The sequence below is a fragment of the Solanum dulcamara genome, chromosome 8 (assembly GCF_947179165.1).
Source record: "Solanum dulcamara chromosome 8, daSolDulc1.2, whole genome shotgun sequence".
Taxonomy (NCBI): Eukaryota; Viridiplantae; Streptophyta; class Magnoliopsida; order Solanales; family Solanaceae; genus Solanum; species Solanum dulcamara.
This window is the reverse complement of record NC_077244.1, coordinates 35,724,643-35,796,731: the sequence shown is the minus strand read 5'-3', so window position 1 is coordinate 35,796,731 and position 72,089 is coordinate 35,724,643. Positions and strand designations below refer to the sequence as shown.

Sequence of the window (72,089 nt, the reverse complement as noted above, 5' to 3'; positions counted from 1 at the left end):
TTTGACATATCATTTTTGATTCATCAATTATTTTTATCATATTAACTCCGTATAATTTAGATTTTCCCAATAAAGGTAAAGTTTGCTAAATTGAGGATTTCAAGGTCGCTTTTTAACTCTATTTTTGATGAAATTTCATATTTGAACTTTCCTAAACATGAGAAAGATATCTTTCAAGAAATATTTTAGATTTGAGTCGGGGTTTCAGTTTCGAATATTGGGTTTTTTCTTAAGAACATTGATTTTAGTAAAATTGGTTTTGAGGACTGATTTCAACTCCAAATTCAAATTGGTTTTCAGTATTAGTTTCTAAATATCTCAAGGATCATTTTTATGTAATTTTTTTGATTTTTATTTCATTTTTGAAATTGAGTTTTTTAGATATTTCGGGTCAGTTTTGGCTCGGTTTTCAAAAATGTTATTTTGAGCATCGTTATACTCGTGTTCTTATTGAGATTGAATATTTGAGTAGATTATCTTGATTCGGAGCGCCAACATAAGGTAAAGGCTCAAGTTTTGGACTAGTAGAATCAGATTCAAGGCAAGTGAATTTCTAAACCTATTCTAAAGCTTGTAGGATCATATATTCATGTCTTATGTGTTGAGGCTTGATAGAAAGTGGTGTTAAGAGATATTTATATTCAAATAAACTTGATGATAAATAGAGGGGTAATGAATGGAAAAATTGAGATGAGATGACATGTGGTGTTCGATGTGCTAGAACCTTGGGCTTGTTGTGAATCTTTGGATATATTTATATGTTCTTGATATGATATGGATTAATTGGGTGATTGTGGACTATATGACATTATATGTGAATATCCATTCTGTTTTCACTCATTATTTGTGCATACACTTATCTGTGATGGCTGAGGAAGTGATATGAGTAAGATACTGGATATTGGGACCAACATTTTTACTGGCCGAGATGATTGGCTGAGGTCTTTTCCGACAGCCGAGGTCTTTTTCAGTGGATATTATGGACGAGCCCTTTTTCGGCGGCCGAGGTCTTTTCCAGAATATATTATAGCCGAGGTCTTTTTTGGTAGATACATGGTCTATGTGAGGCCCCAATAGGTTCCAGTTTGAGCTGATCAACGGATGTGTATCGATAGGACAAACATGCATCACGATATATGATATTATATTATATTTCGTTGCATCATACATCTTTTGCTATTGTTGATAGTTTTACCCCAGATATTTCCCTGATATATATTGGATTGATTTCATCCATGTGCCCTACATTTTCATTGATTCGAGTTGAGTTGAGTTCTTGAGTTATCTATAATTTCTATTGAGTTTCGTATATAAATTCATATGTACTAATGATGTTCTTGAGTTGGGTTTGTTGAGAGTATGAATTCATGTATTCATTCACATGAAACCAAGATGAGATTTTATTTTATCATAATTTGTCTTGAGTTTGAGATTGATGATTTTTATGTATAATAAAAACAATATTGCTTTCAAAGTGAAATGATGTACTTTTTTTAAACTTTGATGAAATTGAATACAGAGTTAAATGAAGATTTCGGAGCAAGATGTTTGATGATGATGTGAATGATGTTTATCTTTAACAAAGGTCAAATGATTGATGAAGAGGTTATGTTGATGATGATGTTTTGAGATAAGATGGATTAGAGTCTAATGTGACTACATGATATGATTTACATAATTCGATTTGATTGGAATCTTATGAACATTTTGAGTATAAATAATTGTTTGAGAAGGAGTTTTAAATAAATGATTTGTGAACATTTTTGCACAAATTATTTATGCACTATTTTGAGTTTAAAGAAGAATTATTTTCATCTTTGATTTAGAAAGAGTTTAAGCATGATTTGAGTTTGAGAAGTCTCTTAATTATCATTTTGAACATGAGTATTTTGAGTATAAATGAGTTGAGTATTTTTATATTAAAACGTATATTTTGAGATTTAGTTGAGGAGTGAAAATTATATTTTAAATACATCTAATATTTACTGCATTCATTGAGTTGAGATTGTATCAAATTTAAAGAGAAGAATTTGATGATTGAGATAAGTTGATTTGAAAGAAGGTCCAATGAGACCAGATTGATTGAGTTTTGAAAAGAGTCCAATGAGACTAAATGAGTTGATTTGAAACTAAGTTCCAAGAGACTAAATGAGTATTTTGATTATCTTACTCACCTGGTAGATATGAGTATATTGAGTCTTGGGAGGAGTATTGAGAAACGAATTGGATAATATTATCATTCATACTCGAATCCCATGAACTACGTAGCCAACGTAGGAAGGGATTGGACCATTAAAGTTGGATGCTTCCCATTTCATTGTCCTAGAATGATAGGACTTGATTGATTGATGGATCAATGATCTGTTAATTCATTCATACCTTGGCAAAGTATGGACGAATGTGACAATAACGTCGGCTTGTTGTACATCACTGGCTCATAGATGATATTTGTCGGTTAGAGAAACTCCCAAATTGAGTGGATTGTGCATGATATGATTGGTTTGATTATGATTGTCGATGATTGAGTCAAATTGTAAAACATTGCTAAATTCTAATTTGCATATCTATTGAGTTGAGTCCTTGACTTTATTGTTGAGTTGATTGTATATGATTGGATTGGATTAAATTATATATGATTGGATTGGATCAGATTATATATGATTAGATCTGATCGAATTATAAATGATTAAATTGTACATTATTGGATTGGATTGAATATGATTGGATTGGATTGGATGGTATGTGATTGGATTGTTTACAATTGGATTGGATTGTATCGGGTTGTATCTTATTGGATTGGATCGAATTGTAAATGATTGGATTGAATTGGATTGTACATGATTGGATTGGATTGGATTGTATATGATTGGTCTCTGTCTAAACTGTATTCTTACTTTAGACTTATGACATCTTGATTGAGTCTCTCTTATCTTTCTGACTTGAGATATTTGAATCGATAATATTCTATCTTGACGTATGTTTCATTCTTCTAGTTTACATACTCATACATTCCACGTACTGACGCCATTTGGCCTGCATCATTTCATGATACAGAGACAGGTTTAAACGATTATCAATACGCACACCATTGAGGATCTGTTCATACTCAGCTTATTGGTGAGTCCTCCCCTACATTTGGAGGATACCACTTATGTTATTTTTACATCGAGTTTTGTCTTTTCATTCTGATTTGAGGTAGCCATGAACCTGTCATTGATACCAATTAGATAGTAATGATAGAGGCTTTATAGATTAGATAGTGATAGGTCAATTGAGTATTTTATTTTCTTGAATTTTTCTTCTCAGACTATTTAATAACATAGATTGGAGTTCGATTTATTGGCCCATGACCTTTCTTCCTTGAACTAGATTGTTGATTTGAGTTGCCCACCTAATTACCTCTTTATTTTAAGTCTTTCGCTGATTGAATGAATGAACGGATATGTGATCAGGTCAGTGATTCGCTTGGGAGCCAGTAATAGTTTTTGAGTGCTGGCCACGTCTAGGGTACCTTCTCGGGGCGTGACATGATGAACCTTTGAGAAACTTTGCGAGAGAAGTCTAGAATTTGTTTAAGAAAATATTGAGAGAATAAAAAGGGTTTAGAAGTATTTAGGACATATTACTCAATGAATCTAGTCCTTAAAAATATCCACATTTATTATTAGAATATAGAGAAAATACCAAACTACCCCTCGTTAATTCAGAGTCGGGCAACCCTGCGATTGAGTTCTATGAATCATAGAGGAAATGAAGAGTCGTAGGAATGACTTTTCTTATAGACCCTAAGAATATACCTGAGAAACAAGTCTTGAAACTTTTTATATGAACTATGTCTATGACTCATTCTCAAGTCTACCAGTCGTAGACTTTATTCGCCCTGGGGGGTATTAAATCTTACAAAACACTAGCCTCAGAAGTTTGTGCATGAGTCATTTTGACGAGTCGTTGAATCCTCTATGGCTCATCCTGTTGAGTCGTAGAGTGTGTTATGAGGGTTGCTTAGTTACAAGGTATAAGGCCTGTACTACGACTCCTTTCTACAAGTTGTAGACTTTTTCATGCGTCGTCAAAAGACCTGTAGACTGTCATATTTTCCTTATCCAAATTCCAACTTTTACTTTACTTTCACGAGTCGAGTTTATAACTCCTAATATCCTCCAGGAGTTGTAGACTAACTCGTAGACCTGGGTTAGTCCATATTCTTTGAAATTTTCCTTTTATTCGACTTTTCATCTTATGGGGTCTTACAAAGTATAACGTCCATATATCTTCTTCCATAAATTACCAATTCATGATTTATATTTGGGCTTCAATCATAACCGAAACAAGATGAACACAATGTTTTGGAACACCAACGAATCTCAAAAGTCGCAAACTTAAGAATTTATGGATAAGGTTGTTCGTGAGAGCACAATTACTGCCTCGTTAAGGCCCAACTACCAGACTTTAGTCTACTATATTATTCTACATGGATCTAATCTCATTGGAGCAACGTTGGGGTATCTAAATCAAGTATTCACTAACCTACACTAAGGCCAACATATATCGCAGTACCAATAATATGAGACAAACCAGTATCAGAACCACCAAATAGCAACAAGGGTCACATGCTTTTAATAACTGAAATACTCGAAATAGGACCTAAGATATGATTTCTATTCTAAGGCATGTAAATAATCTACCCACCCCAACATTCCACCAATTTCAACATGTTTTCAGACAATCTTGTTCAATCTAAAGAAAAGAAAGGCGTAGCCTACCTGTAGGTCGATCATGCATGCACCAAATCACTTTGTTGGAGTTTTTTTTTGGATGGCCTCTGAACATTTTCATGCCATCAAAAATAGAATCACAACATCATTACAGTTATTTAGACAATAAAATCACAATTTTCAGAGACAGACCAATTTTAGGGTCTAAAATGAGAAATATGGGACATGCATTTGGAATTCCAGATTTAGCCCTAAAAATTGGTCCAAAACATCACCCCAATCTTATATCCAAAAATGGGACACAATTCGGGGCCCAGAAGCACTTCAAAAATAATGCATAAGAAAAACCCAAATTTATCTAAAAAAGCTACCTATGGCATAAGCGATTTACGAGAAAAAAACATAACCGAAATCTCCACAGCTAAAACCATTACACCCCAATGTTCCTCATAAAAAAATCCATAATTTAGCCTCAAGAATCACTGAAAACGGACCCAAACTGCTCAAGATATCAAATCTCAAAATTCACCAAAAATCTAATCCGAAAATGGCATAAGACAGTGTCTTAAGACAAAAATATTACCAAAATAAAGCCTCAATAACTGAAACCAATCACATGATAATTATCCCATAAAAAATTCCACAATTTAGACTTTTGAATCACAGAAAATGGACCTAAAATGATCAAGAAAAAACTTTCCAAAGTTCACTACAATTTCATTCCGAAAATGAAAAGAGACAACAATTAAAGTCACGAATTTATCTCATATGAAGCTTCTAATCAAGACTTCTGCTCACCAATGGATTCTCCAGGAAATATACTTGAACTTAGGCCTTTGAAGCACCAATTTTCAGTCTACAAATAGGGAGAAATCTCCCTTTGAAATATATGCAATGGCTGATGAGCACCAGATATCAGCTTTTTAGCTTATATTATCCAAGTTTAAAAACTCCGGTGTGGTGTTCGTGATTCGTTCAGAACCTGTATGCGCAAATAGACTATGCTACCCTACCAAATTTAATGTCTAGATTTAATGGCGCAGTCAAATTTCCATACAAGGTCGTTACGATTGAATATAGATCTCACTTCCAAAGCCATTTTTACCTAAATTCCACCGAGGGGCTTCAAATAAGTCTGAAAGCCCCAGGAGTTGAATGAAAGGTCATGCTAAATGACAATCGACATTCCAAAGCTATCTGTGCTGTCAGAATTTTCATCCGAGTGTTCTTTCCAAGAATATTGACCAAAGTCAACTGTTGGCCAATTTTCAACATTAAAATGCTAAAAATGGTTTATACTCGTACCGAAAACCTCAAGACTTGAGTCAACCATGTTCTAGCCTAATTTGGCCATTTCAAAGTTGATAAAACTGTCAAAAAATTGTTTTGAGGTTGTTTTCCTACACTTTAACTTGAAAATCACTTTTCAAGTTATAAAGACCTAACATGGAAACTTGTACAAAATCCAAAAAAATGACCAATCAACTGAGCAACCGAAGCTAGCAAGTCATAAATGACCTACGGTCACTATAGGAATGCTCTAAATGATGAAGCAGAAGTATTATAAGGAAAATGACCTAGAGGGTCATTACAACATCTACTACTAAAAGAACTTTTATCTGTGAATGTAAGGACAAGGGTATACCTGGAGGCTTAAATAAGCTGGGGAACTGCTCTCGCATCTCCTGCTCATTCTCCCAAGTAACCTCCTCGATCGGACGGTGTGGATATTGGACCTTAACCACATGAATGGTCCTGGAATGAAGCTAGCGAACATCTCTAGATAATATAGAAATCGGCACATCAACAAAGGTCAAACGATCGTCTATATTGGCATCTTTGAACCTACGCGGGTAATATAGTTTTTGACTAAAGGTTTCTACTAGGATTCCCTTGGGTAACTTCAATAGCATACCAGATCGAATCCTATCTAAAAGTCCCCTCGGTGCTTAGTCGTTATCCCAATGGAACTTTCATGAAGACATAATCAATAACATCATAAGCAAAGATAATAATAGTATCAATCAATCTTTATAAAGATAACATAAGAGTAGCTCATCTAGCATCATCATAGAAAAATCATAAGATTAGCTCATCTATCTTATAATTCATGTAATATGGGTGTAGTCCTTCCATCATTACATATCTTTATTGATAAAGCATCACTAAGGTTCTTAACTCACCCTATCATTAACTTGCTTGAAACATCATAGAGTCATCATTCATAAACTTCTTTGCATAAAGCATCTTTAAACTCATTCATAAAGCTTTCATTGGAATAACTTAAAAATCATGATCATATCTCATACATCATACTTGAAATTAACATATATCATGAATTATTGAAATTCATTTTAAAATCATGTAATATGATGTGAATTATACATAATAAAGCTAATAGCATTGAAAGATATCATAATTAAGAAGATCCATTGCAAATCATGAAATTAGGGCTTTTTGATTAATTAAATCATGAGAAAATTTGAGAGAAAACTTTGGGATTCCATGGGTGAAAGGTACCCATGGATGAAATCCCATATATCTTGACTTTTTTGAAGCCCTATACTAAAGTGATTGAAGCTTAACATTGAAGAAATCCATTGAAATTGCTTGGAGAAGAAGAAGACTCTTGACAGGAAACTTGGGAGAGAAGATTTTGTGAATTTAGGAGTATGGGAGAATGAGAGGGTTAGGGGCTTTTGGGTAGTTAATAGGTGAAAAAGTCTCAAAAACCATCCACACTCATTAATAAAATATAAGAAATGACCAAAATAAACCTTATTAAAACTGATTTCGAGCTCCTCACCGGGACCTCACCATGACCCGTAAAGGCTAATACGGGTTGTACTCAAGGTTGTGGTGATGGAATTCAATTTAAAAAAGAAGGATTTAAAAAGAGTGCGTACCACAGGATACACCACGGTTCATAGTGATCGTCCGTGGTTCTGGACTTGGGCTTAAGTTTGAGGGTCCAGAGGAGGTGTCCACCACAAAGGGCACCACAGCTTGTGGTACCCACCATGGCTTGTGATGTCCACCATGGCCCATGGTTCCCACCACTACTCGTGGTCCCTTTTCTATAGAGTATGAGTTTCTGAATCTCCACCACGGCAGCACACCATGAACCATGGTGAGGAACATGACCAGTGATGGCCTTCGTGGTCACCACCTGATGCCAAAAATTGAATTTATTCTGGGAAACATCTTTTGAACCTTGTTTTCTTACTTCCCAACTTCCAGGGCCTTAAAGATATGCTCAAATGATTGTGTTTCACTCATGAAAAAGGAGAATTTTTGATAACTGGTACAAATACATATCCATTACCTTAAGTGAATATGGTAGTATTTAATAAAATTTATCAATATAGATGTGCACTTTATTATGATCGATGGGATCACGACTCACCTCTTGAAGAGGTAGAGTAGTTGAGAAAAAAAATAAATTTAATGAAATTTATTCATGTAATAGTAAATTAAAAATTTACTAAAACAAAAGTCACATATTATGGTAAACTTGAAGTTTACTAGTACAAATAAGTTTACAAGTTGGCATGAACAATTTTTTAATCCTGAAGTTGTGCATATTAAGTATTCAACAAATATTGAAGAACTAGAAGATTCTTCAAGAATTCTTTATGTTCCTTGTTCTCATGATAAGTTGATTTGATCAACTAATGTTAAGGTCACGATCGATATCGTCACTAGCATCAAGATTGTCACTATCATCAATATCATCACTATCATTAATATCGATCTCATCAAGAAGAAAACCTTTAGACTTGTTATCCAAGAACATGTTCAAAAATACCATAATAAAAGGAACATAGGAGCTTGTCGCTAGGTATTTGACCAAATAGGATCATCTAGTTCCTATCAAACCTATCACTAAAATACCCCTAGAAGGGGATAAGACTAAGCGGAGCGAAAAGGGTTTCCATGAGATGGGAATCTTCTTGTCTGTTATTCAAAAGGTCCAATAATAAATATATATTGGACATTTTAAGGTTAAAGGGAGAGAACACCTGGACTGTCTACTAAGGATGATTATTATTAGAAATGCCAGGGACTGAATCCCACAAATTTTGAAAAGTATAAAAGGAAAATATGGGCTCATTCACCTATCTTGTGATATGTTAAAGAGATGCATCTATAAGATGATCAGATGTGCATTTATTATCAACCTAAAGTTTGACATTAGCAAAATTGCTTGTGCAAAATAATTCAGTTAAGAATAAAATTTTCAGATTATGTAATCAAGACGATTCTCTTGATAATGTTATTTAATATACAAGCTGATTTGGTGTTAAATACCTCAGATAAATTATTGAACTATTACTTATGAGAACAAAGCTTGATGTGTTGGTCTGAAATGTGATATATTGCATACAACTAGAGTAATATGTATAAATGTAGAGAAGTAGAATAAAAATTGTATATTATTAATGAGTCTCCAATACATTTTATATACAAAGCAAAGTGAACAGATTGTGCTAGGCCAACTTCCTAGGAAATAGGAGAAGATAAACTATGTGAACATTCCTATATTACCTGAGTTATTCTAAAGTAACTGAAGTTCTAATCTATAAAAACTATTGACTAGTAGGTGCATTGTTGTGCCCCCTTAAGTTAGTTGTGAAGGGACAATAAGTAACTTGGGAAGCGTGCATTGAAAGTGTAAGACTCCAGAAGTTGGAAAGTTTAAAAATAGAGTTTAAACCCCAAATGCCCTCCATGTCCATATTCACGAGGTTTGAACCTCACCATAGGCCGTGAAGGGCACCGTGGTGGAGCCATAGGAAAATTGGGGAAAAAGGGGGCCATGAGAGGGACTACGGTTCGTGGTGAGCACTATAGACGTAAACCCTTTCATGGAGTTGACCCTTGATACCCTTACAGGGACCACATCAGGGACCACGGTCTACGAAGCACAGTATGGACCATGGTTCCTTCATTGGTGGCACCTTTTTCCAAATCAAGCTCACCTTCAGGACCATGAGCCGTGATGAGCTTTACGGGCCGTGGTGGCCTCCTATGAAGGTGACCGATTCAGTTAAGTTCAAAGGGTATTTTGGTCGTTTCCCTATCAAATCATTAATAAATATGGATGTTTTTTGAAGGTTTATTCTATCCTATTAACTATCCTAAGCCCTCCTAACTCTCTCATTCTCACCCTAACACCCAAATCCCAAAATATTTTCTCTAAAGCTTTCTCTCAAGGTTCATATGCTTCTTCAAGCAAATTCCAAGGGAAAATCAAGGTCAAGTATTCAATTTATTGCAATTTAGGGCTTCTAAAGTCTAAGGTATGTGGTAATTCATCATGCACCCTTCCATCCATGGAGTTCCAAGGTTTTCTCAAATTCTTTTTTTTTATGAATTCTTCTTCTAAGCCCTAGTTTTTCTTGAAATTACATTGGTCATCTCAATTATAATTTATCATATTATTATTGATCAGTTTAACCATAATTCACATCATATTTCATGATTTCAAGTTGATTTTTATTGACCCATGCTATATACTATTTTCAAGTATGTTTTCAAGGATTTATGATCATGAATTATGAAGGATTCCTATGAATGATTTATGAATAATTATCAAGGCTTATGAATGACTCATGGATGTAATGAATGATGTTTTCAATGAACTTTACTTTCTTATAGTTGGTGTAACCTCATGATTCGAGGACAAGAATTTTATCTTTTCATCATTCTTATGTATTTTATATCTTGTCATGGGTGAACTAGGAGCTTGTCTTATGCTCCCATCTAGTTTTGTAGATGCATGTTTGATGTCAATGGAGTCTATGTTGTCATTTTATTTCGAGTTTGAGACTTGCTCTCTTCTATTGAGACTTTTCATGTTGTGACTTTATTTCCATATCTATGTCTTAGATTTATTTCTTTACTTACCTTATATATGCTCATGAATGATATGATAAGAGGCTTGGTTGGGGTCCCTTCGGATTTTAATCGTTGTGTCACACCTAGGGCCTAGTCTTGTTCATGAAAAACTTGGTATTAGAGCACAAGGTTTAAAGTGTCCTAGGAAGTCTAACATGTTGCATTGAGTAGAGTCTTGTTCATTGGTGTGAAGCATACCATATCTATAAAAAGGAGGCTATGAGGTGTTTTAGGAAAAACTTTACTTCTTTCATGATCTTATCTTGCGATAGAGTTGAACTCTAAGGTTTTTCCTTCTAATGCTTTATTTTTGCCATTACAAAGATATGCCTCTAAGAAGAATATCAGTTCGAAGGAATGTTGAGGAGGAGCAACAAGCACCAAATAACCCTTTGAATGAGCAAGTGACTCATGCTAAATTTTGATTCAGGTTTTAATTACTTTCCTAACCCATAGAAGCACAAGTTAATAGGGAAGTAGTTGCTCTCATGAACCGAAATGTGGGTACAGGGGAAATAAGAATTAGTGACTTTACTATGATGAATCCACTGGAGTTTTATTGGTCCAAGTTATATGAGTATCCACAAGATTTCATGGAAGGGATTCAAAAGATTGTAGATATTATGGGGTTACATTGGCGAAGAAGGAAGATTTGTCTGCTTACCAATTGAAGGGTGTCACTCAAATTTGGTTTAGTCAATGGAAGGGTGAAATAGCTAAGGATGTGAGTCCCGTGGATTGGGAGAAGTTTAAGGATACTTTTCTACACTGTTTCTTCCCTTTGGATTTGAGAGAAGCTAAGATCCAAGAATTTACAACTTGAAACAAGGGAACATGAGTGTAAGGGAATATGCCTTGAAGGTCATGCAATTGTTAAAATATTGTTACACCCCACATCTTTGAACTCGGAATGTCCCTTAAGTTACTTAGAAGCTAGCATGTGAGCCACTTAAGTTACAACACTATCAAACGGCTCTAAGGAAGGGAGAATGTGATACCCCATACTAGAGAAGGTTGGAGATGAAATCATAAGAGTCCGGAAGGAATTGGAGGCCAAGTAATGAGTCGTAGGACTCGATTTACCTATGTAAGATACTAAGTTAAAAGTCATATGCACTTGAGCTACTTAAGCATATATCAAACTTACGTAGCACGGATTACATAGGTACATAAAATAAGACGAGATTACGAGCCCACGAGGAAGGAAAAGAAAAGACGACACGTGGTAGCCAATGAAGAAGAGACATGTGGCAGCACCTCAAGCAAGTAGGTGACCCACCTACTTGGGGGGGGGGGGGGTGGACCCCACTGCCACGTGGCAGCCCCTAATTGGCAGCATAATATGGTGGCCAATCATGGCTCGACACGTGTCACCCTAAGGGCTGACACGTGTCACCTCCAAGGTATCCCATATATACATGTTAAAATGACTCTTAGTCATTCACTTATCCAAAATTTCAGCCAAAAACGTGAACAAAAGGAGAAAAAAAACAACCTAAGGCTAAGAGAGAGTGTTATGGCGGCAACAAGGAAAACAAAGGTAAGCTTTCACTTTTGCTCCATAAATTAAGTATATAAAGTGTTCCTTAAATATGTGGAGGTGTATATATGTGTCTTATGATGCCTACGGAACCATGGTTTCAATTTTACACTTGGAACAAACAAGAAAAAGTTGAAGGAAAACTTAGAAAGCCAAAAAGAGAGGGTTACGGGTTTGGTATCCAAAAGGTGAGACTCTGAGTTTCGTTCCGTGAATTAATTATTTGAGGTGTTACAAGGTTATATAATTGTGTTTGACAACCAAAAATTCCAATTTGGGGCAGCAAGGAAGTCATACAAACAGTCCTCCTAATTTCAGCACGTCTAGAGAAGTTCCGAGGCGCGTCTTGGCAAATTGTATCCAATTTCGGGTAAGGTAAGGTTTCTTCTATAAATTTGAGATTTATGGTGTTGTTATGGAGCATGTTAAACTCCCTATAGGTGGCTGGAAGTGTGTAAATATCATTGGAACACTTGGCGTTCGGAATAAACTAAATTATAGTCGAATTGTCGTCAAGGTAAGGCGTTGTTCTTGTGAGTTGCTACTGCAGGGGTGTGGTGTCTTGTTGCAGGGCCTAAATATGTTATAATGTGGGTTAGGTTTCTTCTAGTTTAATCCACACTACCCCTCGTTGCGTATAATGAAAGGCGTTACAAAATAAAGGCTAGACGCCCTGTTGTGCTACCGTATCTTTGAATAAGTCGTTTGGAGTTTATGTTGTATATTGTTGGTACAAATTGATGCAGGTTGTTGTTGTTTGTTGGCTTTAGGTCTTAGGAACATAATTGGAAATTTGGATAGGGCACATTATAGGGGAGGTGCTGCCCAATTTTCGTCGACGCCTTAGCGAATAACAGAACTAGTCGGGGAAACGACTAAGGAAATAGATACCATTAATACTAAGATGTAACCTAGGGTGTTGGAAAGTAAAAGGGGTTGATATTTATACTACTTTCATGTTGAATAGGTTCAAAGGACGGCGAGGCAAGCAGGATAAGGAATAATTCAGACAAGGTATGTAAAGCTTTCTCTTGGCATGTTTTGGTATAAGCTCGTACATCTATCTTTCTTTCCTTTTGGCAAGTTTTAGCCTTAAGTGAATTGTGTGTGGAATGTGGGGATAATTCCATTCCCAAAACTCCAAGTATGCCTCATAACCCCTATCCACTGCTTAGTTTTGGAATTTCTGTAAGGATTGAGTATTGCCTAGTAAGGCTTCTACGTGTTAAACAGTAGTGTGTGAATAGCTATCTCTCATTTTCCTTGACACGTATTTGATACAAAAATGAGATTATGATGCCATAATGATTCACTGAGCCCCATGATGGGCCGGGTACGAAATATGTGTATGTAGATCCCCTGAAGGAAAGTACAGACTATATAAAGCTTATTCTCTTTCTTCTTTTGGGCATGACTTTGTCTTAGTTGTAAGTTGAATATGATCTGAGCTCTAGGGTAAATCTATTCTCAATCATCTCTTATTTACTTCTGCATATTGAACTCCTACAGTAGTTAAACTATTTCCCTGGAAACTGGTATAAGTTAAAAAGGTACCAAAGGTACAGGCTCCAAGTCTTAAAGACTATACGAGATTAAGTGTTTTGATTCCATAAATGATTTGGACCTACATTAATACATGTCTAGGGTCCCCGAGATTACTTTTGAGACAGCCCATAATGGCATTTAGAAGACACTCGAGATGACTACACCATTACTCGGGTCCTCAAACAAAAGCTTAACTTTCTTATTCTATCGAGTCTCTGATAATGATTTAAATTGCATATAGTTACTTACTACTCTACTCATGTATATTGTAACACTTCTTTCCCTGAGTTCCGAGCCAGGATATGTTCTCGTGCACAGTTCACTGCATTATTCCCTGAGTCCCTCAATAAAGGGCCAGGATACGTGTATAGATATATGATGATGTATTGTAATAAGGTGGTGATTGCACTGGGGCCATGATGGTTTTACAGAGATGATTCACCGGACCCCCGAAAGGGCCGGCTATATTATATGACTCGAACATGCATGTTTTTGTAATTCACAAAGTACAGGTACAAGTTTCTGAATTGATATCTTATCCCCTGTTTTTGTATCTCAGGTATACTTCCAGTTGTATTATATTATGTTTTACATACTCAGTACATATATCGTACTGACCCCTTTTCTCGGGGGGCTGCATTTATGCCCGCAGGTACATATACAGATTTTGGGAGTCCGTCAGCTTAGGATTCCATGCAGCTCAGTTGGAAGAGGCTCTATTGTATCGGGGCCTAGTTTTTGGTACTGTCCAAAGATGTATAAAAATTATTTCATCCATTCAGGGGTACGGCGGGGGCCCTGTCCCGCCATATGTTGTCATTTATATGTTTAGAGGTCTGTAGACATGTATATGTGGGTTGTGTATGTCAGTTTGATTCAGCTGGGTCTACATGATATATGATATATGTTATTATGTTATATCAGCCTTGTCGGCTTGCGTGCCCTATCGTGTTGTGGTACAAATGGAAAGGGCTACAGGTTTATGAAAATGTTATTGCCCAATGGGACTTTGTTACATGATAGTGTTCATTTACAGTTCAATGTGACCACAACTGATAGATATGTATACAGGGGGTCCAGATCGGACCCTAGTCGCGGCTTATGGGGTTGGGTCGTGACAAATATGTAGCATTCATGGTTCTTGGCCCTAGAGATGGTATGAGCAAATTCATTTGAGAGTCTTGGATTTGGTTTCCAAAGAGTTTAAAACTACCATTTTGATCAATAAGATGGACATATCTAGGCTCATGACATATGCCGAGAAAATAAATGAAGAGAAGTTAAAAGAGAGGTCTAAGAGAGAGTCTAAGAGGGATTGAACAGATGATGGTCCATCTTTTTCTAGTTGTCCAATATCTAATTTAAACAAGGACAGGGTGCCAGACCCTAAGCTTCAAAGTGACGGTTCTAGTAGTTATATTTTCCTCGCATGTCAGAAGGGTGGGAGGAACCACCTGGGAGATTATCTAGTTGGTTTGGGTGTATATTTTGGTTGTGGTAAGATGGGTCATCAGATAAGGGATTGCCCTTTCATTGCGAAAACTGATTAGGATAGTCGATAGCGATCCCATCCCTACCCTTCTTCAAGTCGTTCGACTTGTCAAGGTACTTCATCAAGTATATTATGAGCTTTTGGTTCAGTGTTATTAGTGGTATGAATTAAATTCATTCTCGTTATGTCATGATCAACCTTAGAACCCGAGTGGTTGAGTTTCTGTGTAAATGGAAGTTTTAAGTTCCTTATGTCTACTCTTACAAATTTCTATGATTTAGTCATTCTTACGTTTTCATATGCATTCATGATCATGAAATTAGTTTTAAGGTCATATTTTAGCTTGGGATTGAGTATTCCATGTTTATATGCATGTTCAATATGTTTTGCATTTATATTGGTCTGCTATTTCACTTTCTAATTTTATTCATGCTAGTTTTAGTCTATTTGAGGAAAAAGTTCCTAAGAGGGGAATATTGCAAGACCCTAGAATTGGAAGGTTGGAAATTAGAGTTTAAAGTAAAAATATCAGAAAAATTGCCTAGATAACCTTCACTGGCCTTGTTCACGAGACATGAACCTCACCTCAGATCATGACGGGCACCATGGTGGAGCCTTGAAAATTTAGGGAAAAGGGGTGAGGGGAGACCACGAGAGGGACTACAGCTCGTGATGAGAACAACGGAATGTAGACCCTTTTGTGGAGTCGACCCCTAAGACCCCTGAAGGGAAACAAGGACTATGACAGGGACCACCGTCTTTGGAGCTCAGTACGAACAATGGTGCCCTCCGTGGTGGCACCCTCTTCCAAACCAAGCTCTGTCATGACTCGACCTAAGGATCCGAAAGGTTCCAACTAAGCCTCTTGACATATCATAAGCATACATAAGGTAAAGTAAATGCAGAAATAACATAGAAAGATTCTTAACATGAATCATAAAAGAAGAATGTAATTTAATGATATAGACTTTATAACATTTGTCCAACAATGCCTCTACTACTTTAAGATAGCCGGGCGCTAAGACATGTCCCTAGATCACCCTCAACAATAATGTAAGCAAAGCCTTAACTAGGAAGCAACTAATAAATATCCCTCGATGGATGAGGACTCCCACAAAACTTCACCGGATAAAAGCTCTACTAGCCACGTATGGGAATGTGATCCTCAACCCCTACATTATGATATAATGTAGGCAACAATATGCATTAGTACGTTTGAATATACTAAGTATGAGGGCATGTCATGCAATATAAATTATAAGATGCAATGATCAATCAATGTACATGATAAGGGAGAATAAGTAAAGTCATAAGGAAATATTAATGAACTACCATTTGAAAGACATGGTTAAAAACATAAAGATAGTAAAGAGCATATACATATGTGGGATAGAACCATAACTGACAATAAGACCATGCGAGTTATACATAGAATCCTGATGTCTCCCCATACAATGAAAGAAAGGGGATTCTACTTGCCAAGGTAGACTCTACCCCACTAGGTTGGTCATGTACATATGCTATATGTGTATCCACTAGCTAATCCACTAGCTAAGCCATGAAGGCAATCTAAGGTGGCACATAGTTTAAGGAACTTGAGGCTGCTTTAAGGCTTTTAGTAGGGACCTTACCTTAAAGTCTTCTCAGGGCTAAGTCAAATCCCATGGAATAAATACATAGTAATCATACTTAACCTATATCATGAAACTTGTACATAGGACTAACATTCATAGAGTAGCTCATTTTTATTACATACTTGTTATATGAGTGTTATCTCTTCAACATTACAATATCATACTAGCATAATTCATATCATGAGGTTCCTAGGTCACCACATAGGGACCTAAGTCATCTTTCTTTATAAATTGCATAAAATTCATAACTTGAACATAATTGTAATTCATGATCATAATTCATACTTGAATTTGGAGTAAAACTCATATACATAGTCAATTTGGATAAAAATCATGATAATACTTGAAATCATTGAAATTCATAATCATACTCCATAATATCATCATTGAAAATAGCTTCATGCGTGGAATTCGTAATTCAATATAAAATCATTCAATTCATGTAGAAACATACTTATAATAATCATATATAATGATTAAAAATATAATTGAAACAACCCAATGCAATTCATTAAATTAGGGTTACAAACTCAATTGAAATTCATGAGATTTTGAGTGAAAACCTTGGGACTCCATGGGTGAAAGGAACTCATGGATCAATCCCTACTTACCGTGAATGAATTTGAACTTGGAATTGAAAAAGGAGACTTGTTCTTGAAGAAACCCTATCCAAGCTTGATGAAGAAGATGAACTCTTGAAGAAACCTTGATAGAGAAGTCTTAAAGTTGTTTGGAAATTAATGAGGGAAAAGAATAGGTTTAGGAGTATTTAGGACAATTTGGTAATAAATCTAGTCCCAAAAATGTCCACATACATTAATGAAAGAATAGGGAAATGATAGAATTACCCTTTATTTAATTATAACTGGACTCACAACAGAGGACCCATCACAGCCCATGGTGGTGTCCATGATGTTAGACTTGGACTTGAAATCTTGGGGTTTTGGGGGAAGAGTTTCAAAAATTCTGCCATAAAACCCTTCACGGTTTATGAGGGCATCACAGCCTGTGGACCATGGTCGTGGAGCAGGACCTGTAGGGTAGTCTGTAGGAGCGACCACCACAGAACCCACCACAGTCCGTGAAGAACTACAAGGCTAGTGGTGGTCAATTGTGGCCCCTACCTTGGGAATTTTCCTGAGGGCCTTAGGGTAGGGGTTACCATGGAGGGAATCACGTCCTATGGTACTTACTATGGTCTTTGGTCCCTTCTTATAGGTATAAGTTTCAGAACCACCACCACAGTGGCTCACCATGAGACGTGGTGAGAAACACGTCCCGTGATGGCCTTACATGGTCATCACCTAGTGCCAAAAACTGTAGGTTTCAAAAATTTCATGTTTTGATCCTCGTTTTCCAACTTTCCAAATTCTGGGGTCTTATAATATCCCCCCTTAGAAATCTTCTTCCTTGAATGGGACTCAAGCTAGCATAAATGGAATAGGAAAGGAACATAAAAGCCTAAAATGAGATGCAAAACATCTCGATAATGCATAAAGCATGAAATCATTAATCTCAAGCAAAAACATAACATTAAAACACATTTCATGAACATGAATGCATATGAAACCATGAAAACAGCTGAAACACATGATTTGGGATGGTTGAATCATGAAGGAACTAAATATCTCAACTAGGCATGAAAGAAAAGAGATGAGGATATTGAAACATCATATCGGCTTCGAACTCCCATGTAGAACCCTCAACCTCTTGATTCCTCGTAACACTTTAACTAAAGCTATTTCTTTGTTTCTTAACTTTCTAAATTGTCGGTCCAAGATATCAACTGGAACCTCTTCATAAGAAAGACTCTACTTAAACTCAATGTTGTCTAGTGGCACAATACAACTAGCATCACCAACAAACTTCCTTAATAATGACACACGGAACACTGGTTGCACCGATGCCAAATCCGAAGGCAAATTCAACTCCTAAGCCACCTTGCCAATTCTCCTCAAAATCTGATATGGTCCAACATAGTGGGGACTTAGCTTCCCTTTCTATCCAAACTACATCACACCCTTCATGAGTTAAATTTTTAAGTAAACCCAATCATTAACCTCAAATTCAAGTTCCCTTCTTCTCACATCCGAATAGGACTTTTATCGGCTTGGGCCAATTTCAATCTTTCTCTAATGAGTGTAACTTTTTCCATAGCCTCAAATACTAACTCGGATCCTATCAAAGAAACTTCACTTACCTCAAACCAATCGATAAGGGATCTACATTGCCTACTGTAAAAAGCTTCAAATAGAGCCATCTCAATGATAGAGTGATAACTGTTATTATAAGTAAACTCTATTAACGACAAATGGTCATCCCAATTCCCTTTACAATCAATCACACATGCTCTCAATATATCCTCTAATGTCTGAATGGTACGTTCGGCCTAGCCATCCGTTTATGGGTGAAAGGCTGTATTTATCTTTACTTGGGTACCAAGACCCTCTTTGGAAAGATCTCCAAAACTGAGATGTAAACTAAGCACCCCGATAAGAAATGTTAGACAATAGTACACCATGAAACATCTCCAACTTTTGAATATACAATCTATCATATATCTCGGATGAATATGAAGTCTTAACTAGGAGAAAATGAGTTGACTTAGTCATTCGATCAATAATCACCCAAATAGAGTCATGTAGCCTACGAGTACGAGGCAAAGTAGTGACGAAGTCCATATTCAAGGCTTCCCACTTCCAAGTAGGAATATTAATGTATTGAGCCAATTCACCCATTTTTTATGCTCAACATTTACTTATTGACAATTAGGACACTTAGATCCAAATTCTACAATATTCCTCTTTATGCCATTCCACTAATATACTTCTCTCAAATCATGATACATCTTTGTGAAACCAAAATGAATAGAATACTGCGAACTATGGACTTCAGGCAATATCATATCTCTCAAGCCATCAACATTCAGAACACACAATCAAGTTTGATATCTTAAAACACCATCTCCTCCATGAGAGAAACCCTCAATGGCCTTTTCGGCAACCAATTTCTTCAATTCAACCGAAACAGGATCACTATTTTATTTTGCCTTTACATCCGCCATAAGAGATGATTTGGAACCATTTTCACAATAACACCACTAGCTTCCGAATCAACCGATAATACACCCAAATGGGCTAATCTATGCACATCCCAAACTAGCTCTTTCTTGTCATCATCAACATGGAAAACACTGTTCATGAAAAATCTACTTAGAGCATCAACAACCATATTTGCCTCACCCGGATGGTATTGCACATGTCATAATCCTTCAATAGCTCAAGTCATCTCCTTTATTGAAGATTAAAGTCCTTTTGAGTGAACACATATTACAAACTCTTGTGATTGGTGAAAACATCCACATGAACACCATACAAGTAGTGTCTCCATAACTTCAAAGCATATACTACCGCCGCCAACTCTAAGTCATGAGTCGGGTAATTCATCTCATGCATCTTGAGTTGCCTAGAAGCATAAGCTATCACTTTACCATTTTTCATTATCACACAACCAAGGCCAACTCATAAAGCATCACAATACACAACAAAACCATTAGAACATTCCGATAAAGTCAACACTAGAGTGGAGGTAAGCCTATCCTTCAACTCTTGGAAGCTTTGCTCATATGCCTCAGACTATTGGAGCTTCACCTTCATTTTAGTCAAAGTCGTCAAGGGTGATGCAATGGAAGAGAAATCTTCCACAAACCATATATAATAACCAGCTAAACCCAAAAAACTCCAAATATCAGAAGGACTCAACGATTTAGGCCAATTCTTAACTGCCTCTATCTTTTTAGATCAACCATAATTCCTTCACAAGAAACAATGTGATCAAGGAAAGCAACCGACCTTAGCCAAAAATCACATTTTCTAAACTTTGCATACAACTAACAATCCTTGAGAATTTGCAATAGAATCCTCAAATAATTGGCATGCTCTTCCTCACTCCGCGAGTAAATCAAAATATCATCAATAAGGATGATCACAAACATATCTAAATATTACTTAAACACCCAGTTCATCAAATCCATAAAAGTTGCAGGGGCATTAGTTAGTCCAAAAGACATAACCAAAAATTTAAAGTGAACATACAGAGTTCTAAAAGCCATCTTTGGAATGTCACATTACCTCACTAAGAGCAGATGATAACCCGATTGGAGGTCAATCTTTGGAAAGTAGCTTTCTCCTTGAAGTTGATCAAACAAGTCATCAATCTTTGGGATAGGATACTTATTCTTATTTGGGACCTTGTTCAACTACCGATAATCTATACACATTTGAAGAGAACCATCCTTCATTTTGAAAAAAAAGATGACTAGAGCATCTCATGGAGAGATGTTCGGTCTAATAAGACCCTTATCAAGCAAATCCTTCAACTGATCCTTTAACTTATTCAGTTCTGCCAGAGTTATTTGGTACGGAGGAATAGAAATAGGCTGCATATCGGGTAGGAGATCAATACTGAAGTCTATTTTCCTTTCAAGAGGAATACCTAGAAGATCTTCGGGGAAAACTTCCGAAAAATCATACAACTAAAACTTTCTCAAGAGTAGGATTCTCAAAGTTAGTATCTTTAACCCGAACTAGATGGTAGATGCAACCCTTGGAAATCATTTTCTGGGTCTTAAGACATCAAATGAATTAATCCTTAACCATTAAATCATTACCCTTCCACTCAAGAGTAGGCTCATTAGGAAATTGAAACTTAACCACTCGGGTTCTACAACATATAGAGGCATAATATGCATATAGCCAATCTATACCGAGAATAATATCAAAATTAGTCATATCAAGCTCTAGTAGATCAACAGAAGTGACTTTATGGAAAACTGAAACTAGACAATTTCTATAGTCTTTTAGCCATAATCGACTCACCTACGAGAGTATAAATGGAAAAAGGCTCTATCAATAATTTGGGGATAACATCAAACCTCATAGCCACATAAGGAGTAACAAAAGACAAATTTGCACTCGGATCAACTAAGGCATAAACATCATAGTAAAAACCCATAAAATACAAGTAACAATATTAAGAGTCTCCTCCACCTCTTGTATATCATGAACAACATAAAATTGATTATTGCGTTGGCCATCCTTAGGTTGATCTTGGGAACCTTGTTGCACTTGGCCTTCTTGGGATACTTGATCTTGAGGATTGTCACGACCCAACACCATGGGCCGCAACTGGGGGTCCAACTTGGACCCCCATATATGTATCTATCATATATAAGAACTATACACATGAACCTAGTGGGTGATAAAATATTCATACATGTGTAGCCTCTTTTATTTGCATCCTGTCATGAAAAGGAAAGCCAGCCGACAGACTGCCATAGCATAGTAATATTTACAACACATTGTACAACTATAATCACACAAAACTCACATATTACCTATATACACATGTCTACAGACTTCTAAAAATAGTAATAGTAACATATGGCGGGACAGGCCCCCCGCAAACCCCTAAATATACAAAAATATACATATTACATGACCAGTATCAAAAGTTAGGCTCAGGAATAGTGGAGCGCTCCCAACATCACTGAGTAGAAACCCTAAGCTGGCGGATCCCCAATATAAACATTTGTACCTACAGGCAAGAAACGCAGCCCCTCGAGGAAAGGAAGGTCAGTACGATATATGTACTGAGTATATAAAGCATAAAACATCATAACTGAGACAATAACTAAAATAGGGGTGCAGAGGGCAAGTATAATATTTAGCCATCTACCATACCTGCATTTTATAAAATAAAGGCATACATGCTATCATCGCATACTGTATCTAGCCCGATCCAGATATCGCATAATAATGCCGAGGAACGATGGCCCAATTTGTAAATCATGTAACAATGCTGAGGTATGATAGCCCGATCCATATATTGTATAACATGCCGTGGAACATACGACCTTATCCTTACATAGCAAGATATGCCGAGGTATGTTCGGCCCGATCCATATATATCATAATGCATATATGTGCATGTAAAACTCTGTAACGTATCAAACATCCCTTAGATATCACCATAAAGCATATTGAAGAGCCCCTAGGAATAGGAGCTTACACATCCCAACACTATTCAACCTATAGGAGGCTCAAGGGTCGTAGTTCAACTACTTCAAGGCCCTTATCATTCCAAAGTGAGTAAAAGTCCAGAGTTATACCCAAAACCTATAATAGAATCACCTCTAGCTCATATCATATCTTGCTTTACTTACCTTAACTATTTTAACAGAAGGAGGGAATAGGCTTCACGTGTACTACTTTTAGTCATGTAGAAGACTTACAAGTCCATAACTCAACTATAGCAGGAGTTCTAATATCGAAAAGTGAATAAGAGCCTTAACTCACACTCAGAGTTTTATAGAACTCATTTCCTCGCTCGTCTTCTCAACTAGTCCTTTAGCTAGTTAAGACGTTAACAAAAATTGGGCAGCGTCTCCCCTATAATGTGCCCTATCTGAATTTCCAATTATACTCCCAATAGCTACAGCCAACCAACAAAAATAACCTGCAGCATATATATATATATACAATTTACATCAATCTTATACTACATAAACTCCAAATGACTCGTTCGAAACCACGATACCAAAATAAGGTTTGTAGTTTCCATTTTGCAAAACCTTTAACAGTATGAAGTGGGGGTCGTTTGGCTGCAGCCAGAAGCTCCCCCACCTCTTTTAGAACATATTTAGGCCCTGAAACACACACCACACAACCAGCAGCCACCTCCAAACACACAACGCCTTACTTCGACTACAATTTAACTACAACGACTTCAATTTAGATTGTTTCTTTTGCTGAGCATCTCCATGACTTTTTTTATACTTCCAGAAGTATAAAAGGTACATAATACCCTCCATAACAACCCCATAAAGTTAAAATTTAAAGTATAAACCTTACCTTATCCAAAATTGGCCAAAACTAGCCAAAATTGCACCTCAGAAACCTCTTTAGCTTGCTGGAAGTTGCGTGGACTATTTACTGTCCGTTTTGGTTGCACCAAGCCATGATTTTATACTTATAATACCTCCATATCATCGTGGTATATGCTGGATAATTAATTTAATAAATGAAATCGGGACTTACCTATTTTTTCTCCAAGCCGTCCTTTTTTTCTCTCTAGACTTAGGGTTCTTTTTTTTTGGTTGCTACTGAAGTTTTCTAGATAGAAATAAGCTTAAGAGTCATGTAATACATATATTTACATTGTCTTAGGAGTTGAAATGTGGAATCCCCCTAGGGGTTACACGTGGAAGAACCTTAGAGTGCCACCTCATCCGAACTTCCAACCCAAAGCTGTCACGTGGCAGTGTGGGGGTCTACCCCAAGTAGGTGAGTCGTCTCCTTATTTCTCTTCCATAGTTTTATAATCTCATCTCCTTTAAGAGCCTATGTGTTCCTTTCTACTTAAGTTCGACGTGTACTCAAGTAGCTTAGTATGCAAAATGTCCTAGGTAATAGCTTTCACAAGTACATCGAGTCCTACGACTCACTACTTAGCCTCCAACTTCTTTCGGATTCTTGTAACCCTATTTCTAATCTTCTCTCTTATGGAGTATCTCCTTCTACTTTCCTTAGGATTATTTGATAGCCTTATAGATTATCCAACTCATATGACGACTTCTAAGAAACTTAAGAGCCTTCCCAGAAACTTAAGAAGCTTACAAAGCATTCCAAGGTACCAAAGTATGGGGTGTAGCATCCTTTCCCCCTTTAGAACATTCATCCTCGAATATAAACCAAAACCTTCCTCCGAACCTTATACCGATTATATAGATAGGTCCTCTATCCCGTTGCCATAACATATACTTTCATCGAGCAATCAATATCATTTTATTTAGATTTATTAGTCTTCTCTAAACTATCTTTTTTGGATTATAAATCTTTTCCAACTTTGTTTTACCATACCAGTATCGACCTCTTAGTTTCTATTTCCATCAATTCAGCAATTAACTCATTTATCGAGGTCAGCCACACTCGTAGTTTAATCAAATCTCATCATTGTTGTGGGCACAACCTTTCAAGACATACTACAACCCTATATCTCATTCTCTTCTTATTTTTAGGAAAATTTGGGTAGAGTTTCCTTTGTATTTCTCCCTATCTCAACACCTGCACGTAGGAAATGCCAACAGTGCCTCACAGGACAGACATATATATATTCGTATCGTATCGTATCATATCGCAGCCACACAAGGCGCCCAATATCAATAGTATGAAGATGGACTTACCTCATATGCCCATCAAACTACACCTGTTAACTTTCCTGGCTACTTTTCCTTTCAAATTCAACTTTACATTCTAATTGTACCTCAATACCTTACCCGACATATATCTTTCGTGCCTTTGCTTACCTGCATACTTTGTAACTTCCAATATTGTCATTCACCTTCTTCTATTGATGTTTTCCTTCTGCTGAAATCACAAGTTAGTATGAGGAATTTCATTCCCTATGACTCGGCTCTATTGCACAATCTTAGATATGAAAGAAAGGTAATATCCTAAATGTCTTATAGCCTCTTGTCTATAGATATAGTGCACAACACACTGATAAAAAAGACTACTAGACATGGTTTGTAGACATTCCAAGGATGAAATGCTCTGATACCACTTCTATCATGACCCAACCCTGGACCCCTGTATATGTATCTATTAGATATAAGAACTATACACATGAACCCAGTGGGTGATAAAATATTTATACACGTGTAGCCTCTTTCATTTGTATCCTGTCATGAAAGGGAAAGCCAGCCGACAGACTGCCATAGCATAGTAACATTTACAACACATTGTACAACTGTAATCGCACAAAACTCACACATTACCCACATACACATGTCTACAGACCTCTAAGAATAGTAACAGTAACATATGGCAGGACAGGGCCCCCACGAACCCCTAAATATACAAATATATACATATTACATGACCAGTATCAAAAGTTAGGCTCTGGAACAGTGGAATGCTCGCAACATCGCTGAGTAGAAACCCTAAGCTGGCAGATCCCCAATATGAACATTTGTACCTGCGGGCATGAAACGCAGCCCCTCGAGGAAAGGGGGGTCAGTACGATATATGTACTGAGTATATAAAGTATAAAACATCATAACTGAGACAACAACTAAAATAGGGGTGCAGAAGGCAAGTATAACATTTAGCCATCTACTGTACCTGCATTTTACAAAATAAAGGCATACATGCTATCATCACGTACTGTATCTGACCCATTCGGGGACTTGTGTAATAAATACATCATTTTCTCATCATAAGAACATATATATCATTAGCATTGTGGAACGTACATCCCAATCCATGTAAATAGAAAGTACACGCTGAGGAACGACAACTCGATCCACATATCTTATAATATTATCAAAGAATGATGGCCCGATCCGGATATCGCATAATAATGCCAAGGAATGATGGCCCAATCCGTATATCATATAACAATGCCGAGGTACGATGGCCCGATCCATATATCGTATAGCATGCTGTGGAACGTACGGCCCGATCCTTACATAGCAAGATATGTTGAGGTATATTCAGCCTGATCCATATAGATCATAATGCATATACGTGCATGTAAAACTCTGTAACGTATCAAATATCCCTTAGATATCACCATAAAGCATGTTGAAGAGCCCCTAGGAATAGGAGCTTACACATCCCAACACTATTCAACCTATAGGAGGCTCAAGGGTCATAGTTCAACTACTTCAAGGCCCTTATCATTCCAAAGTGAGTACAAGTCCTAAGTTATACCCGAAACCTATAATGGAATCACCTCTAGCTCATATCATATCTCTCTTTACTTACCTTAACTATTTCAAGAAAAGGAGGGAATAGGCTTCACGTGTACTACTTTTAGTCATGTAGAAGACTTACAAGTCCATAACTCAACTATAGCAGGAGTTCTAATATCAAAAAGTGAATAAGAGACTTAACTCACACTCAGAGTTTTAAGAGTGGAATAACTTCAACTTCATATACATAATACTTACATCTAAGTCATGCTAAAAGAGAGGAGGAATAACTTTACATACACTACTTTTCAGCATATAAAAGACTTGAGGAATGGGAGCTTAACTACTTTAAGAGTCTTTAACATAGAAGTGAACATGAATTATGCATCATGAATCATGTTCAGATCTCATGAATAGAGTTACCCTAAGCTTCATACACATATCATTTTTCACTTAAATCTAAGACATGCCCAAAAGAAATAAAAGAAAGGTTTTACATACTTATGCCAAAATATGCCAAAAAAAGGAAACGTTAGCTTTACATACTTATGACAAAGACATTCCAAGAGAAAGAATAAGCTTTACATACCTCTTCTGGACTTCCCTTAATTATGTCCACATCGTCATCCTCCAAACCTATTTAATATGAAAGAAATATAAGTATTAACAACCTTAGGCTTTTCATCACCTTAGGTTACACATGAGTATTTATAGAACTCATTTGCTCGCTCGTCTTCTCAACTAGTCCTTTAGCTAGTTAAGGCGTTAACAAAAATTAGGCAGCATCTCTCCTATAATGTGCTTACATCTAAGTCATGCTAAAAGAGAGGAGGAATAACTTTACATACACTACTTTTCAGCATATAAAAGACTTGAGGAATGGGATCTTAACTACTTTAAGAGTCTTTAACATAGAAGTGAACACGAATTATGCATCATGAATCATGTTCAGAGCTCATGAATAGAGTTAACCTAAGCTTCATACACATATCATTTGTCACTTAAATCTAAGACATGCCCAAAAGATATATATATATATATATATAATTTACATCAATCTTATACTACATAAACTCCAAATGACTCGCTCGAAACCACGATACCAAAATAAGGTTTCTAGTTTCTGTTTTGCAAAACCTTTAATCGTATGAAGCGGGTGTCATGTGCCTGCAACCAGAAGCTACCCCACCTCTTTTATAACACATTTAGGATCTGAAACACACACCACACAACCAGTAGCCGCCTCCAAACACACAAGGCCTTACTTCGACTACAATTTAACTACGACGACTTCAATTTAGATTATTTCTTTCGCTGAGCATCTTCACGACTTTTTTTATACTTCCATCAGTATACAAGGTACATAATACCCTCCATACAAACCCCATAAAGTCTAAATTTAAAGGAGAAACCTTACCTTACCCGAAATTGGCCAAAACTAGCAAATATTGCGCCTCGGAAACCTCTTTAGCGTGCTGGAAGTTGCGTGGACTGTTTGCTGTCCATTTTGTCTGCACCAAGCCATGATTTTATACTTATAATACCTCCATATCATCATGGTATACGCTGGATAATTAATTTACAAAACGAAATCGGGACTTACCTATTTTTTCTCCAAGCCGTCCTCTTTTTCTCTCTAGACTTTGGGTTCTTTTTTTTTGGTTGCTACTGAAGTTTTCTAGATAGAAATAAGCTTAAGAGTCATGTAATACATATATGTACATTGTCTTAGGAGTTGAAATGTGGCATCCCCCTAGGGGTTACACATGGAAGAACCTTAGAGTGCCACCTCATCCGAACTTCCAACCCAAAGCTGCCACGTGGCAGTGTGGGGGTCCACCCCAAGTAGGTGAGTCACCTACTTGCTTCAAGTAGGTGCATCACCTGCTTTCTTCAAGTAGGTGCGTCGTCTCCTTATTTCTCTTCCGTAGTTTCATAATCTCATCTCCTTTAAGAGCCTATGTGTTCCTTGCTACTTAAGCTCGATGTGTACTCAAGTAGCTTAGTATACAAAATATCCCAAGTAATAGCTTTCACAAGTACGTTGAGTCCTACGACTCACTACTTAGCCTCCAACTTCTTTTGGATTCTTGTAACTCTATTTCCAATCTTCTCTCTTATGGAGTATCTCCTTCTCATTTTCTTAAGATTATTTCATAGCGTTATAGATTATCCGTGTCACACCCCGATCTCAACAGGGTGTGATGGGCACCCAACCCCGTGCTCGGAGCCGAGCGAACCCGCTAATTCATATTATATTCTCAATCTCTTTAGAATTTGCATCAAAAGAAATGAAAAAAACATAGCTACGCTTTCCGAACTTGCTATCAAAAATCTATCATCTCATGCGACATAATAACATATCGGCTGGTGACGCCGCTTACAAAGATGACACTCTATACCCACAACTCTATCTGCAAAGTCTCTAACTTTGAACGAAACATCATATCGCATATACTCTGACTCGGCCGCACTCCAGGAACAAGTGGAGTTGCTAACCCTGCTGGAACATCTTCTATAGTAAATTCTACTTGTCTGTGTGTACCTGCGTGGCATGAAACGCAGCCCCCAATGAAAAGGGGGTCAGTACGAGTAATGTACCGAGTATGTAAGGCATGAAAATCAGCATAATAAAGAACATAAGGTATGAACAACCATATCGTAGAATCATAGACATATAGTGAGTTAAGAGAGTAACCTGTACATATGAGTGCCCTTTTAGGCCAGATGCCATGCATGCTTGTCTTATCATAAAAAAACATTTCTTGTTCATATTCATAGAAAATAGAAGTCATATCACCGAACAACGTCGGCGTGCCCACATATGTCCCGCGTCCGGGCATCCCGCGTCCATGATGAAAATTACTCCAACTGATCAGGTGGGAATGCGTCTATAGCGCCACATATACACCTCCCCATATCCCACATATACATATACATATACATATAGACAGCATGCAGGAGAGCCCAATGAAAGTCGTGTATTTATCGGAGTGACGGAAGGTCGGTAACCTCCGATTGTATTATAGACTAACCATGGTCGCTTTGTCTCACCTTGAAGGAACAATTATTATAGGATGAGACTATCAACGAAAGATAATATTAAGAGAACGTAGAATAAGGTCACAATCTTATAAGACGCCAAATCGTATACATATCCACATAGGACCAATTTTCAAGACTCGTAGAAAAATCGGAATGAGCTATGATTCAAAATCAAGATAAGAGTCATGTCAAGTACCTTTCGAAAATTTCCATGGATTATGTCAAAATAAAACTTTTGAAATCATATACGCGTATCTAAGCACGAGAAAAATATCCTTTGGAAACTCAAGAAAATTGACCATCCTAGTGGCTCTACGAATAGGACTTCCTTGAAATTGTACAAAATGACATATACTTGTTTCATAAAAATTATGCCAAAAGAAAGTGTAGCTCTATATACTTATGTCAAAACATGCCAAGAGAAAGAAGAGTAAACACTACATACATGAAGCCGTTCTTATCTTAGCCATCATAGACATATTCTCATCCTCGACATCATCAATGTCGTTGTAAAACATATCCATCGTCATTGCCATAAACACTTGTAATATTGTAAACCTTTGTTTTGGGAAACTATAGACATTTTGGAAAACATTAACGGGTTATAGGAAAAAGTAGTCATTTCCTTGGGACCATTGACACCTAGCTTTTGAAAACAAAGAATATATGGAAGCACTTATGAAACCATAACATCGGAATCATGCCTTGAAAAAGAAGGGTAAGCCTTACATACTTATACCAAAGACATGCCAAAAGAAGGAACGATTAGCTTTACATACCTATGACAAAGACATGCCAAAAGAAAGAAAGGTTCGCTTTACATACCTTGTCCGCTTCCTTAGTCACCCCACCTAACTCTTGGCCTTTCCAAAATCTATAACAAGATTAATAAATGCCAACATTAGCTATAGGTATCCAAGAACCTCATTCTAAACTAACATTTTGTCTACCGAAATTTCGACAGCACTTCCCCTGTAAATACACCATCCCCGAGAATCTAACTCGGCCAATTTACCAACAATCATACCAAATCAATATACTACTTTCTCCAAGACCTTCCAATTCCAATAAGAACAATAACAATCTAATCCCTTCTTTCAAATTCAATTACCACATACTACATAAAATTAATCTATTCTTTCCACACAATATCATATACACGGCCAACACCCACATACCTATTTTCATATACTTCATCCATTTCTTCACTCTACAACATATACCAACCATCTATAACATATAGAGAAAATTGAAACCTTACCTTTTCCACTTAGTTCTTCAACTTGTTAGAATTGTGCCTTGCAAGAATGAATAGTCTTCTTGTTCCAAAAATCTCTCTATGTTGATTAGGGCCTTCAACTTGCTTGGAATATTAGAAGAATTAATTTTGGAATAAGATTTCAAGGGATAAAATCCCTAGCTATGCCAATTTTCCTCTCTTATTTTTTTCCCCCTCTTTTCTCCAAGTTTCTTGAAAGTTCTAGGAATGGAAAATAAGATGACTACTAAGTCATCTTTGGACTTATCTACTTCTTTTTCTCCCTTTTTTTTTCTTGAAGCTTCTAGAAAAATAAAAACCAAGATGACTAATAAGTTATCTTTTGGGCCTTTTTTCTCTTCTTGAAGTTTCTAGCAAATTAGAAATATATAAATAGATAGTAAATGGGTAATGGGCCTTCCTAATTAATGAACTCAATTTCCAAAATTTGGGCCATTTCTTGATTTGGGCCTCAACTCTTTTATCATTATTCCTTTGTAGCCCAAACTTATGTATCTCACTTTTGTAATTCCCAAACTAATTTCCAAAAATTCCACATAAATTTTTCCCTCGGCCTTCCTCCGTATTTCCACCTCAATGTTCTCTTTAACATTACACCGGTATTAAATAAAATAACTCATAACCTCTTTCCTTGCAAGTAAATTTTTGTTTTCCATATTTCCACCTCCAAAATTGCATAACCAACTTATGTATCAAACAAGACCAAAACGTAGCATTATCCTTCACTTGTTACAATTATCCCAAATGTCCAAATGTACAAAAATACGGGTTGTAACATTCTCCCCCCTTTAGAACATTCGTCCTCGAATGTTAAATAAAACCTTCTTCAAAATCTTACAGAGACTATAGGGAAAATTCCTTTCTTCCCCACTAGTGATTAGTTAGCGCTCATACTCATTTCAACTTCTCCATCCGAAAGTACTTATACTCCAGTGACCCGTGTTTCTAGCTCTGTTATAACACTATCTTCATTCTAGTGGATACCACTTGTTCCACTAAATAGGCTCGCAACGCGTCAATGATTTTTGCAGAGCTACGTCCCTCATGCTTGAGGGGTCTTTATAGTTTTCACGGCTGAATCACATATCCACAATACTCCTTTATATCTCATAAGCTTTTATCCTTGTCGGGTACCTGAGGTTAACTTCCAATTCTTCTCAATATCATGACAATTCTATTTTAATAATGGTCTTATCTTCTCGCCTTTTCATACTACTCCTTCCATTCGGAGCTATCTATTCCCTTTTTCTTTCTAGAAAATTCCGACAGAGTTTCCTCTCTATTCCTTACTATCTCAAACCTGCACTCAGGAAATACCAACAATGCCATGCAAGTCCAACATATATATATATCCATATCATATCATATCACATTCGCAATGCCTCACAGGGCTAATATATACATACATTTATAACATATCATATCCCAGCCGCACAAGGCTTCCTACATTAGGCCGAAACAAAAATGAAAACTTGCCCCATATAGCCAGCAAAAACTATACTTATCACTCCCCTATACCTATGATCGATCAGTCCCTATCTCGACCCGGTGACCTAGGAGGTGAAGTATGTTCCCCATCACTATCTGGATGCCATTTGCTTGTCTGTCCCTCGTCGTCGTCTTCGCTTGAATCCAAAATATATTGATAGCCAGGAAATTCTTGGTTCATTGACGACCAAGATAGAGGGCTCGAATATATCGTAACACTTACCGTAGGAGCTGGCCTGACATAGTGTTTGGTCATAAGAGCAGCTGGCGTGGCTTCTAGAACCACTTTCCTGGTCATCAGATGCTCTTGGGGACCTACTGTTGAGCCTTCTGAAGGATAGGTCTCTATAACATAATCAAGGTCTTCAGAGGGATCCGTCTCAATCGAATAACTAGGGCTCTGCCTGCTTGGTCCTGGAGCCTGAGGTCCCATGTGTACCCTAGGGACCTTCTCCGCACCCCCTATACTGTCTAGAGCTGGTCTCTTCATCTCCCACCACAGCCTATACCCACCTGCAAGAAAAAAGGTCAGAAACAAGCTTCCCGTAGAGGTCTGACCGTATATCCCGTAGTCCGTTAGGAAGAGATTATCCTGATAGACAGCTCTATCGCACGATCTAAGATAATAAAAGAAGATAATATCCTAAATGTCCTATAGCCTCCTGTTTATAAATGTGGCCGGCTTCACATCCATAAATAAGACTCTACTAGACACGACTTTGCAGACAACCCTTTGACCGACCTGCTCTGATACCACTCTGTCACACCCCGATCTCAACAGGGTGTGATGGGCACCCAACCCCGTGCTCGGAGCCGAGCGAACCCGCTAATTCATATTACATTCTCAATCTCTTTAGAATTTGCATCAAAAGAAATGAAAAAAACATAGCTACGCTTTCCGAACTTGCTATCAAAAATCTATCATCTCATGCGACATAATAACATATCGGCTGGTGACGCCGCTTACAAAGATGACACTCTATACCCACAACTCTGTCTGCAAAGTCTCTAACTTTGAACGAAACATCATATCGCATATACTCTGACTCGGCCGCACTCCAGGAACAAGTGGAGTTGCTAACCCTGCTGGAACATCTTCTATAGTAACTTCTACTTGTCTGTGTGTACCTGCGTGGCATGAAACGCAGCCCCCAATGAAAAGGGGGTCAGTACGAGTAATGTACCGAGTATGTAAGGCATGAAAATCAGCATAATAAAGAACATAAGGTATGAACAACTATATCGTAGAATCATAGACATATAGTGAGTTAAGAGAGTAACCTGTACATATGAGTGCCCTTTTAGGCCAGATGCCATGCATGCTTGTCTTATCATAAAAAAACATTTCTTGTTCATATTCATAGAAAATAGAAGTCATATCACCGAACAACGTCGGCGTGCCCACATATGTCCCGCGTCCGGGCATCCCGCGTCCAGGATGAAAATTACTCCAACTGATCAGGTGGGAATGCGTCTATAGCGCCACATATACACCTCCCCATATCCCACATATACATATACATATACATATAGACAGCATGCAGGAGAGCCCAATGAAAGTCGTGTATTTATCGGAGTGACGGAAGGTCGGTAACCTCCGATTGTATTATAGACTAACCATGGTCGCTTTGTCTCACCTTGAAGGAACAATTATTATAGGATGAGACTATCAACGAAAGATAATATTAAGAGAACGTAGAATAAGGTCACAATCTTATAAGACGCCAAATCGTATACATATCCACATAGGACCAATTTTCAAGACTCGTAGAAAAATCGGAATGAGCTATGATTCAAAATCAAGATAAGAGTCATGTCAAGTACCTTTCGAAAATTTCCATGGATTATGTCAAAATAAAACTTTTGAAATCATATACGCGTATCTAAGCACGAGAAAAATATCCTTTGGAAACTCAAGAAAATTGACCATCCTAGTGGCTCTACGAATAGGACTTCCTTGAAATTGTACAAAATGACATATACTTGTTTCATAAAAATTATGCCAAAAGAAAGTGTAGCTCTATATACTTATGTCAAAACATGCCAAGAGAAAGAATAGTAAACACTACATACATGAAGCCGTTCTTATCTTAGCCATCATAGACATATTCTCATCCTCGACATCATCAATGTCGTTGTAAAACATATCCATTGTCATTGCCATAAAAACTTGTAATATTGTAAACCTTTGTTTTGGGAAACTATAGACATTTTGGAAAACATTAACGGGTTATAGGAAAAAGTAGTCATTTCCTTGGGACCATTGACACCTAGCTTTTGAAAACAAAGAATATATGGAAGCACTTATGAAACCATAACATCAGAATCATGCCTTGAAAAAGAAGGGTAAGCCTTACATACTTATACCAAAGACATGCCAAAAGAAGGAACGATCAGCTTTACATACCTATGACAAAGACATGCCAAAAGAAAGAAAGGTTCGCTTTACATACCTTGTCCGCTTCCTTAGTCACCCCACCTAACTCTTGGCCTTTCCAAAATCTATAACAAGATTAATAAATGCCAACATTAGCTATAGGTATCCAAGAACCTCATTCTAAACTAACATTTTGTCTACCGAAATTTCGACAGCACTTCCCCTGTAAATACACCATCCCCGAGAATCTAACTCGGCCAATTTACCAACAATCATACCAAATCAATATACTACTTTCTCCAAGACCTTCCAATTCCAATAAGAACAATAACAATCTAATCCCTTCTTTCAAATTCAATTACCACATACTACATAAAATTAATCTATTCTTTCCACACAATATCATATACACGGCCAACACCCACATACCTATTTTCATATACTTCATCCATTTCTTCACTCTACAACATATACCAACCATCTATAACATATAGAGAAAATTGAAACCTTACCTTTTCCACTTAGTTCTTCAACTTGTTAGAATTGTGCCTTGCAAGAATGAATAGTCTTCTTGTTCCAAAAATCTCTCTATGTTGATTAGGGCCTTCAACTTGCTTGGAATATTAGAAGAATTAATTTTGGAATAAGATTTCAAGGGATAAAATCCCTAGCTATGCCAATTTTCCTCTCTTATTTTTTTCCCCCTCTTTTCTCCAAGTTTCTTGAAAGTTCTAGGAATGGAAAATAAGATGACTACTAAGTCATCTTTGGACTTATCTACTTCTTTTTCTCCCTTTTTTTTTCTTGAAGCTTCTAGAAAAATAAAAACCAAGATGACTAATAAGTTATCTTTTGGGCCTTTTTTCTCTTCTTGAAGTTTCTAGCAAATTAGAAATATATAAATAGATAGTAAATGGGTAATGGGCCTTCCTAATTAATGAACTCAATTTCCAAAATTTGGGCCATTTCTTGATTTGGGCCTCAACTCTTTTATCATTATTCCTTTGTAGCCCAAACTTATGTATCTCACTTTTGTAATTCCCAAACTAATTTCCAAAAATTCCACATAAATTTTTCCCTCGGCCTTCCTCCGTATTTCCACCTCAATGTTCTCTTTAACATTACACCGGTATTAAATAAAATAACTCATAACCTCTTTCCTTGCAAGTAAATTTTTGTTTTCCATATTTCCACCTCCAAAATTGCATAACCAACTTATGTATCAAACAAGACCAAAACGTAGCATTATCCTTCACTTGTTACAATTATCCCAAATGTCCAAATGTACAAAAATACGGGTTGTAACATTCTCCCCCCCTTTAGAACATTTGTCCTCGAATGTTAAATAAAACCTTCTTCAAAATCTTACAGAGACTATAGGGAAAATTCCTTTCTTCCCCACTAGTGATTAGTTAGCGCTCATACTCATTTCAACTTCTCCATCCGAAAGTACTTATACTCCAGTGACCCGTGTTTCTAGCTCTGTTATAACACTATCTTCATTCTAGTGGATACCACTTGTTCCACTAAATAGGCTCGCAACGCGTCAATGATTTTTGCAGAGCTACGTCCCTCATGCTTGAGGGGTCTTTATAGTTTTCACGGCTGAATCACATATCCACAATACTCCTTTATATCTCATAAGCTTTTATCCTTGTCGGGTACCTGAGGTTAACTTCCAATTCTTCTCAATATCATGACAATTCTATTTTAATAATGGTCTTATCTTCTCTCCTTTTCATACTACTCCTTCCGTTCGGAGCTATCTATTCCCTTTTTCTTTCTAGAAAATTCCGACAGAGTTTCCTCTCTATTCCTTACTATCTCAAACCTGCACTCAGGAAATACCAACAATGCCATGCAAGTCCAACATATATATATATCCATATCATATCATATCACATTCGCAATGCTTCACAGGGCTAATATATACATACATTTATAACATATCATATCCCAGCCGCACAAGGCTTCCTACATTAGGCCGAAACAAAAATGAAAACTTGCCCCATATAGCCAGCAAAAACTATACTTATCACTCCCCTATACCTATGATCGATCAGTCCCTATCTCGACCCGGTGACCTAGGAGGTGAAGTATGTTCCCCATCACTATCTGGATGCCATTTGCTTGTCTGTCCCTCGTCGTCGTCTTCGCTTGAATCCAAAATATATTGATAGCCAGGAAATTCTTGGTTCATTGACGACCAAGATAGAGGGCTCGAATATATCGTAACACTTACCGTAGGAGCTGGCCTGACATAGTGTTTGGTCATAAGAGCAGCTGGCGTGGCTTCTAGAACCACTTTCCTGGTCATCAGATGCTCTTGGGGACCTACTGTTGAGCCTTCCGAAGGATAGGTCTCTATAACATAATCAGGGTCTTCAGAGGGATCCGTCTCAATCGAATAACTAGGGCTCTGCCTGCTTGGTCCTGGAGCCTGAGGTCCCATGTGTACCCTAGGGACCTTCTCCGCACCCCCTATACTGTCTAGAGCTGGTCTCTTCATCTCCCACCACAGCCTATACCCACCTGCAAGAAAAAAGGTCAGAAACAAGCTTCCCGTAGAGGTCTGACCGTATATCCCGTAGTCCGTTAGGAAGAGATTATCCTGATAGACAGCTCTATCGCACGATCTAAGATAATAAAAGAAGATAATATCCTAAATGTCCTATAGCCTCCTGTTTATAAATGTGGCCGACTTCACATCCATAAATAAGACTCTACTAGACACGACTTTGCAGACAACCCTTTGACCGACCTGCTCTGATACCACTCTGTCACACCCCGATCTCAACAGGGTGTGATGGGCACCCAACCCCGTGCTCGGAGCTGAGCGAACCCGCTAATTCATATTACATTCTCAATCTCTTTAGAATTTGCATCAAAAGAAATGAAAAAAACATAGCTACGCTTTCCGAACTTGCTATCAAAAATCTATCATCTCATGCGACATAATAACATATCGGCTGGTGACGCCGCTTACAAAGATGACACTCTATACCCACAACTCTGTCTGCAAAGTCTCTAACTTTGAACGAAACATCATATCGCATATACTCTGACTCGGCCGCACTCCAGGAACAAGTGGAGTTGCTAACCCTGCTGGAACATCTTCTATAGTAACTTCTACTTGTCTGTGTGTACCTGCGTGGCATGAAACGCAGCCCCCAATGAAAAGGGGGTCAGTACGAGTAATGTACCGAGTATGTAAGGCATGAAAATCAGCATAATAAAGAACATAAGGTATGAACAACTATATCGTAGAATCATAGACATATAGTGAGTTAAGAGAGTAACCTGTACATATGAGTGCCCTTTTAGGCCAGATGCCATGCATGCTTGTCTTATCATAAAAAAACATTTCTTGTTCATATTCATAGAAAATAGAAGTCATATCACCGAACAACGTCGGCGTGCCCACATATGTCCCGCGTCCGGGCATCCCGCGTCCAGGATGAAAATTACTCCAACTGATCAGGTGGGAATGCGTCTATAGCGCCACATATACACCTCCCCATATCCCACATATACATATACATATACATATAGACAGCATGCAGGAGAGCCCAATGAAAGTCGTGTATTTATCGGAGTGACGGAAGGTCGGTAACCTCCGATTGTATTATAGACTAACCATGGTCGCTTTGTCTCACCTTGAAGGAACAATTATTATAGGATGAGACTATCAACGAAAGATAATATTAAGAGAACGTAGAATAAGGTCACAATCTTATAAGACGCCAAATCGTATACATATCCACATAGGACCAATTTTCAAGACTCGTAGAAAAATCGGAATGAGCTATGATTCAAAATCAAGATAAGAGTCATGTCAAGTACCTTTCGAAAATTTCCATGGATTATGTCAAAATAAAACTTTTGAAATCATATACGCGTATCTAAGCACGAGAAAAATATCCTTTGGAAATTCAAGAAAATTGACCATCCTAGTGGCTCTACGAATAGGACTTCCTTGAAATTGTACAAAATGACATATACTTGTTTCATAAAAATTATGCCAAAAGAAAGTGTAGCTCTATATACTTATGTCAAAACATGCCAAGAGAAAGAAGAGTAAACACTACATACATGAAGCCGTTCTTATCTTAGCCATCATAGACATATTCTCATCCTCGACATCATCAATGTCGTTGTAAAACATATCCATCGTCATTGCCATAAAAACTTGTAATATTGTAAACCTTTGTTTTGGGAAACTATAGACATTTTGGAAAACATTAACGGGTTATAGGAAAAAGTAGTCATTTCCTTGGGACCATTGACACCTAGCTTTTGAAAACAAAGAATATATGGAAGCACTTATGAAACCATAACATCGGAATCATGCCTTGAAAAAGAAGGGTAAGCCTTACATACTTATACCAAAGACATGCCAAAAGAAGGAACGATTAGCTTTACATACCTATGACAAAGACATGCCAAAAGAAAGAAAGGTTCGCTTTACATACCTTGTCCGCTTCCTTAGTCACCCCACCTAACTCTTGGCCTTTCCAAAATCTATAACAAGATTAATAAATGCCAACATTAGCTATAGGTATCCAAGAACCTCATTCTAAACTAACATTTTGTCTACCGAAATTTCGACAGCACTTCCTCTGTAAATACACCATCCCCGAGAATCTAACTCGGCCAATTTACCAACAATCATACCAAATCAATATACTACTTTCTCCAAGACCTTCCAATTCCAATAAGAACAATAACAATCTAATCCCTTCTTTCAAATTCAATTACCACATACTACATAAAATTAATCTATTCTTTCCACACAACATCATATATACGGCCAACACCCACATACCTATTTTCATATACTTCATCCATTTCTTCACTCTACAACATATACCAACCATCCATAACATATAGAGAAAATTGAAACCTTACCTTTTCCACTTAGTTCTTCAACTTGTTAGAATTGTGCCTTGCAAGAATGAATAGTCTTCTTGTTCCAAAAATCTCTCTATGTTGATTAGGGCCTTCAACTTGCTTGGAATATTAGAAGAATTAATTTTGGAATAAGATTTCAAGGGATAAAATCCCTAGCTATGCCAATTTTCCTCTCTTATTTTTTTTCCTCTCTTTTCTCCAAGTTTCTTGAAAGTTCTAGGAATGGAAAATAAGATGACTACTAAGTCATCTTTGGACTTATATACTTCTTTTTCTCCCTTTTTTTTCTTGAAGCTTCTAGAAAAATAAAAACCAAGATGACTAATAAGTCATCTTTTGGGCCTTTTTTCTCTTCTTGAAGTTTCTAGCAAATTAGAAATATATAAATAGATAGTAAATGGGTAATGGGCCTTCCTAATTAATGAACTCAATTTCCAAAATTTGGGCCATTTCTTGATTTGGGCCTCAACTCTTTTATCATTATTCCTTTGTAGCCCAAACTTATGTATCTCACTTTTGTAATTCCCAAACTAATTTCCAAAAATTCCACATAAATGTTTCCCTCGGCCTTCCTCCGTATTTCCACCTCAATGTTCTCTTTAACATTACACCGGTATTAAATAAAATAACTCATAACCTCTTTCCTTGCAAGTAAATTTTTGTTTTCCATATTTCCACCTCCAAAATTGCATAACCAACTTATGTATCAAACAAGACCAAAACGTAGCATTATCCTTCACTTGTTACAATTATTACAAATGTCCAAATGTACAAAAATACGGGTTGTAACAATCCGACTCACATGACGACTTCTAAGAAACTTAAAAAGCTTACGAAGAGTTCCAAGGTACCAAATTATGGGGTATAACAAGGACGACCTTCTCTACCTTTTTTGGGAACATAAAGGCACTTGTATTGCCTATGGCCCATTTTCCCTCATCTATAGCAAGTACCCATTCGCATCAAACATCTCCCTTCAGGATTCTTCCCATATTTAACACACTTGGGAAATGAAGGGCTACTAGAATTCACACCTCCTCCTTGAACCTTAGGGTATGACACTCTATCATTAACAAAATTCTTTCCCAAACCTTGGCCTTGTTGAGAACGTCCACTACTACAATCGAATCTAGCATTTGAGAACTCACCTTCATACCGGTGTCTCTTATAATCTCTCACTCTTATCTCTTTGAGTTTCTCTCCCTTAATTTTCTCAGTAAAAGTCATAAGCGGAGATATGTTTATTTCCTTAACAAGCATAGCTATACGACATTCATTAGTAACCAAGTTAGATACATACTCATTTGGGCACGTGAATCGGCAACCAATGAAGGACCATACTTGGAGAGATGGTGAACTTGGTGGCATAGTCCCTCATACCCATGTTTCCTTGTCAAAGAATAATAAACTCCAACACCTTGTCTTCCCTTATTCAAGAGGGAAAAATAAATAAAGGAAAATAAGTTTGAAGACTTCCCAATCAATAGGTCCTTCATACACCCTCTCTATCTTCCATTGAGTATACAAAACTTGAGCAAGACTCTTGAGTTGGTAAGCCGCCAACTTTGCTTTCTCTTCCAATGTCACTCCCATAATACTCCCTATATTATGAAGCTCATTAATGAACTTTTGAGGATCCTCATCTACTTTTGAACCATGGAACTTTGGAGGGTTCATCCTTGTAAAGTCCATCAACCTAGAAGCTAGAGTAGGAACATTAGGAGGAGGCGGAACCCCTTGGTTGGCCACAACTTGGGCTAGCATAGTTATAGCAGTTCGGAACTCCGCATTAGTCACTTAGTTAGGTAGGGGACCATTGTCTTGAGGGACCTCTCTTCTTTGAGGCATTTTTTGGAAATCTCAACTGACAATCATTAGGGAAAAGAAGGCTTAGAACATACTCTATCACATAGCATAGACTATTAAGAGAAGTGAGAATTTTCTAAAATGCCTTATATCCTCCTACTCATAAATGTGACATACTTTACAACCATGAAAAAGACTCTACTTTACAGAGCATGTTGGACTCCCTAGGATATTTTAAAACTTGTGCTTTGAAATCAAGTTTGTCACGACCCAATCTAGGGCCTAGTCATAACACGACGATCAAAATCCTGAAGTTTTCCAACCAATCCAATTGACATATCATAACCATACATAAGGTAAATTAAATGCGGAAATAACATAGAAAGAATATAAACATGCACATAAAAGAAGAAAGTAACTTTCCGACATAAACTCTATAACATTTATCCAAAAATGCCTCTACTACTTTAAGATGGGTAGGGTCTAAGAAATGTCCCTAGCATACCCTCAACAAGTATTTAAACAAATCCTTAACAAGGAAACAACTCATAAATCGCCCTCGATAGATAAAAGTTCTACTAGCCACATGTGGGAATGTGATCATCAACCCCTACAATATGATATAATGTAGGAAACAATATGAGTTAGTACATTTGAATATACTAAGTATAAGGGAATGACATGCAATATAAATCATAAGATACAATGATCAATCAATGTCCATGATAAGGGAGAATATACAAAGTCATGAGGAAATCTTAATGATCAAAGCATTTGAAAGACATGTTTAAAAACATAAAGATCATAAAAACATATACATATGTGGGATAAAACTATAACTGATAATAAGACCATGCAAGCAATACATGGAATTGAGATGTCTCCCCATACAACGGAAGAAAGGGGAATCTACTTGCTGAGATAGAATCTATCCTGCTAGGCGGATCATGTACATAAGATATATGTGGATACACTACCTAATCCTTGAAGTCATCATATGGTTTCACGTAGTTTGAGGAACTTGAGACTCCAACTAAGACTTTTGGTAGGGCCTCCATCTCAAAGTCCACTCGATGCTAAGTCAAATCTCATAGAATACATACCTAGTAATCATACTTAACATATATCATGAAACTTGTACATAAGTCTAACATTTATAGAGTAGCTCATTTTCATAACATACTTATAATGTGAATATTAGCCTTTCAATATTAGAATATTGTACTTGCATAATTCATATCATGAGGTTCCTAGGTCACCACATTGGGCCATAAGTCACCTTTCTTCATAACTTGCATAAAATTCATAACTTAAACATAATTATAATTCATGATGATAATTCATACTTGCATTTGGACCAAAACTCATATATATAGTCAATTTGGATAAAAATTATGATAATACTTGTAATCATTAAACTTCATAATCATACTTCATAATATCATCATTGAAAATAGCTTCATACATGGGCATTCATAATTCAACTTAAATTCATGCAATTTATATAAAAACATACTTATGATGATCATTTACAATGATTAAAAATATAATTGAAACAATCCAATGCAATTAATTAAACTAGGGTTATAAACCCCATTGAAGTTCATGAGATTTTGAATGAAAATCTTGGGATTCCATGGGTGAAAGGAACCAATGGATCAATCCTTACATACATTGAATAAATTTGAACTTTGAATTGAAAAAGGAGTCTTGTTCTTGAAGAAATGCTATCCAAGCTTGATGAAGAAGATGAACAGAAGAAACCTTGAGAGAGAAGTCTTAAAGTTATTCGAGAATTAATGAGGGAAAAGAATAGGTTTAGGATTACTTAAGACAATTTGTAATGAGTCAAGCCCAAAAAACGTCCACATAAATTAATGAAGGAATAAGGAAATGACAAAATTACTCTTTATTTAATTGGAACTGGGACTCACAACGGAGGACCCATAACGGTTTGTGATGCTCATCATGGACTGTGGTGGTGTCCATGATATTAGACTTGGACTTGAAATCCTAGGGTTGCAGTGGAAGAGTTTCAAAACTTCTTCCATGGAACCTTTCATGATCTGTAAGGGTATCACGGTCTGTGGACCATAGTCGTGGTGCAGGACCTGCAGGGTGGTCTGCAGGAGTGACCACCATGAAACCCATCATGGTCTATGAAGAGCTACACAGCCTATGGTGTTCAATCGTGGTCCCTACCTTGGGAAGTTTCTTTAGGGACTTAGAGGAGGGGTCACTACAGAGGGCATCACGGCCCGTGTTGTTACCATAATTTGTGGTCCCTTTCTTTAGGTCTAAGTTTCATAACCACCACCACGGTGGCTCACCACGAGACATGGTGCAGACCACATCCCATGATGGCCTTACGTGGTCATCACCTAGTGCCAAAAACTACAGGTTTCAAAATTTTAATATTTTGATCCTTCTTTTCTGACTTTCCAAAATTTGTGGTCTTACACCTCACCTAATGGACCATGACCTGTGATGAGCTATACGGTATGTGGTGGAATCTTGTGAAGGTGCCCGATTCCATTAAGTTCAAAGGTTTTTTTTGGTATTTTCCCTATCAAGTCATTAATAAATATGGATGGTTTTTGAGAGTTTATTCTATCCTATTAACTACCCTAATCCCTCCGAACTCTCTCAATCTTACCCTAAAATCCGAATTCCAAAATCTTCTCTCTGAAGCTTTCTCTCGAGGTTCATCTCCTTCCTCAATCAAATTCCAAGAGAAAACCAAGGTCATGTCTCTAATTCATTGCAATTTAGGGCTTCTAAAGTCTAAGGTGTATGGGAATTCATCCATAGATCCTTTCATTCGTGGAATCCCTAGGTTTGCTCAAATTCTTTTTTTTATGAACTCTTCTTCTAAGCCCTAGTTTTCAAGAAATTATGTTAGGTCATCTCAATTATGATTTATCATCTTATTATTGATCAATTTATGTACAATTCACATCATATTTCATGATTTCAAGTTGATTTTCATTGACCCATGCTATATACTATTTTCAAGTATGTTTTCAAAAATTTATGATCATGAACTATGAAGGATTCCTATGAATGATTCATTAATGATTATCAAGGTTTATGAATGACGTATGAAAGTAATGAATGATGTTTTTATGATGTTTTATTCAAGTATGAATGATTTATGAAAGACTTTCTCACAATTTCCAAGGAATCATTAATTAGATGCTTTCAATTAAGTGTCTCTTATGGATTCACTATGTTATAAAATCGTGATGTTTTCAAAGAGCTATTCTTATGAGTATCTTACGATGTGGATTAGTATTGATTATTTCTCTTCCTAATGTATTTAATGACTATGGTTTAGGTATTCCATTTGGAGTTCTACTTAGCACCGAATGGACTAGTGACGATTACCTATGTCCCATAAGTATGTGCTATTGAAGGTTTAAAAGAGATTATAGGTGAGTACCCAATCTCAAGGACTAGAGGCCACTACCCACTTCTCATGATAATAATGCCTTTATATCCTGGCAAGATATATTGATCCCTTTTCAATAAGGAAATATATCAGACTTCATGTTATAGCTCATATGGTTATATATCGATTGACGTTCTCTCCTATAAAAGCCCATGATATGACTACCTCATGTCCTTACTTATGATTTACTTATGAATTTTGCATTGACCATGTCTTATGTGTTATGATTCTTTTGAAAGGATTTTTCTATGTTTTAAGCTTGGTCATTGCACTATTATGTATTATGTTATGCATTGCACACTTATCACATACTTAGTACATTTTATGTACTATTGCATACTTTTGCCTATATTTTATCATAATGTAGGGTCAGACGATTATCGTGCACCTTCCACTTGTGGTTAGAGTTGAGCTTTACTTTCTTAAAGTTGGTGAGTCCTCATGATTGGAGGACAAGACCTTTATCTTTTCATCATTCTTATGGCTTTTATATGTTGTCATGGGTGAGATAGGAGCTTGTATTATGCCCCCTTCTAGTTAGTAAATGCATGTTAGATGTCATTAAGTCTATGTTGTCTTTTCATTTCAAGTTTGAGACTTAGTTCTTTTCTATTGAGACTTTCCATGTTGAGACTTTATTTCTGAATCTATATATTAGCTTTATAGGTTTACTTACCTTATGTATACTCATGAATGATATGCTAAGAGGCTTGGTTGGGGTCACTCAAAATTTTAATCGCCATATCACTCCTAGGGCCTATGATCATGACAAAGTTGGTATCATAGCACAAGGTTTAAAGTGTCCTAAGGAGTCTATCATGCCACGTCGAGTAGAGTATTGTTCATCGGTGTAAAGCATGCTGCATCTATGAATAGGAGAATATGAGGCATTTTATGAAAAATTTCACTTCTTTCATGATCATATTGTGCGATAGAGTTGAACTCTAAGGCTTTTACTTCAAATGCTTTCTCTTTGCAATTACAGAGATATGCCTCCAAGAAGAATCCCAGTTCGAAAAAATGTTGAGGAGGAGAGAAAAGCTCCAAATAACCCTTTGAATGAGCAACTGACTCATACTAAATTTCAGGTTGCTTTTCAAGTGCTGGCCAAGGCAATAGTAGAACAATTTAATAGGGAAGTAGTTGCTCCCATGAATCCAAATATGGTATGAAGGTGACAAGAGTTTGTGACATTACTAGGATGAATACTTTGGAGTTTCATGGGTTCAAGTTGGATGAGGATCCCCAAGAGTTCATGGAAGGGATTCAAAGAATTATTGATATTATGGGGGTGACATCGGTGGACAAGGCTGATTTGGTTGCTTATAAATTGAAGGGAGTCACTCAAATTTGGGTTAGTTAATGGAAGGGTGAAAGAGCTACGGATGCGGGTCCCATGGATTGGGAGGATTTTAAAGATACTTTTCTAGACCATTTCTTCCCTTTGGTGTTGAGAGAATCTAATATCTAAGAATTTATCAACTTGAAACAAGGGAACATGAGTGTGAGAGAATATGCCTTGAAGTTCACATAATTGTCCAAATATGCTCCATTCATGGTTGTTGACCTTAGAGATTGTATGAGAAAGTTCATTTTGGGAGTCTCATATTTATTTTCCAAAGAGTGCAAAATTGTCATGGTGATCAAGGAGATGGACATCTTTAGGCTCATCACACATGCCGAACAAATAGAGGAAGAGAAGTTGAAAAAGAGGTCTTAGAGGGACTCCAAGAAGGATTGAACCGATAGTGGTCCATATTTTGCTAGTGGTATGGTGTATATGTTCAACAAGGACAAGGTGCTAGACCCTAAGCATCAAACTGACAGTTCTACTAGTCAAATTTTCCCCGCATGTCAAAAGTGTGAGAGAAACCACTCGGGATATTTTCTAGCTGGTTCGCATGTTTTGGTTGTGGTAAGATGGGTCATAAGATAAGGGATTGACCTTTTAGTGCTAAAAATGATGAGTATAGTCATCGGCTCGCCCATCCCTACCCTTTTTCAAGTTGTCCGACTCGGCAAGGTAATTCATCGAGTATGTTATGAGCTTTTGGTTCAGTGTCACTATTGGTATGGACTGACTTCATATTTTTTATGTCATGATCAACCTTAGAACCCGAGTGGTTGTGTTCCCGTGTAAAGGGAAGTGTTAAGTTCCTCATGTCTATCCTTACAAATTCCTACGATTTAGTCATTCTTATATTTTCATATGCATTCATGATCATGAAATGAGTTTAAAGTCATGCTCTAGCTTGGAATTGAGTATTTTATGTTTATATGTATGTTCAATATATTTTGCATTCATGTTGGGCTGCTATATCTCTTTCTTATTCCATTCATCCTAGTTTGAGTCTTATTCAAGGATGAATATTTCCGGGGGGGGGGAGATATTGTAATACCCTAGAAGTTGGAAAGTCAAAAAATGGAGTTCAAAGTGAAAATTTCAGAAAACAATTCCCCCAGATGCCCTCCACGGGCCATGTTCACAAGGCGTGAACCTCACCATGGGCCATGAAGGGCACCGTGCTGGAGCCCTGGGAAAATTAGAAAAAATTGGGGGACCATGAGAGGGGGTTCTACTCAAGGTGAGCACCAAAAATCGTAGACCTTTCCATGGAGTTGACCCTTAATACCCATGAAGAGCACCAAGGAACATGACAGGGACCACAATTCGAAACCCAATCCAGACTGTGGTTCCCTATATGGTCGCACGACCCTTGGTGGCCTCCCGTGAAAGTTCCCAATTCAGTTAATTTTAAGAGGTGTTTTGGTCTTTTCCTTATCAAGCCATTAATGAATGTGGATGGGTTTTAAGTTAATTACCCTAATCCCTCCTAACTCTCTCATTCTCACGCTAACACCCAAATCCTAAAATCTTCTCTCTAAAGCTTTCTCTCATAGTTCATATCCTTCCTCAAGCAAATTTCAAGAGAAAATCAAGGTCAAGTCTCCATTTTATTGCAATTTAATGCTTCTAAAGTCTAAGGTATGTGGGAATTCATCTATGGATCCTTCCATCTATGGAGTCCCAAGGTTTTCTCAAATTATTTTTTTATAAATTCTTCTTCTAAGCCCTAGTTTTTCATGAAATCACATTGAGTCATATCAATTGTGATTTATCATATTATTATTGAAATATTTATGCATGATTCACATCATATTGCATGATTTCAAGTTGATTTCATTGAACTATGCTATATATTATTTTCAAGGATTTATGATCATGAACTATGAAGGATTCCTATGAATAATTTATGAATAATTATCAACGCTTATGAATGACTCATTAAAGTAATGAATGATATTTTTGATGATGTTTTAAGCATGTATGAAAAATTTGTGAAAGACTTTCTCACAATATGCAAGAAATCGTAAATTATATGTTTTCGACTAAGTGTCTCTTATGGATTAACTATGTTATGAAATTATGATATTTTTGAAGATCTATTCTTATGACTATCTTACGATGGGGATTGGTATAATTATTTACCTTTCTAATGTATTTAATGACTATGATTTAGGTATTCCATTGGGAGTTGTAATTAGCACCGAGTGGACTGGTGATGATTACCCATGTCCCATAACTATGTGCCACCTTAGGTTTAAAGAAGATTAGAGGCGAGTACCTAATCTGAAGGAGATTAGAGGTGAGTACCCAATCATGAAGACTAGAGGCCACTACCCAGTTCTCATGATAATAATGCCTTTATATCCTGGCAAGATATATTGATCCCTCTTCAATAGGGAAATATATCAGACTTCATGTTATAGTTCACATGGTTATATGTCAGTTGGTAGTCTCTCCCACAAAAGCCCATGACATGACTACCTCACGTCCTTACTTATGATTTACTTATAAGTTTTGCATTGATCATGTCTTATATGTTATGATGCTTTTGAAAGGATTTTTCTATGTTTTAAGGTTGGTCATTGCACTATTATGTATTATGTCATGCATTGCACACTTATCACATACTTAGTACATTTCATGTACTATTGCATACTTTTGCCTATATTTTATCATAATGTAGGGTCAGACGATTATCGTGCACCTTCCACTGGTGGTTAGAGTTGAGCTTTACTTTCTTATAGTTGGTGAGTTTTCATGCTTCGAGAAAAAGACTTTTATCTTTTCATCATTCTTATGGATTTTATATGTTGTCATGGGTGAGCTATGTTCTTGTCTTATGCCCCTATCTAGTTTAGTAGAGGCATATACGAAGTGGAGTCTATGTTATCTTTTCATTTTGAGTTTGAGACTTGTTCTCTTCTATTGAGACTTTTCATGTTGAGACTTTATTTCCGCATCTATTTCTTAGCTTTATTGATCTATTTACCTTATTTATGCTTATGAATGATATGATAAGAGGCTTGGTTGGGGTCCTTCGAGATTCTAATTACCATGTCACACCTAGAGCCTAGCGTGGGTCATCATAGAAAGGTTGTCTTGGACAACTGTTTAGTGAGAGGGTCTGTAATTTGATCAGTGGAGTGACTTTGTTATACTTGAACTAGGCTATTATGTGCTTGGTTGCAAAAAAGTGAAGCTCAACCTCGAGGTGCTTCATTTTTATATGATGTACTAGATTTTCAGCAATGTAGGTGACCCAAGGTTATCACAAAGTATTGTAGGCGTAGAAGTAAGTGGAACATGAATATCCCTAAGCAAGTGGGTGATCCATTTTGGTTCATAAAAGGCACAAGCATTTGCTTGATACTCATCCTCGGGAGAGGAGCGGAAGACAGTAGTTTTCTTATGAGAGCGTCAAGAAATAGACATTGTACCTAGATAAATAATGTAAACAGAGATAGAGTAGTATTCATCATTAACATTACCTGCCTAATCTACATCAGCATAGGCATAAAGAGAGAGAGAGAGATTGGTGGATTGTTGTTGGGAAATAAAAGTACCATAGTGGGATGTTTCTTTAAGATACTGAAGGATATGTTTAACAGCCTTTTAGTGAACCACAGAGGGAGAGGTGTCTGAGTAAGCTTATTTACCGCATATGTGATATCAGGTCAGGTACACGAAAGGTACTAAAGCTTAACAAGTATACTCCTATATTCTTTTCTATTAATTTTGGGAGCTTTATCATCTACCAGTAGTTGTGCCGGCGTATTCATTGGTGATTGAACCCCTTTATAGTCTTGCATCTTAGTGTTATATATCACTTCATGTATGTATTTAGATTGACTAAGAAGTAGACCATTGGCATCCCTATGTACCTCAATATTCAAGAATATAGTGTAGTAAACCAAGATACTTCAGAGAAATGTTATTGGAAAGAGAGATAATGACTCGAAGAAGTGCTTCATTTCTGCTCGAGAGTATGATGTTGTCCACATAAATAAGAATATAAATAGATACTCCCAAATTATACATAGAAAATAGAGAATTATCATACGCGGATATTTGAAACTCTATTTGGATCAAATCATTGGTGAGGGCATCATATCAAGCTTTAGGAGCTTGATGTAAGCCGTAGATAGTCTTTTTGAGATGACAGACATAATTAGAATATGTTGAATTTTCATAGACAAGGAGTTGAGTCATATACATGTCTTCCTGAATTTTCCCCAGGAAAAAGCATTATTGACATTGATATGATGGAATGCCCAATTTTTTTATAGCAAGGGTGAGGACAGTGCGAATTGTGGTAGGCTTAACCACTAGACTGTATGTCTTGTGAAAATCAATCCTAGGCCTTTGAGTGAGACCTTTTACAACCAAACATAATTTATACTTATTTATGGAGCCATCAGGCTTAGTTTTGATTCAGAACAACCACTTATAGAGAACAACATTTTGAGTGTGGTTTGGTAAAACCAACTCCCGGCTTAGTTTTGATTCAGAATAGCCACTTACAGGGAACAATATTTTGGGTGTGGTCTGGTGAAACCAACTCCCAACTCTGGTTCCTCATTAATGCATCAAATTCAACTTGCATAGCATCTCTCCAATATTAAAATTTTTGTACTTGTTTGTGGGTTATCGGTATAATAGTTATAGACCGGATTTGTTTGGGCAGTGTAGTCAATAATTTTTCTTCGCTTGATGATGTTATTTTAGCAACTTTGTCACTACACGATTTTGGTTAGGTTGGGGAACTTGAACTATGGGTTTAGTGGGTGAAGAAAAACTAAGAGTATGACTTCTCGCACCTCTGTTAGTATGAAGAGACTGTGTTGGTATATTGGGTGATAAGTTCGGGTGACATCGATAGACATGAGTAGTTGGTGGTCGGCAATGTAGGGAGATAAGATGAGTACAAAGGGTTGGGGGTTGTCTTTGAAATATAAAGTGGGATGGTAAAGTATCAACAATATGGGATTGCCAATGTATATGAGGAGATAGGGTAGTTTGAAGAAGATTACATGATTTGTGAGTGGTGGATTGATCCAATTTTGGTTTATTCCCTTATGTGGCACGAAGAGAGAAAATATCTTGGCGTGTATCTCACATCAACGAAATGGTAGGGGGAAGCATCATGAGATCTAGATGATTATTGTTTAAAGTATGTTCCATAGCTGGATTATTAGGATTTAAAGTATGTTCCCAAGTTCAAATATGAAGAATGTTTCTTTAAGGAAGAAAAAAAATTAGAAAATAGGAGAATATCTTATAAAACTTTTACATCTTGTGAGAGGAAAAGTTTGAAGCTTGTGGGTTCAAAACACATATGGCATTGATGAGTGATAGCAAACTAAGATAAACATAAGGTATGGAGCGTATCCATGTGTAGCATAGACACTCAAATGTACGAAGAGATTCGTAAGATGGTGGTTCATTAAAAAGAGTTTCAAAAGGAGATTTGTTATCAAAAGTGGTGGTTGGCAAGTGGTTTATCAGAAAGGCAGCATGATGGCAGGCAAAGGTCCAAGAAATAAAAGGTAAACTTGTTTGATGAAGTAATGTTTTGACTGTCTCGATAAGGTGTCGATTACGTCTTTTAGTCAGGACGACCCTTTGAGAAGTATGAGGGGGAGAGACAAGGTGTTGTATGCCATTAGAATTAATGTATGGTTGAAAGCTTTGATATTTTGCGCCACCATCAGTGTAAAGTGTGAGTATTTTATGGCGAAACTATTTTTCAAGCACATGATGTAAGCTTTGAAATACCTTTTGAACTACATGATTTTTTTTTTTATTGTGTACAACCAAATGTTTTGGTGTATTGATCGAAAAATAAATATTAATATCATTTTTTATCAATGGAGAGAACTGAAGAGGGGCTCCATAAAATACTGTAAATTATTTCTAATAGAGACTTGTTGGACAAAGTGTTTGAATAAAATAAAAGTTTGTGTATTTTGTTGCAACAACAAGAATTATAATAAATAAACTGATCTTTTGAAGAAAATTAAAGATGAGAATTATTTAAAATGGAAAATAAAACTCAAAAATGGGGGTGGCCCAATCTTCGATGCCACAATTTTCAGAAAGGTCCAGCAAAGGCAACATTGATGTTTTGCCGAGATAGCGACGGTCATTCATAAAGTCCTTATGTACTTGTGCCGCACAGAAAAGGTGTTCTTGTAGTCAAATGTGTCACAAGAAATTTAAAAGGAATTTTTTTTATTGAGGTTAGATTGTCTTTGCAAAATTAATCGACTGAAATAAGCTTTTATTTGATGGATGGAGCACACAAAATATTATAGAGTTCAAAGGTAGTATTTGAATTATTTAAATAAGTATTGCTAGTTTGAGTGATCGGAATCACATTACCATTACCCATGGTCACTTCTTCGACCCCTTTAAAGTCTTGAACAATGTAGAGGTTGATGGTATCAAAGGTAATATGGTGAGACGCACCCGAATCGACAATCAAGGGGTCAGTTAGTGTTGTTTATGCAATAAAATTGGCTTTGGTTTCAAAGTGGTTATGGGATCAAGAGCGGCAAACACTTGCGGTATACCCAAATTTGTCATAAATTAGACAACGGACTCGTGAGGATTTTTGTGGCAAGTTGTGCTACTGCGAATGATCCATCGAGTACTGAGAAGTGTTGCTTTGATGGTGTTACCTATTTTGGGGATGCTAATTATTATTGTTGGGTGGGCATCAATTCTTGTGAGGCACTGATGGAGGATTCGTCGATCATTGAGAAACAATCAATGTGATCTGGGTGGTAGTCTTCTTGAGGTCCTCATGTTTGAGGAATATTTCATGATCAAGGAGCTTATCGAAAAGTCTTGGATAGCTCGTGCTCTTATGACTGCTGAGATTTCTAGAACTCTTACCCGAGTCCACTCAATATTTTCACCATGAGTTCCTCGTTATTAATGCGGGAATTTGTTGTGGCTATTTCATCAAAGAGAGCTAGAGTGAATTTTATGCATATATTCAACAACCGATTTATTTTCTTTGTTGACTCAACTGAGATGGTGACTAAGGCTGAAGATGCGAGTTTGCGATTTATTTGCAAAGAAAGTGTGAAGTTAATCCCACGTAGCTACTGTGGATGCGATGGGGACATCAACAGAAGCCATGAGAGTATTTTGGATCAGCTTATTTTGGTGAAACCAATCCTTGTACTCAGGGTTGGCAGCTTGCAGGTCATTGGTGGTGACTTTTTCAGGAGGGGACACTTTGGTACCGTGAAGATGACCATAGAGGTCATGACCATGAAGCAACATGACAATTTGGGCCTTCCATACGGTAAAATTATGGCTGCCAAAGAGTTTAATAGGCAGTTGGTGATGGATTGAATTGAATTAGGTACTTGAGGACAGTGAAAGAGTTAGTATTTGAGATGAGGGTAGTAGTGACCATTTGTGCGAAGAAAAAAATTTAGATCTTCGACTCGTTAGAGTAGTTTGGTTCTGATACCATATAAATGCAAAGAAGTAGAACAAAAATTGTATATTATTAATGAGTTTCCAGTAAAGTGAATAGATTGTGCTAGGCTAACTTCCAAGGAGATAAGAGCAGATAAACTACGTGAATAGTCCTATATTATGTGAGTTATTCTAAAGTAACTAAAGTCCTAATCTATAGCAACTGGTTAAGAGCCCGTTTGGATTGACTTAAAAAAAGTAACTTTTATATATGAAGTGTTTTTAGAACTTTGAAGTGCTGAAAGTTATTTTTATAAATAAGCAGTTGAGTGTTTGGATAAAAGTGCTTATGATGTGAATTTTAGGGTTAAAAGAATAAAAAAAGTAGTTTGGGAATTTAATTAAAATACAAGGGATATAAAAGTAATTTCCATGGTCAAAGAAAATGACTTTAAGCACTTAGGGAAAAAAGTTAGGAATCCTAACTTTTCATTTTTGACTGACTTTAAGAACTTTATGGCTTAAAGTCAGCATTAGGCAAACACGTCCAAAAGCTAAAAAGGGGCTTTAAGTTGGTTTTGACCAACTTAAAGCCAATCCAAACGGGCTCTAAGTAGACGTCCACGGTTAGTATGCATCATATCAATAAATTATGATTAATTAATTTTTCTCTCTCAATTGATCTAGAGTCAGGAATCAAATATTTTTCATCTAAGGTATATGATTGATGGATATATATTATGATTCATAAAGATGGATACTCTGAAGTAGATTGAGATATTTATATTAGTTTTCCTAACATAAGGAAGAGATAATAAGCAGCTAAGAAATATGTTGTGAATTATGATCTTCATTCAAAACATAATTCAAGCCAAAGGCAAGTAGCATTTGTTGACCCAAAATTAATTTCATATTTTGTTAAAGATGTTCCTATTGAATGTCCCTAAAGTACATAATCTACGACATGTATGAAGTATGATATATCAATCAGTTCTAAATGAAATAATTCTTAAAAAGGGAAGAAGCAAATTATCAATATGAACATAACAAGGAGACAATAATAAAAAGTAATTTTTAATTTTTAAGTCAAGATTGTATTAATTCATTATCATCAAATAAAGCAAAAGAAGTTATGTACATATAAAATACTTATCATCAAGTAAGGTTAAAATCAAGATTATATTAATTCACTATCATTAAATAAAGCAAAAGAAGTTACGTATATACATGTAATATATTTATCATTAGGTAAGGATTTTGCTTTGTTTATTCATTTTATATTTATAAGTTGATTTTAATACAAGCAAAGATTATGAACTTGCTTGAAATTCTAGTAGAGTCTCGAAACAAAAATATGAATCTTTAAAAGTGGTTTAATTTTATAGTATATTATAATTTTTAAAGCGCTTATTATTTTGAAACCTAGTATATTTTGAAAAAGGTGTTAGAAAATGTTCTCATAATTTGATATCCTCAGATGGTTATGTTTCATTTATGAGAACTTTAAAAAATGTTGCAAATAGAGATTTATTCTCTGAAGTAAATATGGTAGCAGTGCATAATATGTCTGAAAGAAAACAAGTGGTTGAATAATGCACATGAACTTGGAATGGGGTACTAAGCTATCACAGTTTGATATGCTCAGATGATTGCATTTCATTAATGAAGAATGAGAACTTTTGACAAATACTGTAAATACAAATCCGTTTCTTGAAGTGAATGTGATGGTATTTACTAAAAGGACGTACACTTTATCGTTATGGGATCATGACTCACCTCCAGAAGAGATAGAGTAGTTGATGAGAAATAAATCTGAATTTACTCTAGAAATAGTAAAGTTGAAATTTATTTATGTAATAGTAATCAAAATTTTATTAAAATAAAAGGCACATATAATGGTAAACTTGAAGTGTACTAGTACAAATAAGTTTATAAGTTGGCATGAGCGACTTTTTCATCTTGTGCATATTAAGTATTAAACAAATATTGAAGACCTAGAAGATTCTTTAAGAATTCTTTATGTTGCTTTTTCTAATGATAAGATGATTGGATTAACTAATATTGGGACTGAATCTTATAAATTCTGAAAAGTATAAAAGATGAATATGTGCTCATTCACATGTAATGTTATATGTTAAAGAGATTCATTTACAAGATGTTCACATGTGTACTTTTTGTCAACCTGTAGTTTGACAATTACAAAATTTCTTGTGCAAAATAATTGGGTTAAGACATAATTTCCAGATTATGTAATCAAGACAATTCTCTTGATAATGTTGATTAATATTCAAGCTAATTTGGCGTTAAATGCTTCATAAAAATTATTGAACCATTGCTCATGTGAACAAAACTTGATGTATTGGATTGAAATATGATATATTACATACAAAACTAGTTGTATGCATCAGATCAATAAATTATAATTAATCAATTTTTCCCTCTCCATTAATTTAGGATTCGAAATTAAATATTTTTTATCTAATAGCTTTTGATGTATTGTATATGATTAATGGATATACCATGATACACAAAGATGAATACTCTAAAGTAGATTGAGATATATATGTTAGTTTTCCTAAGATAATGGAGAGATAATAAGCAGCTACGAAATATGTTGTGAATTACCATCAATATGATCCTCATTCAAACGAAAATTAAAGACAGTCTATGAGCATTTGTGAACCCAAAATTGATTTCATACTTATCTGTAGATTCTCCTATTGAATATCTCTAGAAGAGAGAGTCTACGACATGCATGTATGATAGACCAATCAGTTCTAAATAAAATAATTCTTGAAAAAAGAATAGGGGTAAATTATCAAAATGACAATAACTAAATGACCAGTTCCTTTAGCATCGATTTCTCTGGGGTATGTTGAGCATTCCATATAGTCAGCTATGCAAATATCATCTAGAGGCATGTTATCCTCCATTAGGGCAGAGGGATTATTATTATCTCTTTTGTTTTACCGTAGAGGTCGACTTTAGATCAAATCTACTATGAGTATGGTCAATCAGGTCACATTAATGTATCCCAATTTTAAGCCGGCTTGATAGATAGATTTGTAGTAGTAACAATCCTCTTAGGTCATTATTCCAATAAGTAAAGGAGGGAGTTTATTTAGCAAGGATCATACTTAACTTGGACGAGGTTGCCCCACGATTGATAGGGTCGCACTTAGCCTAATAAGGGTGGAAGTCAGGCATGTAAAGATGGTACTAAGCTTCATAGAGGTGGTTCTTAGACTAGAGGCAGGTCTCACTTTTATGTATTTCTAGGTAGATTTGAGGTGGAGACGCTGATTTAGTGATCACGTGTACCCTTTTTATTTGTGAACAAATGACTACATCCTTATTTTATTTAGATTCTACTTTATCTTATATAGCTACTTAATTTATTGTTGTCCTCGTTATGATTTGTGAGTCTCTTGATGTTTCTGTTCATGTTTCTAATTCGGTGGAAGATTTTGTGATTGTTGATACCATTTATCGCTCCTATGAAGTGACATTTATGATTTATATGACCTGGGTGGATTTAGTTATCCTAGATATGATAGATTTTGATGTTATTTTGGGAAGGAGTTGGTTTTCTTTGTATCATGCTATTCTAGACTGTCATGCAAACACTATCTCTATTTCCATGTTCGGAATATCTTGATTAGAGTTGAAGGAGAATTGCAATCCTTCTCATAAAAAGATCAAATCTTATATTCATACAGAAGAGTTAGTAGAGAGGGAATTTTCAATATTTTTGGCTCATCCCAGGGATTCTAGTGTAGAGGTTCTTTCTATTGGATAGATTTTAGTGTTGTGTGAGGTCTTAAGGTATTTTCTGTTATCTTACCTAGTGTGCCACCAGATTAAGACATTGATTTTGCTATTTACTTAGAGTTAGGAACTCTTCCAATTTCTGTTCCTTCATATCGAATAACACCAGTTAAGTTGAGGGAGTTGAAGATTAAATTGCAAGATCTGCTTACTAAAGGGTTTATTTGTCCGAGTGCATCTCTTTCGGGGTGCTCCTATCCTATTTTTGAAGAAGAAAGATAGGAGTATGCATATATGTATTGACTATAGTCAGTTAATCAAGGTCATTATTAGGAATAAGTATACCATTTCCATTGTAGATGATTTATTTGATCAATTGCATGGTGCATTAGTTTTCTCTAAGATTTATATGAGGTCTGGGTACCACCAACTTAAGATTGGGGCAAAAGATATTCCTAAGGCAGCCTTTCAGACCAGGTATGAGTATTATGAACTTTTTGTTATGTCTTTCGAACTTACTAATGCTCCTATAACTTTTATGAACTTGATGAATGGTGTTTTCAAACTGTATCTGAATTCATTTGTTATTATTTTTATTGATGCTAAACTGATATATTTTAAGAGTAAGGAGGAGCATGAGAATCACCTCAGAATTGTGTTGGGATTGCTGAAAGAGAAGCAGTTGTATACTAAATTTTCTAAGTATGAATTGTGATTATCTTCAATGTCCTTTTGGGGGGATGTGGTTTCTATAGAAGGATTGATGGTTGATCCCCATAAGACACAAGTAATTAAGAATTACTCTAGGTACACTTGGATTTTACAAATTCATAGTTTCATAGGGTTAGCAGTTATTATCACCGGTTCATGAAGAGTTTACTTTTATTGCTTCTAAATTTACTCTTTTAATTCAGAAGAAGGTACCATTTTATCACGACTCAAGCCTACGACCTAGATGTGATACGACGATCGGGAATCTAGAGGATCCCAACCAAGCCATCCTAGCATACACTGAATACATAAGGTAAAGAACATAATAAGGTAAGTGGAAAAAACAACTCCAAGATGTAAGTCTAAGGGATATAAATACTCAACCAATGTCCAAAATGGACTACATCACATTTAACGTCTAAACATGCCTTCAAGTCTATGCTTGATGGAGGCTTAGACAAGACCAACATAGTGAACATGAATAAGGCTTTAAAGCATTTGAAAATGTTTGAAAACTTATGGTCAAGCATCAAAACTTCATAGTAAATCTTATACCTTTACATTTAAATTATGTGGGATAAGACCTTTAACTGACATCTTAAGACCATGCGAGCTATAAGAAGAAATCCGATGTAACACCTACATCGATAAGATAGAGGCTACTTGACAAGGTAGACTCCGTGAGAAATCCACTAGCTAAGCCATGAAGGCAACCTACGTGGGCAACGTAGTTTGGGACTTTAGATTGCTACTAGGATTCCCTTTGGTAACTAACTACGTTATCGGACCGAAGCCCATCTAGAAATCCTCTCTATGCTTAGTTAATATCCTAACAGAATTCATTAAAATATGATCATAAACATTATAGGAAAATATAGTAATTACCTATCAATCCATCTTTATAAAACATATTAAGAGTATCTCATTAACTTAGTAACTCATAGGAATCCATAAACTTCGGTGAGAATTGTCCTTATCACCATCCTTAAATACGATTGTGTGAGAATTGTACTTATTACACCATAATAACTATCTTGGATCATAATTGATCATCATTATAACTTTCATTATTAAATCATAATCTCAACTTTATTCATAAAAACTTTCTTTTGAAAATCATTGAACTTAGAATCAACTCATGAAAATCATCCTTAAGCTTCATGATCATAATTAAAATAGTTGTATGCATGGGCATTCATAATTCAACTCAAAATCATACAATTCATGTAGAAACATACTTAGAATAATCATTTATAATAATTAAAAACGAAATTGAAACATACCAATATAATTTATCAAAACTAGGGTTAGTAGACAATTGAAATTTGAAGAAAAGCTTTGAGAAAATCTTAGAAGTCCATGGGTGAAAGGAACCCATGGATCAATCCCCACATACCTTGAAAAAATCGACCCAAAATTGAAGAAGAATCCTTGATGAACTTGAAATCCTAGCTTTGAAATTAAAGAAGAGCTTGAGAGGATTTGTGATTTTAGCTTAGGAGAATTTAGGTGAATGAATTAGAATAGAGGCAATTTTGAAGGGATGGGTAGTTATAGGCTTGAACTTGGCCATAATAGTATCTAGGTTCAATGAATAGACCTTTGGGAAAAGTCAAGATTGCCCTTCATTAATTTCGGATTTTGGACCTACGCGTTGGTCCCTATGACTGGTCACCAAGTCTACGAGTCATAGTCTTGACTCGTAATGCAGGGTATAAAAAACCATGAGACTTGAGTCTCTCAAGATTTCTTCTACTAGTCGTTGTTATGACTCATCAACTAGTCTACATGTCATAGACTCGATCTATCCTGTATCCTGATTTCCTGGGATTTTGGAGACTCTAAAGTTACACCTACGAGTCATGATTATGACTCTTCATAATGATTATGGGTCATTATCTTGACTCATCCTGCATTCCTAAAAACCTGCAAATTTAATGGCCTCTAAAGTTTTGTTACGATTGGGTAAGAAGAATTGTAGACACTTCTATGACTTATCCTATTGAGTAGTAGGCTATCATCTAAAGTTTTTTCTAAGACAGGTTCAAGGGCTCTATTTACGAATCATTTCTACGAGTCATAGGAACCTCTATGAGTTGTTGAGTGAGTCATAATCTTGAATCCAGTCAACATTTTAAGAAATTCCTCCTTGGTTCAAATTTTCTGACTTCTGGGGTATTATAATATCTCCCTCTTGGTAACATTCATCCTCGAATGAGATTAACTAAACATAGGAAAGAAATGGAAAAAGGACTAACAACCCAACATGACACCTTAAAATGCATAGAACATGAAAATTTCATACTTTAGCATAAAACATGGCTTAAAATCAATCTTCATGACATGCATGTACGTAAATGACATAGGAGGAATTGAATATGTAGGAGTTCAATCGACTTGAATAAGAACAATTTACTACCTTAGGCCTGAGTAGAGGAAAAGAGATACAGGTATCGTTTTATCATACTCGCCTTCGCTTTCCAAGTAGCACTCTCCACTTTTTGATTCCTCCACAATACTTTGACGGACACAACATCTTTGTTTCTTAGCTTCTTCATTTGTCGGTCTAAGATTTCCACCAGAACCCCCTCATAAGTCAAGTTTTCTTCAACACTCATATCTTTTAATGGTACAATAGAGTTCAAATCACCCACAAACTTTCTCAACATAGATACATGAAACACTGGGTGAACCATAGCTAACTCTAATGGAAAATCTAACGCATAAGCTACCATGACGATACTCTCAATGTATTATAAGTTCCAACATATCTAGGACTTAATTTACCTTTCTTACGAAAACGCATTACACCCTTCATGGGTGAAACCTTCAAATAGACCCAATCATCCACCTCAAATTCAAGCTCCTTATTCCTAAGATCTGAATAGGACTTTTGACGACTTTGAGCCATGTTCAACCTCTCCCATATGAGTCTCACCTTTTCCATGGTATCTATTACTAAGTGGGGACCAATCAAATCCATCTCACCTACTTCAAACATCCCACCGAGGACCTATATATTCTCTCATACAATGTTTCAAAAGGAGCCATTAAGATGCTAGAGTGATAACTATTATCATAGGCAAACTCAATCAATGGTAGATGTTCATTCCAAATTCCTTTAAAATCAATCACACACGCCCTTAACATATCCTCTAAAGTTTGGATCATTTTTTTAGATTGACCATCGGTTTGAGGATGAAAAGCTATACTTAAACTAACCTTTGTGCCAAGACCCTTTTGAAATGAATTCCAAAAGTGTGAAGTGAATTGAGTACCTTGATCTAATATAATGGACAGGGGAACACCATGAAGTCTTACTAACTCACAAACATACAATTTAGCATAGTCTTTGGTACCATATTGCTTTTTAGTTCAAGGCATATCCGTTATAAGTCCATATTCACATCTTCCCACTTCCAAGTAGGAATTTCAATATTTTAAGCTAAACCTCTCAGTTTTTAATGCTCAACTTTAACTTGTTGGCAATTCATACACTTAGCCACGAGTTATGTTATGTCATTATTTATGCCATTCCACTAATACACTTCCCTTAAATCATGATACATCTTAGTAGATCCCGGATAAATTAAATACTGAGAAGTATGAGCCTCATTCAATATCAACTCTCTTAAATCATCAACATTAGGCACACACAAACGACCTTGATAATGACGTATACCATATCTCCCTTGGCATAAAGACTCAATGGATTTTCTGGAAACTGACTTCTTTAATTCAACCAACACTGGATCATTATCTTGCTTGGCCTTGACATACGCCACAAGAGATGATTTCGAACCATTATAAATAAGAACACCTCCATCATTAGAATAAACCAAATGCACACATAAATGTGCCAACCTATGAACATCCTTAACCAACTTCTTCTTACCCTCTTCAACATGTGCCACACTATAATCTACTTAATGCATCTGCAACCATATTAGCTTTACCTAGATGGTACAACACACTCATATTATAGTCCTTCAATAATTCAAGACATCTTCTTTTCCGAAGGTTCAAATCCTTTTGCTTAAACACATATTGTAAACTTTTATGGTCGGTGAACACATCCACATGGACACCATAAAGATAATGTCTCCAAAACATCAAGGCAAATACAACCGTCCCTAGCTCTAAGTCATAAGTAAGATAATTTATTTAATGTAATTTAAGTTGCCTAGAAGCGTATCCTATCACCTTACCATATTGCATCAAAATACAACCAATTCCTACCCTTGAAACATCACAATACACAATAAAACCATCGGACCCTTCTGGCAAGGTTAACATAGAAACGGTAGTAAGACGTCTTTCAACTCTTGGAAACTCTTCTCACAATCTTCCGACCATTAAAACTTCACTTTCTTTTGAGTCAACTTAGTCAAAGGTGATGAGATCGATGAAAAACCTTCTACAAATCACACTCTCTCACCCTTAGGGATCTCCGTTCAGATTTCAGGCCCATATCTCTCAGTAACTTTACCAATAAAGTTATTTCTAAGGTATTATGCCTCAGGCTAGCTCCCATTCTTACTCATTTAATCTCTGAAAACCAGTCAGGATTTGTCCAAGGAAAAAGCATCTCAGTAAATATCATGTTGTCACAAAAAATCATTCATAGCATCAAAAAACCCAAGCTTGGAGATAATGTTGTTGTCAAACTAGACATGGCCAAAGCCTAGAGTGTCTTAGTCATTATATGTTTAGTGATAAGAAAAATAGGGTTTGGAGAATTATTTATTGATATGGTTTGGAGGTTAATGGCCAACAACTGGTACTCAGTTATTGTGAATGGTAGTAGGTATGGTTTTTTCCATTCTACAAGAGGTCTCAAATAGGGAGATCCATTGTCTCCTGCTCTCTATATAATAGGTGTTGAGGTTCTTTCCAAGTTTCTTAACAATCTTTATCAATACTACTTGTACAAAGGTTTTCACATGGGGAAGAAGGGCCCCTTGATTAATCATTTGAGCTTTGCTGATGATATAATTATATTCACTTCAACCTGCAAATATTTTCTCTAGTTGATCATGAAGACACTGCAGGTGCATGAACAGACCTCAGGCCAGCTTATTAACAAAGAAAAAAGTCAGTGCATGATCCCTTTGAATACTAATCCTGAGATTATTGCAAAGGTCACTAACACCACTGGCTTCAAGTCAACTCATGGTCCCATTACCTATTTGGGATGTCCTCTATACATTGGGCGTGAAAGGATCATCTACTTTACTAGTATAGTGTCCAAAGTGATCTCTAGAATTAAAGGGTGGCAAACTAAGATCTTGAGCTATAGGGAAAACTGATATTGAGCCTCATATACAATGGCACATCAACTCAGGTACCTGTAGCTTCTAGTGGGATGATTGGCTAGGAATTGGCCCCTTAGTTAATCACAATGCATATCTTCCTAGGCTTAATAATATTACAATGTCTAAATTCTTGACTAATGGTGTATGGAATAAAGAAAAGGTGAGATAACATACCCCTCATCACCTGGTATAGAAGATCCTCAATAAATCCTTCAAATATCAACCTGGCATCCCAGATATAACATATTGGAAGCTAAACTCAAATGGGAACTTCACTTGTGCATTAGCTTTGAAGTAGGTCAGGCAAAAACAAAGCAAAATTGTGACCGACACCACTATATGGAACAATAATATACCTTTCAATGTATCCTTTCTGGTCTGGAGGTCCCTCAGAAACAAATTACCTACAAATGAGAGTATTGTCTCCTTTGTTCATGAACCTTTCAAGTGCTCTTGTTATTACAGACCAGGGTGGGACAATATAAATCATATATTTATCTCAGGCCACTTTGCTAGGCACATTTGGAGGTACTTTTCACAGTGTTGGGGTATACAATATACCAGCAGGCCCATGAGAAGTGTGCTAATAAAATGGTGGTTGTCCAAAACAAACAATGAGGTGCACAAACTCATGCTACATGCTATTCCTATATTTATTTGTTGGCATCTTTGGAAGAATAGATGTACTAGTAAGTACAGAGGAAAGAAATCTAGCAGTACTAGAGTTAAAGTTTCAATTATTAAGGATATCTACATGCTGGTCATCAAAGCTTTTCCTTATATTAATTGGACTAATGACCGGAAAGAGTTACTATCTATGGTTGAGAGTTGCAGTCATGTTATGAAGATTATTCAAGTCAAATGGCATAAACCTCCCTACACTTTAGTGAAATTAAACACTGATAGGAGTACCTTAGATAACCCAGGAAGAATAGAGGCTGGAGATATCTTAAGGGATCACAAATGGAAGATCATTTATGCTTTTGCTGTATCACTTGGCTTTGGTTCTAACAACCATGCTAAGGTACAGACTGCAGTATTAGGGATCACATGGTGCATTCAACATGGATATAGCAGGATTCTACTGGAAGTAGACTCACAACTGTTGATTAAATGGCTAAGACAAGAGGACAAAACACCCTGGACTATCAGAGACTACATCACTACACTCCAACATTTAATAAGTTTGCTGGACAATTTCCAATGCAATCACATTTTCAGGGAAGCAAACTTTGTTGCAGACACTATTTGTAAGCACAGTCACAAGGTGGATAGAACACACTAGATCTTCAATTTTTAGCAGCTACCTAAGGAGACAAGAGGATACTACATATTGGACAAACTAGACATGCCAAATTTCAGAAGACAAAAGCTGATAAGGATTAAAGAATCACCATAAATGGCTAGAAGGAGTTGTTCTTTTAGGACAGGTTCCCTCTTGTTCTTTGTTTCGATATTCTTCTTCCTTTAAGCTATAGTCATTATGTACAGCTTCTGGGAAGAATTTTATTTTAGTTTTGTAACGACCCATTAGGTCGTTTTGAGAACTAGAGCTTTTTATTTCATAAAAGACTCATTCCGTAAATTTTTAATGAGTATTTTAGACTATTCAATAACTATGATTATTTAGTTGAGGGGTGAATTTAAATAACTAATTAAATTAATGGGTTAAAGTGTTAATTTAATTAATACTATATACTAATTATTAAAGAAAAATAATAGGTTTTATAATTTTTTTATACATAATTAGTTTGAGAAAAAAAAGAGAAGAGAACAGCGATGCAGAACGCAGAATGCAAAACGCAGAAGCTAGAAAAAAAATATGGAGGAAGAAAGAAAAGAAAGGGGAAGAGAAAAATATGAATTTTCATTCCAAAGCATCAAAGTAATTATTCTCATCCTTTCCATTAAATTTTTATGTGATTATGAACATATTTTTAGGGTATATTGGTGGAGAAATAACGTTGAAATAAAAAAATATAACCCTAGGGTTCTTCACATAAAATCTTGATTTGGGGGTCGAATAACGATCCGTTTTAGATGAAATTTGACATGCGAGTTTATTTTATCATGAGTGAACATAATCAGAAAGAAAATTTTAGATTTGACTTCAATGACTCAGGATGACTTTTTGACCCAATTTTTTTATCCGAAAATAAATATAGTTATATGGGTGTCATTGGATTCGTATTCTTATGAAGATTATGTATTTGAACAGATTTTGATCATTCGGAAAAATTACGAAAGGCTCAAGTTTTAAAGTGATTATTTAATTTAATTGAGGTTTAACCCTAGTTTTGAAATTCAGAAAATATGGGAGTTGACATGTTAAGTGGCATCAAGATTAGGAACATGTTTATAGAATTAGGTGAGTTATTGGGTCTAGGTTAAACATATATATAATATTGATGTTTACAGATTAGTTTACTTATAAATATTATATATTTAATAGATTAAAATTGGTCTGAGGCATTGAAGAAAGGAAAGACATTGGTGGATTAGCTTGCTTTACTTCGGTTCTTCGGTTGAGGTAGGTTAAGGTTTTTTTATTCTATATCATAGATAGACTCTTAATAGTGATTGATATTCATTGTGTAATGTGAGAAGTTTACTATGTATTTAATTATTGTGGTTTGGATGGTTGATATGTTGTTGTGATTGGTCTAAAATCCCGAGGCCATAAAATCCATAATCTTGAACTTGCCATATCAAAAATGGTGCCTTGAATAAAGAAGGCTTGATAAAATATTGTTAATCAAGTGGAATGTAATCATGAAGAATGATAAATTAATTATATTTGGATCGGGTGTCACGTTCCGACACAGTATATTTGGATCGAGTGTCACATTCTGACATGGTATATTTGGATCGAGTGTCACGTTCCGACATGATATATTTGGATCGGGTGTCACATTCCGACATGGTATTATTGGATCGGGAGTCACATTCTGGCACGGTAATATAAAAGAAAAACAACTTAAAATGACTTGATGCTACCCAATCTCCAATAACTCATTTTCCAAAAGAGTGTGATATGGAGGCATGAGTCCTCCTGTGTGATCTTGATATTGTTGATTGGTTATGAAATTGTTCATTGTGTTGTCACTTGATCCTGATCTTGTTGGTTGCCACATATTAAATGCTACGATTGATTTCTCGCTATTACTTATTGCATATTGATTCCTATTTTGAGTCGGCCGATGATACCTACTCAGTACATGTTATCCTGTACTGACCCCTACTTTTATCTTTATTTATTTTATTTGTGGAGTGTAGCGAGTCTTCCATCGGCTTCGACTAGACTTCAGTTCTAGTCAGTCTCCATTTCATCGGATTGCAGGGTGAGCTATCCTTCTAGATGGCGATGAAATCTCTTGTCATGGCATGTCGTCCTTAGTTTTTAGACACACTATGTTAATTGTTTATTCTAGTATTGATATTTTCAGACCTAGTTTTAGAATTTAGATGTCCTTCATGTGATGACTTTCAGGTTTTGGGAAAACGTATTTAATTGAGCTTCCGTATTATTGTTATATTTAGTAGGTGGGGTTTGTATTGTTGGTTCTCCCACCTAGGAGGTTAAGTGTGGGTGTCACTAATAGCCCATTTTGGGTCGTGACAAACTTGGTATTAGAGCTTTTGGTTCGGTGATCTCATCACACAAGGACAAGTCTAGTAGAGTGTTGCGGAACAGTATGGGGACGCCTTTACTTTTCTTCGAAAGGCTACGGGACTTTAGAAAAACTCCATTCCTTCTTTATTTTGTGCTATTACTTGAATCCAATTGATATCTAGGTGATACAAATTGGTATCTGACCTTCTTCACTTTATTTTTGTAAATGCTCAGAACTAAAACAATAGCATCGCTTGAGACATCCATTAGGGCTGTAGCTAGAGGTGGTTAGTAACGAGAGATCATGGTAGAGGTCGTAGGAGAAAGCCCACCAGGGGCAGAGATCAGGTAGCTAGGCAATGTCTTTTGACTTCTTCATAGAGAAGTATATCCCCCGGACTTAGAGGGACAAGAGGGGATATGAGTTCCAAAATATAGATCAAGGGAATATGTTCATTGTAGCCTGTGAGACCAGGTTTCATGCCTTATCCAAATACGCTACACAACTTTGCTTCAGTCCAGAAGAGCGGATTTTGCCACTTTGTGAATGGATTGTGGTATGAATCTCTATTAAAGTTTCATAGATTGAGTGTATATCAGAAAGGGTCAGGATATGACTACTACAATGATATCAATGCTTACTTGGTTAGATTATGGATTGTGTTACTTCTTCTAGTGACCTGACCTATGAAAGAATGTATATTGCTTGGGATAGAGACAGAATGGGTCGAATTGATAATGTTTTGTAGTTATTCAATGGGTATGAAGGTGCGGGTCATTTGAGGTACGGTCTTCTCGATAGGTATAATGTTTTCTAGGGGTAGATCTTAGATATGATTAATGCATTTAGGTTGTTGAGTATATTCCAAAGATTCTAAATAAGGATCGGTGACTTCATCGTAAGCTCCCAGAGAGTGGATTGGTATAGGAGCGACAAGATTATGGGCACAGAAAGACCCAACAAGTAAACTTGGGTAAAGGCAATTGAAGATTTTAGTAAGAACGTGCATATAAAATTAGGTTAGACCTTTGGAAGTAGTTGATTTTGTGATTGAGGTAGAGGGGGTGAAGCCAGATAGCTTCGCTACAGAGCCCATTATTATGCTTTCCCCGGGACGTCAAAGGTAGAGACATTCGATGTTGTTATCACAAGTACTCTTCTGGTCTGCGGTCGCTTGGCTTTTGTATTGTTTGATCCTGGATCCACATTTTCTTATGTATCTTTCGCATTTGCTGATGGACTCCATTTACATTGAGACTTACTTAACATGTTTATTCGTGTTTCTACTACTGTTGGTAAGTCTGTGCTAATTGAGAAAGTGTAAAGGTCTTGCCTTGTGACTTTTATGGGGAGCATAACTTATGTAGATTTGATTATTCTGGAGATGATTAACTTTAATGTAATATTGGGTATGACTTGGCTCTCTCTAAATTTTACTATCTTAGATTGCAATGCTAAGACTGTGACATTAGCCAAGCCTGGGATGGATCAATTGCTATAGAAGGGTGACTATCTTCCAGCTCTAGTTTGGATTATCTCTTTTCTTTATGCTAAGAGGTTGGTAAGTAAGGGTTGTTTAGCCTTCCTAGCACATCTCAAGGATGATATTTCTGAAGTGCCATCGATTGAGTCTATTTCGATAATGCGTGAGTTTGTGGATGTTTTCCCAGCAGACTTACCTGGTATGCCACTTGATAGGGATATAGATTTTTGTATCAACCTGGAGCTCGACACTTGCCCTATTTCTATTCCACCTTATAGAATGGACCTGAATGAGTTGAGAGAGTAGAAGGCCCAACTTAATAAGTTGTTGGGTAAAGGTTTTATTAGACCGAGTGCCTCTCTTTGGGGTGCTCCAGTTTTATTTATAGAGAAGAAGGATGGTAGCCTTCGTATGTGCATAGATTACATGCAGCTGAACAAGGTGATTATTAAAAATAGGTATCCCCTTCCTCGCATTGATGACTTATTCAATCAGTTGGAGGGTGCTTGTGTTTTCTCAAAAAATGATTTCAGGTTTGGTTACCATCAGTTGAAAATACGGGCAGCAAATGTACTAAAAACTACATTTTGAACCAGGTATGGACACTATGAATTCTTGGTAATATCTTTGGGCTTACAAATACACCTGCTACTTTCATGAGTCTATTGAATGGAATCTTTAAGCCATATTTAGATCTCTTTGTTATTGTTTTTATTGATGATATATTGATCTACTCAAAGAGCAGAAAAGAACATGAAGAGCATTTGAGGATTGTTTTGGGATTGTTAAGGGAGAAAAGGCTATATGCCAAATTCTCCAAGTGCGAGTTCTGTCTTGATTCAGTGTCTTTCTTAGGGCACGTGGTTTCTAAGGATGAACTGATGGTGTATCCCCAAAAGATTGAAGCAGTGAAAAGTTGGGCAAGACCCACTAATGTCTCAGAGGTAAGGAGCTTTATTGGTTTGGCTAGCTACTATCGCCGGTTCGTCAAGGGATTTGCTTCCATTGCTTTCTAGCTAACCAATCTGACCAAGCAGAAAGTTCCATTTATGTGGTCGGACCACTGTGAAGAGAGTTTTTTGAAATTCAAGACTTTATTGACTACTGCACCAATTCTTGCCTTGCCTGTAGAAAGTAAGAATTTTATTGTTTATTGTGATGCATTATATTCTGGTTTAGGCGCAGTGCTAATGTAGGAGAAGAATGTAATTGCCTATGCTTCAATGCAATTGAAGGTGCATGAACGTAATTACCCCACCCATGATTTGGAGTTAGCTGTTGTCGTATTTGCATTGAAGAAGTTAAGACATTATCTATATGGGATAAGGTGTGAAGTGTATACAGATCATCGCAGTTTACAATATGTGTTCACTTAGAGAGACTTGAATTCGAGACAGAGAAGGTGGTGGAATTACTAAAGGACTAAGATATCACTATCCTTTATCACCCGGGAAAAGCTAATGTAGTGGTTGATACCTTGAGCAGAAAAACATGGAGCATGAGAAGTTTAGCTCATTTGTAGGTTTCCAAACATCCATTGACTAGAGAGGTTATCACTCTGGCAAATGACTTTATAAGGCTGGAGGTAACTGAGAAAGGAGGATTCTTGGCCTGTGTGGAGGCAAGATCTTCTTTCCTTGACAAAATTAAAGAAAAATAGTTTGATGATAAAAAGCTGAGCTGAATTCGTGATATGGTCTTACAGGGAGAGGCCGATGAGGTTGCTATCGATAAGTAAGGCGTCTTGAGGATTAAAGGGCAGATATGTTTACCCCGTATTGATAATTTGATTCAGACTATTTTTGAGAGGCTCACAGTTCGAGGTACTCTATATATCCTGGTGCAACCAAGATGTATCACGATCTAAGATAACATTATTGGTGGAGCAGAATGAAGCGTGACATTGTTGATTTTGTTGCCCATTGTCCAAATTGTCAGTAGGTAAAATATAAGCACCGAAGGCCTGGAGGGACACTTCAAAGAATGCCCATTCCTGAATGGAAGTGGGAAAGGATTGCAATGGATTTTGTGGTCGGCCTTCCAAAGATATTGGGTAAGTTTGATTCGATATGGGTGGTTATTGACTGGTTAACTAAGTTTGCTCACTTAATTCAAGTCAAGGTGACTTATGATGCAGAGAAGTTAGCCAAACCCTATATCCGTGAGGTTGTTCGATTACATGGAGTTCTGGTTTCTATTATATCAGATAGAGGTATGTAATTTACTCCTAACTTTCGGAGGACCTTGCATGCTGAGTTAGGTACTAGATTGGATCTTAATACTACATTTCACCCTCAGACCGATGGGCAGTTTGAGAGGACAATTCAAGTGCTGGAGGATAAGCTTCATGCATGCGTAATAAATTTTGGCGGTCATTGGGATCAGTTCCTACCCTTGGCAGAGTTTTTGTATAATAATAGCTATCACTCGAGTATTGATATGGCTCCGTTTGAGGCATTATATTAGAGGAGATGTAGGTCTCATATTGGTTGGTTTTATGCATTTGAGGTGAGACCTTGGGGAACTGATCTTTTGAGGGAATCATTGGAGAAGGTGAGATTCATTCAAGAGAAGCTTCTAGCAGCTCAGAGAAGGCAGAAAGAGTATGTAGACCGAAAGGTCAAAGACATGGAGTTTATGGAGGGAGAGCAAGCATTGTTGAAGGTTCACCCATGAAGGGTGTGGTGAGATTTGGTAAGCGAGGTAAGCTCAGTCTGAGGTATATTGGGTCATTTAAAGTTCTTAAGCATATTGGAGAGGTGGCCTATGAATTGGCTTTTCCTCTAGGTTTGTCTGGAGTGCACCCAGTGTTTCATGTGTCTATGCTATAGAAATATCATGGTGATGGAAACTATATTATTCACTGGGATTCAGTCTTGTTTGATGAGAATTTGTCTTATGAAGAGGAGCCTGTAGCTATTCTTAATAGGGAGGTCCGCAAGTTGAGGTCAAGGGAGATTGCGTCTATGAAGGTTTAATGGAAGAAGTGTCCGATTGAGAAGTCCACTTGGGAGACTGAGGTGAACATGCATGGAAGATATCCACATCTGTTTGTTGAGTCAGGTACCCTTTTCAACCCTTGCTCTTCTTTGACCATTCGGAGACGAACGGTGGATAAATTGGTATCTATTGTAACGACCCATTAGGTCGTTTTGAGAACTAGAGCTTTTTATTTTATAAAAAGCTCATTCCATAAATTTTTAATAGGTATTTTAGACTATTCAATAACTATGATTATTTAGTTGAGGGTAAATTTAAATAACTAATTAAATTAATGGGTTAAATTGTTAATTCAATTAATACTATATACAAATTATTAAAGAAAAATGATAGGATTTATAATTTTTTTTATACATAATTAGTTTGAGAAAAAAAAGAGAGAAGAGAACGGCGACGCAGAACGCAGAATGCAGAACGCAGAAGCTGGAAAAAAAATACGGAGGAAGAAAGAAAAGAAAGGGGAAAAGAAAAATAAAGG

The 72,089-nt window shown here is 36.4% G+C and overlaps 2 long non-coding RNA genes across 2 annotated transcripts; both read right to left on the bottom strand.

Annotated features, from left to right (window-relative positions):
* Positions 1-33,273: 33,273 nt before the first annotated feature.
* On the bottom strand, positions 33,274-35,477 carry LOC129900993 (uncharacterized). Its single transcript, XR_008769736.1, has 3 exons — positions 35,283-35,477; positions 34,847-34,895; positions 33,274-33,521 (listed from the first exon to the last, which is right to left on the bottom strand). It is a non-coding gene; the product is annotated as an uncharacterized LOC129900993 (long non-coding RNA).
* A 2,192-nt stretch (positions 35,478-37,669) lies between these two features.
* On the bottom strand, positions 37,670-39,800 carry LOC129900948 (uncharacterized). The gene is made up of 3 exons (XR_008769732.1): positions 39,679-39,800; positions 39,243-39,291; positions 37,670-37,917 (listed from the first exon to the last, which is right to left on the bottom strand). It is a non-coding gene; the product is annotated as an uncharacterized LOC129900948 (long non-coding RNA).
* Between the last annotated feature and the right edge of the window lie 32,289 nt (positions 39,801-72,089).